The following is a 72,089-nucleotide window of genomic DNA, read 5'->3' on the forward strand; positions in this document are numbered from 1 at the left end:
ATGCTCGGAGCGAACCTCTGGCATTGGTCGCACTTCTTCACATAATCCAGGGCTTCCTTATGCATGCTCGGCCATCAATAGCCCATCGTTAAGGCTCTATGAGACAAAGACCTACCCCCTGTGTGACTTCCGCAAATTCCTTCATGTAACTCCTCCAGGATGAGTTCTGCAGCCTCTGGGTGCACACATAGCAAATACGGCCCTGAAAACGAGCGTCTGTAAAGCTTGGAGTCCTCCGATAACTAGAATCGAGTAGCCTTTCTCCTGATTTTGGCAGCCTCAACCTTATCGTCTGGCAAGGTGTCATGCTTTAAGTACAGAACGATAGGGTCCATCCAGCTCGGTCCTGCCCTGATGTTATGTATCCCAATCCCATTTGCCCTTTCTACTGATGGACGGAGGACCTCTTCTACCAGAATGACTCGGGGTAGGGGTTGAGCCGAGGAGGTAGCCAACGTCGCGAGAGAATCAGCATGAGTGTTCCCACTTCTGGGTACGTGCGTCAGGCGGAAGTGATGAAATTGGGTCTGCAGGTGCTTAACCCGAACTAGATACTCTTGCATTCTTTCGTCCTTTGCTTCCATGTCCCCATTTATCTGCCCCACAATAAGTCTTGAATCCGAGAACATGTCTACGGATTTTCCCCCCAACCTCTGGATCATTCCCATTCCTTCCAATAGCGCCTCATAGTCGGCTTCGTTATTCATGGCTGCAAACCCGAGTCTCAGTGACTTCTCTATGGTTATCCCTTCAGGTGAGAGCAGGACAAGTCCTAACCCTGAGCCCCTTTGGTTCGCTGCGCCATCGACGTGCGCTTTCCACCAGGTGTTTTCATGCTGGGAGACCGTGCTGATCATCTTCTCATTAGCCCCTACAGGTCCCGCCATGTTTTGTTCCTCTAGCGTGGGCTCCGCAAACTCTGCTATTAGGTCGGCAAGGACCTAGCCCTTTACCGCAGTACGAGGCATGTACCTAATATCGAAAGCGCCCAAGATCGTTCCCCATTTTGCAATTCTGCTTGTGTAATCGGCGCTGCGTAGGACAGACTTTATGGGGAGTTGTGTCAGCACCACCACAGTGTGCGCTTGAAAGTAGTGTGGAAGCTTTCGCGTGGCCTGCACGACGGCCAAGATAGCCTTCTCGAGGGGAAGATAACGTGTTTCTGCCTCCTGCAGTGATTTACTAACATAATAAACTGGTCGCTGGGTGCCGTTGTCTTCTCGGATTAGCACCAAGCTCACCGCATGCGAGGCTACCGCAATGTAGGCAAACAAAACCTCGTCGGCATTTGGACTGGACATAATTGGTGGTCGGGCGAGGTACTCCTTTAATTGTTGGAAAGCTAGAGCGCAGTCTTCATTCCACTCAAATCCTTTCCACTTGTGTAATAGGAGAAAGAATGGCTTGCATCTATCTGCTGAGCGCGAGATGAAACGGTTTAAAGCTGCTATCATACCAGTAAGCTTCTGGACTTCTTTGGGGTTCCGAGGAGGCTGCAAGTTATGGATGGCTCTTATCTGGTCGGGGTTAGCCTCAATGCCTCTGTGAGTCACCATATAGCCCAAGAATTTTCCAGATCCCACTCCAAATGAACATTTGGTGGCATTCAGCCGTAGTTTATGCTTTCTTAGTATTTGAAAAACGTTGCCAAGGTCGTCAATATGGTTGGGAGCCAACTTACTTTTAACCACCATGTCGTCTATGTACACTTCAATGTTTTTACCCATCTGCTGTTCAAACATCTTGGTCATCATCCTTTGATAGGTTGACCCGGCATTTTTTAGGCCGAATGACATCACTTTATAATGATAATTCCCCACTGGGGTCACAAAAGCAGTCTTCTCCTGGTCTTCGGCGGCCAAGGGTATCTGGTGGTAGCCCTGAAAAGCGTCTAGAAAGCTCATTCTAGGATGTCCGACAGTTGAATCTACCAACCGATCTATCTGGGGCATAGGGAAGGGATCCTTGGGGCACGCCTTGTTCAGGTCGGTGAAGTCTACGCAGACCCGCCATTTCCCGCTCTTCTTCTTTACCACCACCGTGTTGGCTAACCACTCGGGATAGAAGACCTCTTTGATAGCCCCTGCTTCCTTCAATCTTGTGACCTCTTCTATCACGGCGTCGGTATGTTCTTTCGACGGTCGTCGAGGAGCTTGTCTCTTAGGTGTCACGGCCGGGTTCACATTGAGGCGGTGGCAGATGAAATCAGGGTCTACACCGGGGGCCTCATAAGGGTCCCAAGCAAACACGTCTAAATTCTGCCGGAGGAAGGCAGTCAGCGCTGACTTCTCTTGGGGCGGCAATTCCGAGCCAATTTGAAAAAACCTCTCAGGGTCAGATCTGACAAGTACTTTCTCCAACTCCTCACAGTTCACCTCTATGGCTGGTCCTCCACTGCCCGCAGTTGGGGCCGTAGTCATTAATTGCTATAAGCCGCTCTCGGCCGGCGGGGAAGTTATGCGATTCTGCTGCCGCAAGATTGCCGACACCATGCATTGCCTAGCAACTCCCTGGTTTCCTATTATCTCTTTGATCTGACCTCTTGACGGATATTTCACCTTTTGGTGCAAGGTCGACGACACAGCCCCTAGAGTATGAAGCCATGGCCGGGCCACGATGGCTGTGTAAGGGGAGTAGGCATCTACGACAATGAAGTTCACTTCGACCACCTCTGAGTCTGTTTGCACAGGCAACCTAATCATGCCTCTCGGGATGACGACCTTTCCTTCAAAGCTAACCAGGGGGGAATCGTAGGGCAATAGGTCTTCCTGCTTCAAGCTCAATCCCTTATACAAATCAGGGTACATTATCTCCACCGCGCTGCCTTGGTCAACTAACACCCTTTTGACGTCATAACCTCCTATCCTGAGCGTCACAACCAAGGCGTCATCGTGGGGTTGAATTGTCCCTTGTTTGTCTTCGTCCGTGAACCCGATTAATGGCGTGGCGCTCATTCTAGCCCTCTTGGGTTCCCTGTCATCTGGCTTGGTCGGGAAACTGCTCACTGACATTACCTTGAATGGGACAGAGCCCGTCCTCCCAGGAGCGGCGAGAATGACATTAATTGTGCCAATGGGTGGCCTCAATGCACTTTGTCTGGTTTCGTTGTTTGATGGTTCTTGCCATCCTTCAGAGCGATGCAGCAGATGTTTCAGCTTCCCTTCTCGGACGAGCCGGTCTAAATAATTCTTCAGGTTCCTGCAATCATCAGTAGTGTGACCGGGCTCCTGATGGTATGCGCAATACAGGTTCTGATTACGCTTCGAAGGGTCGCCAGACATCTTGTTCGGCCACTGAAAGAAAGGCTCATACTTCACCTTCTCCAGGATTTTGTAAGGAGGTTCTCGGAACACGGCATAGACTGCCTGAGCCCCAGTAGATCCGGACTGCTCTACATAGTCCCTTCTCGGCCTGTTACTGTTGTTAAACCGTTCCGACCTGAAGTCCCTCCTCTCCTGAGGGACGACCTTCGCTTTACCCTTCCCCATATTCTGGTCCTCTTCGACCCTTTTATACTTGTCAATTTGGTCCATGAGTTGGCGTACGCTGGTGACTGGCTTTCCAGTGAGGGACTTTCTTAAGCCGTGCTCGGTCGGCAAGCCCCTTTTGAACGTACTAATAGCGACGTCATCATATTTCCCTTCGGTTTCGACCTCGTTATACATTTCCCAGTATCTATCCGAGTAGGCCTTCAACGTCTCTCCTTCCTGCATGGACAAGGATAGGAGGGAATCGAGGGGCCGAGGGACTCTAGTACTGGTGATGAAACGGGAACCGAAAGCCTGCGTCAGCTGTTTAAAGGAATCTATGGAATTCGGCTGGAGGGAATCGAACCATCTCATCGCCATAAGTCCTAAGCTAGATGGGAATATCCTACACATTAACGCCTCATCCCTGGTGTGGACGGCCATCCTCTGATTAAATTGGCTCACATGCTCCACTGGGTCGGACCAACCATTGTATATAGCGAACGTTGGTTGATGGAACCGCCGAGGTAGCGCTGCCCTCTCTATCCTGCGGGTAAACGGCGACTGGGAGATGCGATCCAGGGCCTTACTCATGGCATCGTTGGCCAGGCCTTGGTAAGATGAGCTCTTGTGGCTGCGTTTACGAGGTCTCTCTTCCTCGTAGGAAAAGGTCTCGCTCGGGGGGGTTCTTGATCTTCGCCGATATTCATTATCCCCGTCACTGCTAGAGCCCGAGGAGGGTAAAGGACGTTTCCGCTGTGCTCGGCGCAACTTTTTCTTCAAGTCGTCAATCTCTTTTCGTAAAGCCTTTCGATCGTCTTTTTCAGGGGATGCATGACCCTTCCCCTTTGAATGGCTTTTACTCGTATAAGAGGTGTTCACGCTTCCCTCTCGTCGGTTATCTTGGTTGTTCCCTCGTTCGATATTTAAAAAATTGTCCTGCCGTTGAGAATCTGCATGTCCGGTTTGGCGCGGGCCTGATCCTTCCATTTCTTGCCGTTGACTTGTCGAGACACAAATTCTTCCCACAGACGGCGCCAATTGTAAGGGCGGATTTTGGGGCCCAGGCCCAGTGAGCAGGCGACTCTGGCCCAAAAGACCCTCAACAATGAATTTGTAGAGAGTGGGTCGAAGAACTAGGTCAAGACAGAGTGCACGTAATTGTCAGTAAGCCATGCAACCATGTAAACGTGGGAACGTTTTATTAAGTTTCCTAGGATAGCAGTTCATGAAACAACAACTTGAACTTTTCTTATAGAACTTCTCTCTTTTTCTCTCTCTTTTCCTTACTTTTTGCTCTCTAGCTTCCGATCCCCTGATCATGGGGGTTTTCTTCTCTTATATAGCATCCTTTGAATGATAATGGCCCTACACTTGTTGATCATCTGGGCCTCTACTTGAGTGCCTGTCCCATAAGACATCATCCTCCTTTTCTGTGAGTTGCACTGGCCAAGATAGTACTGTTCTCCTGTCCTCTCCACATTAATGCGGCTGGAAAAGTAGTTTCCTTGCATTTAATGCGGCAGTTGTGGTTGCCCCCCTGTGCGTCCAGCATTTCCTTCGATTTGGGACGATTTCCCACTACGTGAAGGGTTTGTGTTGGAGTCCCATTTGATGCGTCCGAGGAGACGTTCCTCCTCGGATGCCTCTTAAACGGGCCTGGCCCGGCCCAACAGGGTTGGGCTGGAAGCCCTCTGGCCATGTCCTCACTTCTTGTCATGATTGGGCCCCGCATGGGTGCCAAGGCCCATTGTTGACTGGTGAACTTTACCCCCACAATTATAATTTATCTATTTTGCTTTGTATGTTTATTGTCATGCCTTGCATGTAATAAAGGATATCAAACAACTAATAAATGCCAACTTATTTGTTTATTTTTTTATACATAATTTAAAAGAACGAAAAGGGAAACAATATATATTAATTAAGAATTATTTTATTATTATTACGTGAATATAACAATCAAACAAAAACATCATAAAAATAAATATAAACATGAAAATAAATATTTATCTTTATTTGAACCCAAAAAACAGATGTTATTATTTATTCAAATAGAAGCATAGAAAAATAAGGAAATTTCAATGTCAACAATTGAATTTTTTTAGGCTATTCATGCCCTTTTCTTCTTTGTTTTAAACATACAAATCAATTTCAAACTATTTATGGAAGAGGAGTTTAAGCTCAAAGTTTTTAAACTCTAGACCAGTTTCAATATCTAAGGATAATCTAACTTTGTTTTTGTGTGATATTTATCTTATTAGTAGTTTAATTGATTATGCTTTCAAAGTAATTATAATAGTCAAAGCTTGTTTTGTAAGGCCACCAACATATTTTCAAATGAAAGCTCTCATAAGTGATTCTTGACATTCACCTACACTAGGGTCAACTGTTATTTTATCCCTATAGTTTTTTTTTTTTTTTTTTTTGGTTATTTTAGTCCTTAATATTAACATTTCTGTCAAATTGGTCTTTGCATCCCTTACCACTTATAAAATTGTTGTTAAATCAAATAAAATGATATTGTATTGCATATGTAAATTGTGTCAATTTTATAAATGACAATGGATGAGTGTTGTGTAATTCACCCAAACTTAAAGGAGTATTGATTAGCCAAAACTTAATACTTTGCTCCCAAAAAAATAAAACTTAATCCAAAGGTTTGTCGATCTCTCCCTCTATTCTAGAATTAATTAATTTTTATTTATTTATCTAATGTCTAAAGTCTCAATGAGCAATGTTTCTCATTGAGTGTGTGTGTTACTTTGTGTTTGAATTTTTGATAACATACATTAATATGATACGAATATATGATTTATGACGGCATTGGCATCGATGGCCTTTGTCCTGAAGCGTGCTTATTCCCTTATTAGTACCAACTATCGACTTATCATCCCATTTAGGCAATGATGATAACATTTTTTTTCCCAACATATGTGGATTCCAAAAGTTTTTCTTTAGCCTTATAACTTGTCCAATTGGGCATCATTCATTTTTCACAGTTCTCCTGAAATGTATTTGAAGTATCTTTTCTTGTTAAAGACTAAGTCGAAATTTCTGTTAATACATCAATGCAGACCTGTCTCATCTCACAACAAATGTAAATTTCAAGTTTTTTTTTACTCAATTTCAAAATGATCTCTTCTATCTAATTACTTTCCTAACTTGTTTAGCTTGATAAGCCGGGCCGCCAGATTCAAGTTCTCACTAATTTTCCTTTTGAATGGTATTTGAAATTTCAGCTAATGTGAAAACTTGCAATATTTCGAAAGAATTAGTGAAGAAAAGAATTTTGAATGAAAAAAAGGAATGTAAAGAATAGAACATCTTCATAGTTTTGACATTAACTTAGAGTAAGTTTGGTTTAGTTTTTTGAAACTATGTTTTTTGAAAAAGTGATGGTTTTAAAAAATGCAATATGAAATTGTGTTTTTTTTAAAAAAAAATAGAGTGTTAGGCTTTTATTTTTCAAGAATTCATACATGTGTCTTTACCTTATAAATAATATTATTATTATTAATGATTCATGTTAATAGTAAATGACTCTCTTAATAAAATATTTTGTAAAAAAGTATATCAATTTATCATTTTTCATAATACAAAATTGTTATCTTAAAAGTTAAAATCCAATAATTTTGATCAAATGAATCTTTTCAAAATAAAATTTTATTAACACTTATGTTTCAAATGAGTGATTCTAAGACCACAAATTATTTCATAACTTTTTTATCATAATTGTGACATGGTAGATTGTGGGTGGTTGCCTACCACTTACACATAGACTCACAATTTTTTCTTAACCACTCACACATCGTCACATCACAATTGTGGCAAAAAAAGTTGTAAAATAATTTGTAGTCCTATATTTTTTTTTCCTTTTAATTTTTTCTAATTTAAAATTTATTTATGTCTTCCACTTAATAATAAAAATGATAAAAATAAATAAATAAATAAAAAACCGTGAATGCATGTCTTCCCCGTTACTTGGTGTGTTTAGATACTACTTATTAGTTGAAAATTAAAAACTTATTACTGAAAATACTGTAATAAAATAATTTCTACATGTGTAATTAGTACGGTGAAACCCAAAAAAAAAAATATGTTTTGCTGATTTTTATGGGTCCATAAACAGTATTCATAGACCCACAAAATAAACGCAGACCCACGGATTTGCTAAAAAAGTCAATCCAAACGTACACTTATTCCCAAACCCCAAAACCCCCTCTCTTTTTCTTTTTCTTTGTTCCTTTTTTAGCCACCAATACATAGGCTTCACTGTACCATATTTACAGACCTTAGCTTTCACTCTCACATATAAACCCCACCATAACAACCTTAACCAAACCCACAAATCAAGCCTCAGCCTTTACGACTCCAATCTATCCTTCCATCCCCAATGATCTTCTTAACTACGCCGCCACTTCTAACTCCCCCACTCTGCTCAGCGAGTCTCTTTTCTGACTGTATTTTTTGTTGTTAGAAGTTTGGGTAAAATTGGGATTCAAAAAAAAGCTAAGGGTAATATAGGAACAATGTGCAAAATAATCAAATGGTAACACGTGAGCAACCATGCGCTTTTGCGATGTTTGCAATTTTAAAAAACGCAAAAATGCTGAACCAAACGGACACTATGAATGTTGGTTGACTATAATTTCTAAAAGTAACCTTTTCAACAAAGTTCACTCGCATTTTTGTAGTAATTTCAAATATTGAGTGTCTGATCTTCTATGCACGCCAATTTCAATTCTATGAACAATAACCAAGCTGTAGTGACCATGATAGTGTCTCTCTTCCGGCAAATGGACCCACAAAAGACATTGAAATGTGCCAAGAAAGTCATGATCGAGTAGGAGAAATAGCTTTCGCTTCACGTATACAATACAATGGCCACTGCCATCATAGTCAATAGCTAGGTTGTTTCCTACTAGCTAAGGAGGGGACACAACATGTCTTCTCAGATTGGGGCAGGGTCACCCTGAGACTTTTAATCCACCATCATCATCATGGCTTTGAGTTGGCTTTTCGTGGGTTGGTGCTGGCCTTTGAGAAGATAGCATTATAAAACGCTTTCTAGTTGTCCCTGTTGGTTTCAGCAGTGCTACAAATGCATGGTTGCATTGCATTTTCTACTCTCAAGCCTCTTCATTCTTCCGCAAATTTAAGTTTTAATTTGTTGGTCAACTACAGAGTACCAACATAACACCACTCAAAAGGATGCCAGCTGTTTTATCCACCAATTTTCTATGGTAACCATAGTCTTAAAAATGGGTACAGTCAAAACACTGGAATAGGTAGTGGTTTTTGGTTTTATGGTCCGACTGAAGTTAGATTGATGATCAAATTAATGATATCATAAATAATTAAATTAATAATTAATATCAATAAAATTACAAAAATAAATAAATGTATAAACGGTTATTTTAACTAAAAAAATTAAATAATGGTCAACCATTAAACATTAACTTACCAACTTTTGGACGCCACTTAACAAAATTCAACCAAAACAAAAACAAAAAAAACTATACAGACAGCCACAACCCTACATAGATTAGAAGTTTGCGTTCTTCAAAAAAAAAAAAAAGGGTTATAAGTTTGCGTTACAGAGACCTCAACGGATTGTCTAAATAAAGGAATTGGTTTTTTTGGAATTCAAATATATGAATCTATAGATAGCAAGAGAATTAAAAAAAATAAAAAAAATAAAAACCATTTTCTATTTATCATATGATAACTATATACAAACCGAATAGTTTATATACATTTGCATGATGGTCTATGTTTAAGTTACATCGCTAAAAGCCTCGTGACTGATCAACTAGCATATTTTTGTATTTTATATAGAGATGTCCAGGATTCAAATCTCGCATCCCCTATTATAACTATCGACTTAAAAAAAAAAAAAAACAAAAAAAACAAAAAAACAAAATAAAACAAAACAAAACAAAAAAACAAAACAAAACAAAAAAACAAAAATTAAGGTGCATCCTTATTTAATAAAATTTCATAAAATTAAGTAGTTCACACACCTTTAAAATTTGAGGTAATTTTGATTTTTCCCCTTAAATTTTTAAAATTTAAATTTGTACCCTTAACATCAATTATCCTTGGAAATAATCTCTTCTATCCATATTTGTTAATGAGTTGTCCAATAAATGTCATCTAAAGTTGCCACATGTAATAATTGGTCCAATCTTATCATAACATGTCAATTAATTATGGCACATCAATTAAATAACCCAAAAGAATTTAAGAATTTTAAATTTTCTTTAATAAATAAAATAAAATAAAATAATTCATTCTTTTCATTTTATCAGCATCAAACAAAAACAATGAATCAATATTCACAAAATATCTTCCTAAGAACCCAACTTAACCAACAATAGCTGACATGGCAAAATAGGTAGAAATTTTCTAACCCAACCCAAACACAAATTTTTTGGCCAAAATAAAAAAATGAGCCAACCCGCAACGGTCCCCTTCTTTTATGGGCTAACCCGACTCGACTTGGCTAACCTGTGACTCAACTTGTTTTTTTTTTTTAACAAAAAATTCCTAAAAAATATTTAGACTACATGTCAAGGTTCTAGGTGCATAGATTTAAAAGTACAAAGCACTGCACTGACACTACTTAGCCATGTAGTAGCCACCAGTGCCAATGGCCACGCTTCAATTTATTAAGGGGAAAAAAAAAAGCTAATTTAAAGGAAAAAAAAAATACAAAAAGCATCTACAACTACACGTCTACACTACTAAACGTCTAACACTAAGTTAAATACTAAGTAGTAGCGCTAAATACTATGACTAAGTTACTAACACTAAGTTTAACTAGCACAAAACTAAACTAAAGTAAAAGAAAAAGTCCATAAGTTCATATCATTAGTGAACTTTGAATCTGAAATGTGTAAACTTAAAATATATATTTTTTGCACTCCTTAGAATCTATCTCTCTCTCTCAAGTCTCTCAAGTAGTAATTATAAGCATTCTGGTTGTGAGTTATCAATATGGAAGATTTTGTTAACATAACTGTAAAAAATTTTAATCAAATTCAAAACTATCAAAATTGGAAAGATATGAAAAGTTTTTATGTTTTTTGGTTTGTTTGCTTTTTCCCTTTACACATATAATAGTAACACAAATAGTCTAATAATAGTAGGTGCTCACTTAACAAAACAAAACAAAGGGTATTATGTGCTATTCGTTTCCTTGATTGATTTGATTCATTATCTCTCAAAACTTGGCATTTTTTTAAAGTTTATTTATTTATTTATTTTTCATGTGAAAATACAGGTCAGCTCTACCCGCCCGCAACCCGATTAGCCCAACTCATTTTTAACCCTTTTAAAATAACCCATTTTTTAACCTGACTTGTTTTGGCCCACAACTTAATTGACTCAACCCGACCCAACCCTACCCGACCATATGCCATGTTAGCACCACAAAATCCACAAAACATTATGTGATGTTTGGTTGGGATAAAAAGGGAGATGATGGTAAATGGAAAAGGAAATGGGAAAGGAAAATGAGACTTTCAATTTTTGGTCAGAGAGAGAGAGAGAGAGAGAGAGAGAGAGAGAGAGAGAGAGAGAGAGAGAGAGAGAGAGAGAGAGAGAGAGAGAGAGAGAGAGAGAGAGAGAGAGAGAGAGAGAGAGAGAGAGAGAGAGAGAGAGAGAATAAAATGAGGGCAGATGGAGTTTTCCCCTAAGCCCCCACCATTTTTTTCCTCCCAAGTTCAAATAAAAAAACAAATCAGATAAAAAACATAAGGGAAATCATTTTTTTAATCTAAATTGTGCTTTTGTTTACAAGCAAAAAATAAATAAATAACATTCCACCAATAGAAAACAAAGAAAAAAAAATGGAAAATTTTTTCCAATTACCATTTGACCATATTTATTCCAAGTTCTTTTACTTTCTAGTGAGAATAAAATGAGGGCAGATGGAGTTTTCCCCTAAGCCCCCACCATTTTTTTCCTCCCAAGTTCAAATAAAAAAACAAATCAGATAAAAAACATAAGGGAAATCATTTTTTTAATCTAAATTGTGCTTTTGTTTACAAGCAAAAAATAAATAAATAACATTCCACCAATAGAAAACAAAGAAAAAAAAATGGAAAATTTTTTCCAATTACCATTTGACCATATTTATTCCAAGTTCTTTTACTTTCTAGTGTTAAACAAGATGTTTTAACATTTAATTCAAACTCTAATGGGTTTCCTGCTATTCATATGAACAAGTTTGTAACACCTTGCTAATATTAAAAATATATCAATAATTAAAATAATATTAAATTAAATTAAAACTTTCTAAGAATTATATCATAGCTAAAATTGGTGTTAAGACATTGTAAAGATACACACTTTTACTCTTTTAGCTAACTCTAAATCATGATCAACAAAACTACTTTAAGAAAGAGGCACACTAGGATGGAGGTGAATAATCTTCAAGTTTGTAAAATAGTTTAAAGCCTTAAGACACCAAAGATTAGAGCTTTAAAAAAATCTATAGATTCACAATGGGTTTGCTTAATATTGTTTTTATTTTTAAAAATAGCTAGATAAATGCCAACTTAATTGTTTTTTTTATACATAATTAATCTATAAGGGGTACTAATATATTAATTAAAAATTATCTTTTTGAATATAAATCTTAAGCAAAAAATTATAAAAGTAAACATAAACATGAATATAAATAATTCTGCTTTTGTTTGAATCCATAAACATATGTTATTTCTTATTCAAATGGAAACATAGGAAAATGTGGAAATTTTAATGTCAATATTTGAATTTTTTTTTTTTTTTTTTTTTTTTACACACAAAGAAATTTCTAACTATTTATACAAGAGAAGCATACACTTCAAAGTTTTTAAGATCTAAACAAATTTTAGTATCTAAAGATAATCTTACCTTGCTTAATTTGTCTTTGGATGGTTACGTATATTATGGATTTTTTTTTTCTTAACATAATTGTTATATTTTTCTTGCAGATTTTTTATTCTAAAATAATCAAGAATCCAAAATTATATGGAATGTTTTTTTTTTTTAATATTTCCTCTTCATTTATTAAATCTTTTTTTTTTGTGTGTGTGTGGATATTCTCTCTCTCATATAATTTTGTCTATGGATGGTTAAGTAAATTTTGGTTATTGAAGTACCTATTCTTGTGTATGCATAATAATTCGATTAGAATTAAGGTTAATTTGTTTGTTTGATGAAGTTTGATTTTTTCAAGTAGTAGTAGAAAATTGAATTGAATCAGAGAATGTGATGCTGTACAGAATAGAATCATGGCGTAATTGAATTGATTTAGAACTGCGATTTGTTTGTTTGTTTGTTTTTTAATTGTGATGTAGAGTGAATTAATTTGTAGTTGTTAGTTTGATATATCACAACTGCGTAGAGACTTAATGTTTAGGGTTTTGGTGTGGGGAATTCTTAGTACCAATCTTCTTTGTTTGTGATATTGCGTAGAGACTCAGTATTTTCATGTTAAACATTTAGGTTCGATCAAACAGATTATTTTATGTTCTAAAATAGATTAGACCGATGTGTTTAACAAACTTTGACCCAAGAAATAGGGTTGCATCATAAAATTTTAAGTAAAACGTTTGAAGATCCTTTAATTTCTCCCAATACCTGCCACCATTACTCTTATAAATGGTTATAAAGCAATTAATATTTAAAAATCAAAAACAAAAGGCAACTAAGTTTTTTATTTTTATTTTTTGTTTAAAAGCAAAAACAAAAGGCAACTAAGTTTCTGGGCTGCATTTGTTTTGACATAAAACATTTTCCTAAGTCCGAGCTTTGCTGAAAATATTTTTGGGAAAACTATTTATTTGATGATATTAATTATATATTTGAAAAATATTTTATGGATAAAGTTTGGCAACAAACTTGATCTACAACTTTCACTAAAAAAAAAAACCTAATATGACTACATATTTTGAAAACTTGACTGTTAGATTGCATAATATTTATGTTCTTAATACACATGTTAAATTTCGTATCAATCGGATGTTATTTACTATTTGATGCATTAACTTATTTTTTATACATAATTTTATATTACAAAAACTTGAAATTTAAATATTTAATTGATAACATAGCTATTGATCTTTGATATTCTAGAAATTATGCTAACATAGAGGATATAATATAAGAAGAAATAAATGTAATCCAATTATGGATTTATCAAAATTCACATCCAATAAAAAGATATTGAGTGGAGTTGTAGCTAGATTTTGTCCATATTTTATTGTGTTTCTAAATTGTTTTTTATACATAATTTAAAAATCTCATTGGGCTACAAGTTTTTTTTAATATAAAATTTAGAAACGTGATAAACATAAGCATGAAAATAACTCATAGACAAATGTTATTCGTTATTCAAATAAAAGCACAGGAAAATATGGAAATTTTAGGTGATGTTTGGATGAAGAGAGTTTTGAGTGATATCATCCTGTTTTCATAACTCATGATCCAAAACTGGTGGGGCCCAGGGAAGAGCACTTGTTTGGACTCCATGACTCAGTTTCCATCACTCAATTCTCTGATTTTTGAATTATGAGTTATGGAAACTGAAAACACATTTTAGCTGTTTTCAGTTTCCATAACTCATAACTCAATAGCATTTTTGTAATTAAACACACATGGAGAGACCCACAGTCGCACCTTTTGACCTTTGACTCTTTTTTTTTTTTTTTTTAATTCCTTTCTTCTCTGGGTTTGGTCTTCTTCTTCTTCCTTTTTTTTTTTTTTCACTGAATCGGTCTTTAGTTTTTTTTTTTTTTTTCCTTAGTCTTTTTTTTTTTTTTTTCACTGGTTTGGTCTTCAATTCTGCGGGTTTCTGGGTTTTTTTTTTTTCATTGGGTTCGGTGAGTTTAGGTACTGGGGGTTGAAGGAAAAAAAATAAAAAAAAGTAAAAGCTGCATAAGGTACAGGTATGGGGCCCACAAATAGTTGAAAAATATTGAGTGATGACAAGTGAGTGATGGTGCCAAACGGGGTGGGGTGTTTTAAGTGATGAGTGATGAGTGATGAAAACTAAGTGATGAGTGATGGGTGATGAAAACTGAGTGATGAGTGATGAGTGATGAAAACTGAGTGATGAGTAACCATTTTTTAAAACCAAACAAGGCTTAGTTTCAACATTTGAATCTTTTAGGCTATTATTACCCCCTTTCTACTCCAGTTTAACATACAATTCAATTTTGATTATTTAAGCAAGAGAAGCTTAACCTTCAGAGTTTCTAAGCTCTAAAAATGTTTTAATACCTAAAGATAACCTAACATTTTTTTATGGCATTTCTATTATTAGACATTTCATTGATTATAATTCAAATTAATCATATTATTTAAAGAGTATTAAATTTTGATGTTAAATTCAATTTTGATTCAAAACCTAAATATTTTACTCTATTGGCATGATAATTGGTGCTCTACTATTCATATAGGTCATTATTCTATAAAGAATTTTTTTTTCATTTTTTCATTTTTTATTGTAGATCATTTTTTTTATTCTAGATTATGTATCAATTTTTGGTGTTAGGCTTGTCTTTTGTCACCAAATATAAAACATTATTTCAAATATAATCCGGAAGATCACTAATAGAGATTTGTTTGTCTTGTATGATATAAATCTGAGATAATAATTGAATCTTTGACTGCTAAAATATGGGGAGCGACTAAAGCGATTGGAGGTGTTATAGCTACACATTTTCATATTTTATAATATTATTAATAAATTAGGTAGGCTTGCATTCCAATTTATGTTCCTTTTTATTAACTTTTTTAGCTTTATTAATTGAAGTTTTCCATTTTAGGTAAGCTGGTGGCTAGTATTAAGTTCTATTTTGTAGTCATTTGTAGCTCATCATACTTCTAATCAAGATCTCCCAGGTATAAAATTAGAAGTCTACATGAATTTCAAAAAATGGTTCAAAAATATAGGAATAAAACATATATACATATGTATGTTTAGCAAAGAAACATACATATCCTCTTCAATAAAAACATAATAAAAACATACACATTAACATGAGCATGAGCATCTATGTTCTTTATTATCATTTGAGTTTAAAATTTTTTTTAAAAAAAATTGTACTTCAATCTGTGAATTCATTAGGGTGTTTACACATCTTCCTCAATTATTTTTTAATATACAAATTATTGATGGCCATTTTTGTGAATATTATACATGTTATTATTAGTGTCCTAAATCTCAATTGTATGGCTCCATCTTATTAATAAATTTTTTTATATTTTCTAATATTGTGTTTGTATAAACATTTGGACATTATGTGTTGCAGCCCGTGGTGAGATGTATTGTATATGTAATTTAGGTATGGGAATGAGAATCGCTTACCAAAGATCTAAATCGCAAATCCTTGTAAACTCAAAATTTTAGTTCGTAGTCTCTAATGAGATTGGGCATCTTGTTTGATAAGGCTATAATATATCGATTATGATCCTCTGTCTTAATCGTGAAAGTGAAGAATTTTAATTGATATGTTGGTCTATTTAAAATACACTAAACCAGATCTCTATGAGATATTGTGATACAAACTAGTGTTATTTGAACAAACAATCACACAACACTAAACTAGACCTCTGAGATATTTTGATACAAACTATTGTCATTTGAACAAACAATCGCAAATCTCTTTGGTCCAACCTCAAGTTACATTATACTATAGACTAAAGTGGATTGGCCATATATCTAATTCACAACATATCACACGTGTAGGAGGCATATAGCTAGCTGCTATTGAGAAAATTTTCCCCCCTCCCTTTTGTGAAAAAAAGCTAGGTTTTCATCAATAGACCATGATAGTGTCTCTTTCAGCAATGAACCCACAAAACACATTGAAATGGCCCAAGAAAGCCATGAGTAGGAGAAATAGCATCAACCAAAAGGTTCAAATTGGGCCTTTGTTCGTTCATGGTTGTTATGGTACTCTATAATATACTACACATAAGATTAAGAGTAAATTACAACTTACCCACTTGTGGTTTGACCGAAATTTAATTTGCGTACATATGATTTGAAATTTGATATTTTACCCACTTGAGATTTAACTGAAATTTAATGAAATGAAAATGTTCAACAACAAATCCAAATATATGCTTCCATAATCAAAAGATATTTAGTAAAGTTATAGCATTTTATAGCTAAGTTTTGTCCATTTTGACAAATCTACCATTAGATTACGTTTTTTTTCTTATATTCTCCATGCTTGCAAAATTTATAGAAAATTAAAAATCAATAACTATGACTTCAATAAATTATTTAAATTGCAAGTTTTTGTAATTTAAAATTATGCATAAAATATAAATTTATAGATCATATAGTAAATAATATCTAATTGATACAAAATTTGACATGTGTATTATGATCATAAAGAACATACAATTTAACAGTTAGATTTTTAAAATATATGACAATATTTATTTCATTGAGTAAAGTTGTAGTCTTAGGCTATAATCTTAATCAAAATCTTTTTTATTGGATGTGAATTTTGACAAATTCACCACTGAATTATATTTTTTTTCTTATATCCTCTATGCTTGCATAAGTTTTGGATAATTAAAGATCAATAGCTCTGTCATCAATAAATTATTTAAATTGAATTTTTTTTTAAATTATGTATAAAATATAAGTTTATAAATCATATAATAAATAATATTAAATTAGCACAAAATTTGACACGTGTATCTAGAATGTAAAAAACATGAAATTTAACAGTTAAATTCTCAAAATATGTAATAATATTAATTTTTGAAAGTAAACACACATACATATCTTCCATCTCTTTTTTTCTCTAACTTTATATCTCTCTCTTAGCAAATCCACGCAACACCATCCACCAAAATTGAATTAGAATCAAAACCCAGAGATCAAGGACTCGTTTGATAATATTGTTCTAGAATTGGCGTTTGTATTTTTCAGAAACACATCTAGATAAAAAATATGTGAAAATATGTGTATAAATAAAACACCGAAAACTGTTGTTCAAAATATATTCCTGAAAAACTCTTTAAAACATGCATGGAGAAAAAGAAGTTACAACCCCAAAAACACCGTAACCAAATAAGACACATTATTTTATATACCCACAAAAAAATCAAAGCAAAAGAGAGAGTGAGAGACAACGAGAGTTGAGAGATACAGTGAGAGTGAGAGTTGAGAGAGAGGCAGACCACCACCATGCCAAGCACCAGACCCACCACCACGCCACCATCGCCTGACCACCCCACAATCCAGACCACAAAACCCACACCACAAAATGCTCCGGAGTCCAAACCCACGGCCGCATCACACCCATAACCGCCGAGCAACCCACCACCACTGAGCAACACAAACGAAGCACTCACCACCAAAACTGCCGATTCAAACCAAAACTCAAACCCAAAACCCAAACAAACCAGTCACCGCCGATTCAAATCCATTCAAACCGAAACCAACAACCTGAAACTCAAACAAGAGAACCTCAGCAGCAACTGATTCAAACAACAGATAGAGAAGAGAGAGAGAGATAGGCAGCTGCCGCCGATTCAAACCCATTCAAACCAAAGAGAGCATTCTGGTCCTGTCAAGGGAGAGAAGAGAGCACGGGTTTGATAGATGGTGACATATGAGAGAGGAGAGAGGAGAGAGGAGATAACTTATTTTTATTTGGGAAGGTGAATAAAATATTATTATAAAAAATTTTGCATCTTCATCTACAGTGGGTTTTATATTTAAGGCCTCACCATTCAGTTGATAAAGGTTTGTTTGTTTCATGAATTTAAATATATGTTTTAATATATGTTTTTAGTTTTTAAATAATATTATATGTATTTTTATAGATTTTTTCATTTATACGTATTTTAAAAAAATTAAAAACTTGTATTTTACCTAAATTTTTTGAGCAATACATGTTAGGATAGGGCTGACTTTGGCTTGTTGGTAGGTAAAACAGAAATGGGTGCTAATGCTCTTAATAAATTAATTAATAGAACCACTTAAGTATTCAAAGACACAAATAATTCAAACTTTAATAGATACTAGAATAATTTTTATTGTAAAAAGAATAGTGGTTTATGCATTAACAAAGTGAAGTGATTCTTATAGGGCAGAATAGCCAATTAATCTTACAAAACCACACCATGTCACTGCTGTAGTTACACGGTCCCACTCCCATTAGAGAATTTTACGAATTCTCTTTACACATCTGATCTCATCCTAAAAACCAAAACGGTGAGAAAAGATGAAAAGATGGCATGAAAGAGGCTCCCTCTAATACCACATGTAAAAATTCTAGGGTATTGCTTGTCTCTTGTACTTATTTCACTAGATATTGTTTTTTGTTTTAAATATATAATAGCAAGTAGTAATGAGCTGTAATCTTTACTTTTTATTTAGTTAGTAATTGATGTAAAAATGTCTCATTAAAATAAATGGAGATTAAAATTATACAAGTACTTGTAATAGGTCACAAATTGAATGACCCTTGTGATAGAAATTAATTAATTAATTAGTCAACTTATTAATTAATCAATTTATCATGCAAACGCGTGGTAGCACAAACAAATCACCAATAAACTAAATATGCAATGGAAAATAAATAACATGGTGATTTGTTTACGAATGGGGAAAAACCTAACGGCAAAAACCCCACCGGGTGATTTTCAGGTCACCACTCCCGAAACTCTACTATTATCACAACAAGCGGTTACAAGTAAAGGAATCCAAGTACCTTACCAACCTACAGTTGAACCCTTACACCAATACCCAATTAGACTTGTTCTGTAGTGACAGTTACCCTTTCTGATGCACGACTCCCAGTACATGACTAACCAATTGCGCGGATCCCAGTATTCAACTTCAATCACTAACTAAGAAGGTTGTTGGTTGCAAAATTCTTAAGTTCATCCACACGATAAAGATCAAGAAGATGATTGATCACAAAACCCTACGGTGCACATACACAGCAACTTCTTCAAGAGAAAGAGATGAACTAGGGCAAGAATTTCGTCTCCGGTCACAATTTGCTTGAACAGAGTTTGCTCAAAACTTGTGCAACTTGTGAACACTTTGACGGCCCTTAAATTGATCCTTTTATATGTCTAGGGTTAGGAGAAAAGAAAGCCCAAAGATACATTCACGGATCCCAAGAAAATCATATTGGAATTCTGAGAATCTTAAAGCTCGACAGATAGCTAGCTTTAATGATTTTGCACTCTGAACTTGTTTTCTTGAACAAACTTGAAGACTTCAATACTTGATCTTGAAATAAGGTTTCTTGAAGTATTTAAAGACATCTTAAATCTACCCAAATACAAGTAAAGTACGTTTTGTCAAAGGATAAGCCAATTACATAAAATCATGACATATGTTCTTAACATGTGAAACACATATGTCCTAACAACTTGGATGAAGGTGGATAAATCTTTAAGCTTGGAAAAAAAAATTAAAGCCTTAAGACATCAAGAATTAGGCCTTAAAAAAAATATACACATCACTATGGGTCTATTTAATATTTTTATTTTTGTAAGTAGTCGGATAAATGCCAACTAAGTTGTTTATTTTTTATACATAATTTAAAAAATATAAAAGGGCTACTAATATATTATTTAAAAATTATATTTATGAATATAATACTTAAAAAGTATCATAAAAATAAACTTAAACATGAAAATAAATATTTTGTTTTATTTGAATGCACAAACATATGTTATTTTTTATTCAAATATAAGCATAGGAAAATATAGAAATTTTAATGCAAATGCTTGAATTTTTTAGGCTATCCATGCCTTCTTTCTCCTTTTTTTTATCATACAAATCAATTTCTCACTATTCATAGAGAAAAACTTAAGTTTTAAATTCTCTAAGCTCTAAAAAAGTTTTAGTTTTTAAATATAATTTGACTTTATTTTGTATAAGATTTCTCTAATTAGTAATTTTATTAACTATGTGTTCATAGTTAACATAATTTTATTAATTAGTAATTTTTGATGTACTGGCTCAATATGGATCAACTAATAAAATCTTTAATGTGGTAGCCCATAAATTGAAAATACTTCCAATAAACTAGAGAAAGAAAATAAATTTTAAAAAGTGCTGTACTTCAAACCCTAATGCTAACGACTTATCTCAACACAAATAATTGAACTACTTTTAACTTTTAGCAATTATTAAATATAGTATTGATTTTATTCTATCATATAAATTATCTTTCTTTTTTTCAGAGGAAAAAAATATAGCAGACCTAGCAACTAGCATGTGTTTTTTCCTACTTTAAGGCTTATTTCAAACGTCAATATTTCATTAGTTCAAGCAATTTCAACTCTGAATAGTCTAAATGGGTAAATGTTAAGAGTAATTTCATCAATATATCATTGAAGAAGGCCTAACACTATTGCCCAAAGGCCCCCAAACATAGCCCAAATGAAGGAACGACCTACATATTCAAGTCTCAGGACTAGGCCGAGCATCCCTCAAAGGTTTGGCTTCAATTTGCATCGTTGACGACAAAAAATATATATTTTATGGGAAAGGCTACAAATCCTGTTTGAGTTAATTGTAATAATCAACTGTTTGCCCAAATTTGATGAAGAAAAAAAAGATACAAAATCCATTAATTTTTTTTAAAGGAAAAAAAATTCCATAATTTTAATAACCATCCATAGAAAAAATAAATAATATGAATTGATTTTTTTATTTTTGGGTTCAGTTGCATGACTTTTTGATAGTTGAACGAAAAACTACGTTTTATTAAAAACTAAACAAAATGTTTGCCCCTATCAAAAGTTTGAAGCAAAAATAAATAATGAGGAAAGAGGAAAGACCAGTTGAAAGACTTGGTTAGTTCTTGAAATTTACCTACTCACTAGTTTTAATCCATGCACTATAGAGTATTCGTTAAAAATAGGTTAAAGAAAAAATAAATAAAGAAGAAAGAGGAAAGTTAAAAGACATGGTTGGTTCTTGAAATTCACCTACTCATTGCTTTTAATTCCCAAAACTTCATATCAGTGCTAGGGGTGTTTGCGGTGCAGTGCGGTTTTGGGCCATTTTTAGCACCGCACTTTGCGGTGTGGTTTAGCTAAAACCATAACTGCACCGCACCTTGTTTTTGCGTTTATATGTGCGGTGTTGTACGGTGTGGTGCGGTTTAGAGTTTAGCCAAAATCATAACCGCACTGCACCTCATTTTTACGATCACATGTGCGATACTAAGTATAAGATGCAGTTTGAAGTTGGTATATTTTTCAAATTTTAGGCTTTTCCTACTTAGCCCAAAACTAATTTTTCCCTTTTTTTGGGCCAAGTTTTAAATTATTGAGCTTTTTTTTTTTTAATAATTTTGGGTTGGCTTTTCTAGTCAACATTTGCTAGGGTTATTAAACTTTTTTTTTTTTTTTTTTTTAAACTAGGGTTATTGGACTATTAATAATATATTTAATATTAAAAATAAATAAATATATTAATATATAGAGAGGATGCGGTGTGGTGCAGTTTGTGTGGTTTTCTTATTATAAAACCGCAAACCGCATTGCACCATGCGATGCGGTGCGGTGCACTATTACTTGCGGTGAGGTGCGGTTATGCCATTTTGCGGGCAGTTTTAATGCGGTTTGTGCGGTTTATGCGGTTTGGTGAACACCCCTAATCAGCGTTGTTAATTAGTCTTAAAGTTTTAAAATTGAGCACTATTGATCCTTCAATCAACTTCTCATAATTTTTATTTTTATTTTTATTTTTTTTTGTGTCTAATAAAACAATGATATGACCTTTCCCTCAAATTTTTTTTTTTATATGACCTATGTGCGTGCCCAATCGAGCTCTAATGGGGTGGACCTGGATTTGGGCTCACAACTAATTTGTATAGTGGGCTTAGAGTTTCCTACTATGGGTGGTCTTGTGCTCAAAGACCCAGGTACACTCTCCTGATTCTACACACCCTTCTCTTTATCTCACAAAGCTGCTCCCTTTTCTCTCTTGGTTTGGACTCAGTTTTCTCTTCAAAATTGCCAACCCCCCACTTCTCCCTTAATCCTCTTATTTATAGCCTTAGATGAGTGGATGTGTTATGATTACTCGCCTCTACTAGTGCGAATGGGGGTCCAATTCTATCGTCTTTAAGTGGGTGTTCCATCGAGAAAGGTGGTAGTGGCATTGGAATTGATTCTCACCTCCAAAAGCCTGCTCAACAACGATATTCTCCAAGGCTCCACCGGGCAGTCGAGTACAGGGTATCTCTGAACAATGATACCCCCGACCAGGTTAAAGATGATCGGGAGGGGCTCTCCTTGGGGATCCAAGACAGTTCAGCCCTATTTCAGTTCTTGTGCCCAGATTAGGCCCTGAGATGTCCGGATCAAGGCTAAATGTCCAGAATGGGGGCAGGGTCATATAATGTATCGTGAGGCTTGGGCCCAAGGCCCATGGGGCCTAGGGCCCAACCTTATACAATCCCCATACAACCTATTTTAAATTACACGGCAACACATTTTAGAAACTTCTTAGATACTTTTGGGGTATAGACAAATGCCGCTCCCTTTTCTCACATTTGTAATAGATTCTACCATAAATTTAATAAGTGAACTCTATTATGAATGTGAAAGAATGGAACATCATTCTCCATATTTTGAGAGTATTTAAAAATTATTCCACATTTTATATTCAGAAAGCACACCATAAGCATATGACCCGGTTCTACCTAAATCTCCATTGATGGTTGCTATCAGTGATGTCAAGATCCTTTACACCGCTAAGTAACACAATGTGCTCTAAAATTCTAAGCTTTTAAAAAAAATATTTATATAAACTGCCACTTATTTGACACTCGATTGCCTCAATTATTTTTTTTTTTAAATGATTTTTATGTTGGAGTTGATCAAACATGATTTGTGCAAAACAGAACAGGGATGGATGACTTGCATATGTAGGTTGAAGTTATTATTATTATCGTATATACATAAAAAATTCTCAAAGATATCAATTAATCCTCCTAGAGCATTCACAGATAGGTGATTAAATTTTTAACTAGATTTTAACTTAAAACCTTACTACTCATTCACATACACCTATACTAGACAATTTATTTCCCAATTATATCAAGATATTGTTTATATATATTTTTTTATTAGTATCTATATAAATAAAATGAATTGTTTCATCTTTTTGACACATTTCACCATTTTTAGCGTCTTCACTATCATAAGCTATTGTTCTTTTTCATAGAAAGAATTCTCAAGCCACAATTCCAAATTCACGTATCACAAAAGCACAAATTACAAATCATAAACTCACAGGTTTCTTCCACAATTCATTTTAGCGTAGCTCTCTCTTGATTATTATTATTATTATTATTATTATTATTTTTTTTTCATATCTTCCCCAATTCTTTTCTTCTCTCTCATCTAACCTCTAGCATATTAGAAAATAATCGAGTCAAACCTCACTCTAGCATATTAGAAAATAATCAAGCCAAATCTCACTAGATTCATCGACAAAGGTAACTTCGTCACTTGATTTCTCCATCGTGGCCAATGACAGAAAAATTAGTTGGACAGATTCGTTTCATCAAAGACTGCCCTTGTGGTTCAACTTCTCACACCAATGGTTCAATTTTCTCAATCCCCATGCATTGCTATCCATCTTCATGAGCCATTGACAAACCTATATCGGTGAGATTTCATAAAATTTGGCATGCTGGTACAAATCTGAAGCATTTTTTTGGTTGATGTAGTTAAGTTTGGATTAAAAATGGTATTTACATATAGCTTATATATATACCTTGATGTAAATGCTCCATGCTTAATAAAACATTAGACTTAGGCTGTGTTTGGTTGCTGTAAAACTTTTTCTGGAAAATACATATTTTCCGGAAATGCTAATTTCCGGAAAAGGAAAATGTTTCCATGTGTTTGGTTGCATTTCAAAAAATTTTCCGGAAAATATTTTCTGGTGTTTGGAAAAGAAGAAGGAAAACACAAATACAAAAAAACACAAGCCACAACCCAGAAAAAAATCATCAACGACGATGAATCCAGTCCGATGACCGCGATCAGAGATCGCGATCGACGGCGCGATCTCGCGAAGCGTCGATCACGAGATCGCGATCTCGGATCTTCCTCTCTCGCACGTGGTCGTCGGTTCTTCTTCTCCCGCGCGCGGTCGTCGGACTGGGTCGCGATCTTGGTCGCGGTCGTCGGTTCTTCCTCTCTCGCGCGCTTGCTCTCTCTCTCTCTCTCTCTCTCTCTCTCTCTCTCTCTCTCTCTCTCTCTCTCTCTCTCCGGAAATGCTTTGAAGTGAAAATGGAAGTGGAAAATGATTTCCGTGGTCAAAGGCATTTTTTTTCGGTCAACGGATTTCAATTTCCGGAAAATAGAATTTTCCGGACCAACCAAACAGTCTCATTTCTGGAAGAAAAGCATTTCCGGAAGTGATTTTCACCCAAAACAAACACAGCCTTAATATAATTAAAAAAGTCTGCATGAAACACGATCCCAATTTTATTGAGCATCAATATGACATAGTAAGAGCAACCACATCAGTTCGTGCAAATTCTCTATCTATTTCGCAAGAAAAAACCTACTTTTCTATTTTACACATCCACTTTTACAAAACATCCACATCAATTTATCTATTCTACACATTTATTCAATAAAATATTCATTTTTTTTACAATTTTGTATTATTTCCTTCCCTCTCCTCCTCTTTGAAACCCTTTCACAGACCTAACACAAACCCAAAATCACCCACAGCTAGCCAACAGCCACCCAGCCACCACCATTAAACCCACCCACCCAACCACCACTATCAACCCACAATCATCAACCACCATCACCCCACAGAAATTCCAAACAGTAAATCCAAACCCCACAGAAAATCGAGACCCCTAAACCCCATCATCAACAACTCTCATCATCTCGATCCTTGGCGGCACTGGAGTTCGAGACCTTGGCCCCACACAAAAACCCCATGGCATCGGAGAAGGCGTTGGAGCTATCCAGGTAGTAATGAACCTCGCCCTCCATATCCGATCAATTCTCTGTCACCGTCTCTATTTCCAAACGGATTGTTAGATCGGAGAGGCTAATCGGTGTTCCCAACTCACTCGCTGCCCAAACTCACCGATCGGACTTAGTCCGTGGCGCGCAAGATCTCCACCGAGCTATCGTCATCTTCGTCTTCGAAGCCTGAGATTTTGAAGAAGAAGGAGAAGCTGATCGACTTTGCAGAGTTGAGATGAGAGAAAGAGAGAGCTGTGATGAAATGAGAAAGAGAGAGTTGAGATGAGAGTCAGACGTAGGAGAGAGAAGAAATTATTAAAATAGTAAATACACGAGCTACAGTGACCGTGTATGTATGCACGGTCACTGTAGCATTTGTATAATTATGCACAACTTTACACCCACTGATGTGGGTGTTTTTTTGGCCAAAATGTGTAAAATGAAGGAGTTTTTGTATTATAGAAGAGTATCCACCAACTGATGTGGATGCTTTAATACCACGAATACTGGATGACATATACTATTTTAAATAGTATCAAATAGACTATTTTAGGGTCTATTTGAGATCTGCTTATTTTGCTGAAACTGAAAACTTTTTGTTGAAAGTACTGTAAATAAAGGTAAAAAATAATTGAAATAGTACAATGGGACTCATAAATAGTACTAAAAAGTGCAGTGAGACTCATGAATAATACCAAAAATAAGTTAAATAGTAAAATAAGCTGGTAAATTTTATCCATGCCAAACGCACACTTAATACATAATTTAGAAAAATATAAAAGAGATATGAATATATGGATTAAGAATGAATATAACACTGAAACAAAAAAAAATCATAAAACTAAACATAAACATGAAAATAAATATTTATCTTTTAATTTGAACCCACAAACATATGTTATTCTTAATTCAATAGAGGCATAGTAAAATATGAAAATTTCAATGTCAATATTTGAAAATTTTGAGCTATTCATAACCCTTTCTCCTTCGTTTTCATATAAATCAATTTTTGACTATTTATAAGAGAGACCTTAAGCTTTAGAGTTTCTAAGCTCTAAACAAGTTTTACTATCCAAAGATAATCTTAGTTTTTCTTTTTTTTAATATTAGATGCATAATATTTTATTCTCACCTACATGAAAAATTTGAAGGAAAAAAAAGGATATTTTTTGAATCTTCTAAATAAGTTGGCTTTTAAAAGAAGGGCCTCTAGCAGCAACAGTAGTCCAAAATAGTTAATATCTTGCAGGCTACAATTCATATCATATGAGCCACCTAAACTAGTAGACTACTTTGTAATACTATCGGGAATCAAACTTACACGTTCATTTATAAGTATTTTTATAATGCACGGGTATAAAAGAAAAAAATATATATTTATTTCAATATTATTAGCGACCGTAGGTTTATGGTAGTAATTAGCTCTTACTTCCTCAAAACCAACTTCTAACAATAAGCGCAAACAGTAGCACTGATTTATCGTTAAGGTCTTTTCCCAAAGTAAGAGGTAAGTAACTAATGATAGAGATTGTGTATTGATCCACATTAATTGGAATAAGTTTCTACCATAATTTCTTTAAAAATGATATATGTCTAAATAAGAGCATTTGGTTGTTTGCAAGGCTTTTGACTACTATACTCTTTTTAGTTGTTTATTTGGTTCTTGAAACCATGTAAATACCAAAGAATGAGGTTGAACAAACAAGTGTTAGAATGAGTACATGCCACGTAGATTCAATAATGACAAAGTGCTGGAGTGAATAATGTTATATAATATTATTTTTTAAAATTATTATATTTCATAATGTAATTTAATTCTAGTAAAATAATTATAATTAATTTTATTTGGCTTTGTATGTTTATTGTTGTGCCTTGCATATAATTAAGGATTTAAAAAATAATAATAAATGCCAACATATATACTTGTTTATTCTTATACATAATTAAAAAGACTTTTAAGGGCTACGAATATATTAATTAAGAATAATTATTTTTTAATATAAAAATTAAACAAAAATAATATAACAATAAACATAAACATGAAAAATAAATAATCTTATTTTATTTAAACCCACAAACATATGTAACTCTTTATTCAAATAGAAGCATAGGAAAATAAGGAAATTTCAATGTCAACGTTCAAATTTTTTAATCTATTTATAACCCCATTTTCATTTTTTATCATACAAAATCAATTTTTGACTATTTATATGAGAGATGTTTAAGTTTTAAAGTTTCTAAGCTATAAAAAGGTTTAAAGATTTAAAGGTAATCTGACCTTATATTTGTGTAACATTTCTCAAATTAGTAATTTCATAAATTATGATTTCAAAGATACCATAATAATCAAATTGTGTTTCGTTGGGTCCTCAATATATTTTCAAACAAAAGCTCACATAAGTAATTCTTGAAGCATTCGAAAACCCAAATCATTTACTGCCAAGCAAAACATGGTTTTCAAGAATGAAATAATTCATTGTTTATTGTTTATTTAATTTCAAATAATTCGAGATTTAGAGATCAAGTCCAAACACTTATTAGAATTGGAGGATTAAAATTATTGGAGCTATACTCATCCAAAAAAAATCAGCTTATAGTAGTGTTGGGGCCTCTTTTCTTTTATCATTCTGCCAAAGAAAACAAAGGACTCAAATGATGAGGGGCATGTTGGAGCCTAGATGGAGTTTTTCAATGTGCGGTTTGGTTTAGATCAATGAAACTTTATTTGGTTTATAGATGAGATGAGAATGCCTAAGTAGAGGCCACATACAATCAAAGTCAGAACTTTTCCCAATATGTAGGTTACAACCTTTTCTTACTAACAAATAGAAATATACATTTTCATTTTTAGAAGAAGAAATTTAGATGTGTTAGTTGAATATGATTCAACTAATAAAAGTCTTTAATGTGATAATAAATATTGGAGATTAAACCTTCAAAAATATTGTAAAAATTTAAGAATGAATCCCCCCCCCCCCAAAAGTTATGTAGCCCATAAATTCAATAGGCTTCTAATAAACTAGAAAGAATATAAATTTTAAAAAATGTACTTCAAACCCTAATGCTAACAACTTATCACAATACAAATAATTGAACTATTTTTTTTAAGTTTTAACAATTATTAAATGATAGTCTATCATATAAATTATCTTTCTTTTTTTAGAGGAAAAAAAAAGCTAGCAGATCTAGCAACATGTGTTTTTTTTCCTACTACAGAGCTTATTCCAAATAGCAATATTTCATTAGTTCAAGTCATTTCAACTCTGAGTAGTCAAAATGAGTAGGGGCTGTTTGGTAGTGTATTTTAAACAACAATTTTTAGTATTTAAACAACATTTCATGTATTTTCACACACTTTTTCACCCACTCTTATTTTCAAAAAATACAAACAACATTACTAGAACAACATTACCAAACAAGTCCAATGTCTAGAGTAATTTCATCAATATTTCATTGATCAAGGCCTAAGTCTAAGACTGTTACCCAAAGGCCCCCAAATGTATCCCAAATGAAGGTGCAGCCTACAGATTCAGGTCTCACAGGACTAGGCCTAGCTTCCCTCAAAGGTTTGACCTCAATTTGCATCATTGACGACAAAAAAATATAGATTTTATGAGAAAGACTACAAATCTAGTTTAATAAATTGTTGTTTGCCAAAATTTGAAAAGAAAAAGAAGATGGAAGTAATAAAATGAGCTCTAAGATTCTAAAGTTTTTTCTTTAAAATTTTTTTTATATAAACTGCCACTTGTTTGACAGACCCAATTGTCTAAGTTAGAGATGAGTGGTAGATGGTCCCGACCAAGTTACTAAGCAAGAAGAGTAAAAATGATCCCTTGATAGAGTCGGGTCAAGTTGTGGGTTGACACTAAACCAAATTCAACTCAACCCATGAGTAAACTGATTTCCTCAATTATTTTTATTATTATTATTATCTTTTAAATGTTTCATGTCCGAGTTGATCAAAAGCATGATTGGTCCAAAACAGGGATGGATGACTTGCTTGATGGCAGTTCCTTCTCGACACTTTTTGAACAAAAAAGCTACAAGATTGAAGTTATTATTATTAGGACAAAGTTTAGTTACAAAATTGATTATAGTCTTAAGTTATAACTTTATTTAATATCTTTTTATTAGAGATAAATTTTGACAAATCCACTATTAGATTATATCTAATTCTTATATCCTTCATGCTTACAAAATTTCAAGAAAATTAAAGATCAATAGCTATGTTATCAATAAATTGTTTAAATTGCAAGTTTTTGTAGTTTAAAATTATGCATAAAATATAAGCTTATAGATTATATAGTAAATAATATCCGATTGACATAAAATTTGACATATGTATTAAAAGCATAAAGAACATGCAATTCAACGGTTAGATTTTCAAAATATGTAATAATGTTTATTTTACTGAGTAAGACTGTAACATTAAATTACAACTAATTTTGTAGCTAAATTTTGTTCTTATTATTATTATTTATGTGTAAATAACAATTCTCCAAGATATCAATTAAACTTCGGAGAGAATTCATAGATAGGCTAGTAAAGTTTTAACTAAATTCTAACTTAAAATATTACTCCTCACTCCCGTACACTGTCTCTAATTATTTTTTAATTATATTTAATAAGTAATACTATAACCACAAATTATTATTGTTGTTGTCGTTTATGTGTAAATAAACAATTCTTCAAGATATCAATTAAACCTCGAAGAGCAATCACAAATAGGTTGGCAAGTAAATTCTAAACTAAATTTTAACTTAAAACCTCACTCCTCATTCACATGCACCTATACTAGACTCTCTAATTATTTTTCAATTATATCTAAATTGTAATACTATATTCACAAACTTTTTTATAATATTTTTTTTTTCAAATGGTTGAGATGAAAAATTCTTATTGGTTCTACCATTGACATCATTTTTTTTATTATTATTAATCACTCATCGCATTAATAGTTTGTTAAAAATTTGTAGCTCTAGAATTTTTCATATCTAAATATATTGTTTTCAATATTTTTTATTGCCTAGATATCAAAATAAAATGAATTTTTTCATCTCTTCGACACATTTGCCATAATCTATTGTTCTTTTCCATAGTGATAGAAAGAATTCACAGGCCATAAGCTATTGTTCTTTTTCATAGAAAAAACTCACGATTCCAATTTCACGTATCACAAAAACACAAATTACAAACCATAAACTCACATGTTTCTTCCACAATTCATTTCAGTGCAGCTCCCTCTTGATTCTTTTCATATCTTCCCCAATGCTTTTCTTCTCTCTCATCTCACCTCTAACATATTAGAAAATAATCAAGCCAAACCTCACTAGATTCATCGACGAAGGTAACTCATCACTTGATTTCTCCGTCATGGCCATTGGCCAGCAAAATTGGGCGGCCGGATTCATTTCATCAAAGACTACCCATGCAGTTCAACCTCTCACACCAGTGGTTTTATTTTCTCAATCCCCACGAGTTGCTGTCTTGCCCTTCCACCCTCATGAGCCATTGCAAGATTCATAAAATTTGGCATGGGTTTACAAGTCTGGTACAGTTTTTTGGTTGATATAGTAAGTTTTTGATTAAAAATGGTATTTACATGGCATTATTCACATACCCTGATGTAAATTGCTCCATGCCTATTAAACTAAATATAAAAAAGGCTGCACCAAACATGATCCCAGTTTTATTGAGCATCTATATGATATAGTAATACCACTGACATTAGATGGCATCTACTACTTGAAACAGTATCAAACCAACCATTTTAATAGAATGGGGGCCCTCAAGATATAGAAATCCAAGTCAACCTCGGCCACTAAAGAAGTCCCACACGTGAAAGGAAATATTAGTATTACTTCTTCCAAGGGCAGAAGAATCAAATCCTTTAAAAAAACATATTAACCAAATTGAGGACTGACCAAAGAATATCATGTCAGACAGTTGGCTTTTCTTATCTGCTAAAACTTTTTTACTTTTTTTTTTTAATTTTTTATTTTTGGGTATAAATAAGCTAACTTTTAGCATTTTCTCACACATTTTAGCATAAAAATTATCATTTTTTATTTTTTTTTATTTTTTTATAAATACTATACAAATAAGCTAATGAAAATAAGTCATGACTAACAGACACAACTCTCACTTGTGCATCAAACAAATATAAACATATTATACATGCAAAACATGTATATGCATTCTGGGAAAATAAACTATGACCAACATACTCCAACTCGAAGTTTTACCTGTGCATCAAACAAATATAAACACAATACGTATGCAAAACACGTTTATGCATTTTCTGGGTGGTGCACCTAATTGCAGGCTGAACTGCCGGAAGACAGAAATGCATGCGCATAATCAAATTGAGAGGCTCAGCACTCAGATTCTATACCAGCAAATCCATGACATACGATTTTCAAGTGAAGTAAATCATTACTTCATGTTACCCAAAAAATAAAAGGAATTCAAGTCTTGCCAATGATAACTGACTAGATATTCACACATCTATGATATGCACCAGCACATGAGCAGACGGCATTTTACTAAGCTTAAGAGAGCTAAAACACCATTCTTCAATTGCATAGAAATGGCATCGAGTGTATTACTAGTGAGGATAGTTGGTCAAAATTGCAAAGTCCCAAGTCATTCAAGAGGTATTATCTTCACCATTTAGATACACTCTAAGCAGATGAGGGGAGATTTCAACACCTAAATATCTCCGCTAAAAACACCAGGTAACACCATTTGATCTAACTTCAACATACAAGTGACAAGCAACAGTAAAATTCTGTAATAAAGAGATTACAGCCATTGCAGTTTGGATCAGTGATAACCAAATACAGAATGCCTTAACAAGAACTGCCAATGAGTTTCAAGGAAAGGTTGAGAGAAGATGGAGATACTAAAACTTAAAAAAAGCTCTTTTTCTCTGAAGAGGAAATTCCATAATTTGATTCCCCCAAGTATGCTCTTTTTCATATAGCATTCTAAATAAATAGATGTCTGCACTAAAGACTACAGGCCACAAAGAAAATATGACCACTAAAATTGTTTTGTAAAATATCAAGTGTGAGGAGTCAGATGCAATAAGCTACAAAGTATGCTAAAAAAGCTGTGCTGTCCAATACATCATTGCAATGATATTGTATAGAGTACTCACTGTAACGTAAAGAAAGTAAAGCACATTGTGGTGCTAGAGTAACGAAGTGAGGGTAATTGTTCATAATTGCTAGGATAAGCACTCCAATATGAAAAGCACACATCCTACAACAATATCCGATTTTTGTTGAATATAATCAATTCAAACAAAATGGTCATCTTGAAATTGGAAAGAGGCACCAAGAAAAAGAAAAGCTGCCCAGCATGGAAGCAAAAGAATTGGATCTGATGCCCATCTTAAAATCAAATCCTACTTTTAAAGGAATATCATGTCAGTAACACAAACCAGAAGGGGCCTTCTAAGTCAAAAATAACTGACAAACTAAAGGGAAAGAAATCTCTTTGACACAAAGACCCGCAACACTAAAAATTAGTGTTACAAGATACATCTGTATAATAAGAACATCCTAGATTTCAGCAAAAAAATATAATAAAATAAAATAAGAACATCCTAGATACTTAGTAGAAGGGATAGAGTTCAATGAACCACAAGCCAAACTAGTGTTGATCATGTTGTTTACCTCACACTATCCTATCTTATTTTTCACAAAACAAAGATAACAAAGCTTGCATCCCAAGTCAAAGACCAAAGATTTAGTTTCCACATTCCTAGTACAACATGCTAATTATATCAGCAGCCATAATATAGTTACAAACAATTCACACAATCAGTCAACTACTCCTACAATGCAGCATAGAATTACTAAAAATAGAATCAACCAGCATTGCTCGGATTCAACAACAATTCAGATAATTCAATATGCAACAATTTCCCATTAAAACAGCTAAACAAAGAGCGCTAGCTCTCATCATTTTCACCTTATTTCACAATGTACAACATACATTTTTTTTTCTTTGTACAACAATTTAACAAAAAAAGAAAAAAAGGAAAAAAAAAAAACCCAACTCACCTTAACTCCATCCAAAGCCAAAAAACCCCATCTTTCTCAATTCTTATGTTTTTTTTCTTTAAAAAAATCACTGCTAAGAGTGATTTCCACGCAAAACCTCAACCAAACTCGAAGCTTTTCGATTAATCTTCTCATTCTCAACCTCCACCAAGCCCATACAAATCTCCAAAACCCCTTCTCTCCTTGCCTCCACACACATTTCTTCGCTATAACAACACAAAGAACTCAATGTTAACAATGCGTAATCCACCCCTCTTGCGCTCCCATTCTTCAAAACCCTCACTAAAACCCTCACCAACCCATTAACTCTTTCCATTGCCTCTCTCCCTTCTTTGCTTTTTCCCAAAAGACCCAATACCTCAATTGCCCTCTCGAGCCCAGAATCGGCAATTCCCACGAGAATCGGCACAGCCCCGCATTGCGCCGCGCGGCGCCGATTATCGGGGTACGAGCAGAGCGCGTACAGCGCAGTCGCCGCCTCTTTCCTCTCGCGCACTTTGCCCTCGCGCAGAAGCGCCACCAACGCGCGTATCGCGTACGGGTACGCGCCGATCGTCGCTTTATTCACCTCCACAACCGCCAAGCTCGTCAAAATCGTCGCCGCCACGGCGCGCGAATCGGCCGAACCGGTTTGCAAAGACTCCACGACCCGGCCGATCGCGCCCTCCGCGACGAGACCCACTTTGTTATCGTCGTCGAGGCTGAGATTGAGCAGCAGAGAGAGCGATTTCTCCTGCAAAATCGGGTTTTCGGATGAGTCGATACAGTTCAAAACGGCCGATACGGCGCCCGACTCGGTGATTTTTCGGCGAAACGCCGAGTCACGCTTTGACAGTTTAGTGAGCTGGTCGAGCGAGTTGAGCTTCGAGTCAAGAGACGAAGAAACCGAGGTGAGCTTGAAGATTAAGGTTTGGGGCTCGGGGTAAGGCCGTGGTTTCGGCGGGGACACGAGGGCATAATTGGAAATGAGGCTGCGGAGAGCGTGGTTGGGGATGAGAGAAGGGTTTTCCGGGAGGGGTAGTTTGGTAATTGGACAAGTGCGGTGACCGGCGTCTAACCACCGTTGGATCGAGGCGCGATCGAAGGTGTGACCCGATGAGAGGATAACCGGGTCGGACATTATTTCGAGCGAAATCGGGCACTTGAAATCGTCCGGAAACTGATGATTAGCAGCCATTTTTTGGGTTTTGGACTGTTTTTTTGTGTTTTTGTTTTTGTTTTTGATTTTTGATTTTTGATTTTTTTTTTTTTTTGGTGGGAGGGTTTTTATGAGGTTTTTGAGGGGGACTGATTTGGTCACCTCAGCTTGTGAGCCTTGGGAAAAATGAGTGACCAAATTGCTGATGGCCTCAAAGTTGACTTGAATTTCATTAAAGGGGTATGGAAATTTATAGGGGTGTTTTGGTCCTTTTAAATGACACTGTGTTAAGAGTTCTTATTGGCTTTTGGAGTCTGGATTATTTGCTTAAAAGTAGACAAGTAACAAAGGAAAACAAAATAAGATTATGATGATTAAAACAGGATTTTGAGATGGATACAAAAATTAAAGAAATATTATGACCAAGTCTTATCTTTTTATTATAAAATGAATGATTAGATTATTTTTTTTTCATATTATCCATTATCTATTTATTTTATTGATGACGAGACAATATCTATTCTAATGTAATTAATTTAACTAGTAGATCTTTGAGCATATTTGGATACCGCTTATTTTGTTAAAATTGAAAAATTATTGCTAAAAGTACTGTAGATAAAAGTAAAAGTTAATTGAAATAGTATAGTAGAGTTCATATATAGTGCCAAAAAGTACAGTGAAGTCCATGAATAATAGCAAAAATAAGCTAAATAGTGAAATAATTTTAATTTTTCATCTACACCCAAATGCCACTTTAACTAAAATCTAAAATAGAGTTCCATATTATGAAGATATTAAAATTATTACCATCAAATATTTACAAATCAACTTAACAAATTTTTCTTTAACCGCTTTGTCAAAAGTATGACCTACATGCGTCACCTTGAAGATGTAAGATAGTAACTCCAGTCGTTTAATTGGGATTTATCTTAGGTGACCAAGGAAAACAAACTTATGTGTGATTTGTGTCAATTCAATAAGATAACTAATGAATATGTGAATTACTTTTTTACTATTTGTGACACATTAATAAACAAAGAATATTTCTATCTCGTAAAAAAAAAAAAAAAAGAATGAATGAATAAGGTTATGATGAAAAGAAGATTTGAAATGTATACATAAACAAACAAATTAAAGAAATATTATGACAAAGCCTTATCTATTTATTATAAAATGAATGATTAGATTTTGTCATATCATTTATAATCTAGGTAGATTCTAACATAAGATTAATCCATACTTGTTTAAATATTGATGATCTGACAAAATCTAATCTAATCAATTTAACCATTAATGCATCTTAATCTAATATCTAAGATAGAGTTATGTATTAGGAAATGCTAAATCTTCTTTTTATGTAAGAAATCCTCCTTTTAAATGCTTTGTTAGATGTGTGGCATACACGCGTTACGTTGAAGATGTCGAACATTAACTCCAATCATTTGGTTGGGATTTATCTCAGCGAGTGAGTTTCATTTTGTTGGCAACTGAGGAGGACAAACCTACTGATGTAAAACAAACATCATAGGCCTTCCTAGACCAGCGAGAACACTTGAAATCATAGTGCAAGACCAAGGGGTGTTAGTAGAACTCATTGGGGTGATGCTGTAGAATTTCATGAAATTTGGATGATTAAAGGGAAACGGTTTTCTATTTAAAATTTGTCGTTTTGCCATAAGGTGCATCTTAATTTTGGAAATTTTTTCTATTAAGGCACTGAAAACAACGAATTGCCATTTTTAGTAATATATTTTTTTCTTTAATAATTTTTTGCTCAAAAGTTAAAATAAGATCCCTCTTGTTTTGGGATGACCTTTAAGGTTTGTATTTTATGATTTTGCATCCAAATTTTTTATTTTTAGCAAAAGTCGGTATTTTGCCGCCTAATCTTGTGTTAGTGCAAATGAGGGTTTTGGAGATTTTCCTAGTTATCCTAGGGTTTCGTCTTTTCAGTATTCATATGCCATGTAGCATCTAGAGGTGGTCAAACTATTATTTTTGAATTTATACAAAACTTAGCTTTACTATATTTTCTTTGGTGGATTCTAGAAAAAACACCTTATGGATTCCGGGTAACTTCTCATAGATTCGAGGTTCACTACTAGAAAGAATTTAATTTCTATTTTATAAAAAAGAGTATAGTGTATGCTTTCTTCAATCTTCCACGATATCATATACGTGTAATTTGTGCCTATTCAACAAGATAATTAATGAATATGTGAATTGAGTTTCTACTCTTAGTGACATATTAATTGATAAAATTTATGTAATAAAATTTGCAATATTTTTTTAGTATCACTTTATTTTTTTAATAATTCAATACTTACAATAATAGAGGAAGAAGAATTCAAACTCTCGTAAAGTTGAAGAGGCAGTGATGCTTAAGACATTGAGCTATAAGGAACTTACTCTCAATTTACAAATTTTCTGTTTTTATTATTATTATTATTATTATTTTGTTTTTAATATGTACTTTTGCCTCTATATCATAGTTCTCAAAACGCGTGAAGCATGAAATGAATTGGTTTATATTTAATGATTTCTATGGTGAATTTGTCGAGTCTTTTTACAGTTTGACAATAATACCCAAGTAATTGACTAAAATGTTCTTGACTAAGTCTTTGGAAATTAAGAAGGGTAATGTAGATAATTTGGATGGATGGAGTAATGTTCTTTTGCAATCTTGTAAGGTTTTGTCGGTTACTTTGCCTGAAACAAAGGGAATGGGGGAGGGAGGGTTCCTTTTTTCAAAGGGAGGAAAGTTATCATTCCCTTAACTTTTTCATTAATGACAAAGAAAAAAGCTATGTTTTCAGCACTATGCCGTGGGATGGGCATTTTGGGAATTCCTTAATTTTTTTCCTAAGTATTTAAAACGGTTCTTTTGGCATTAAATGGTTGAGAGGAAAAGGGAAAGAACCGAGACGTTGCAGTCACGGGAAAAAGTCTACAGTTACCGAAGATCTGGAATCACGAGTTTTTTTTCTTCTAAGGTTTATAATGACTAAATTGCCCTTTCAAATAGTGAAATTGTACCAAAAGTCCAAATTTATGTGCTAACTTAACACTGTTTAAGAGAACTTAAATGTTGACACGTGTTCGCATTGCTCTATAGACTTTCCTTGGTGTGACGTTCCACGGAATAAATAAATAAAGAAAACAATTTTCCTTTGTCTTAAATGCAAATAAATGAAAATTATGAGGATTTATCAATGGGGAGAATGCAAATAAATGACTAAAATGAAAATAAATAAATAATTTAATAATTGAGAGAGTGAGGATTTGAATTACGAACATTTTCAATGAAAATGTCAAGAAGTGCAATTTTGCTTCTCCCCCTCAAAAAAATAAAAAATAATAATACAAGGCTCTTAGCTGACACAAGTGTAATAGTGTAGTCAAAGACTTGAGACGTCACTTCCATATATATTTAAAAATAAAACCCAATAAGAGTACTAGGATTGTGAGTTCATTGATGGTAAACCTGAAGTTTCCAAATCTATCAATCTAATGGAACCTATCATAACTTTGAATTGTTCATGATACTTAATAGTTAATTGAATTGAATCTCACTTAGAATAAAATTATATTACTTGATAATTTAGGTTTAACTTAACTTTAGTATTTTTTAAACTGATTTTTTTTTTCTTTTTAATGAGAAACTGTCTCATTATCTACTAATTAAATAAAATGTGGAAATTAAAACTCATTATCACTTGTCATTATATATTTAAAATAAAATGACAGGTCCACTTAAAAAAAAGTACTCTAAATAAGCCACACTTTAATAACTTTTAGATTTTTTGTTTGTTTGTTTGTTTGTTTGTTTGTTTGTTTTTTTTTTTTTTTTGAGAAACTAGACTTTTAGTTATTTGAGTTCCTTAATTTAACTAGCATTATCTTCATTGATCTTAAAAAAATCTTCTTAATTAAGGCATCACGAAAACACACCCTTTTTTAAAACAAAGTCAAATAATCAAATCAAGTCTATCACAAACAATATCGCAGCCTAATAAAGGTCATTGATCCACATGTAATCAGATCAAGCAGGCAAAATTAAAATTATCTTAAACACATCTCAAACGACTTTCTCATATTTTCATGTATAAGAGCCACTCTTATATTTAACCGAATTTTCTAATTTTGAAACAGATCTTTCCATGTTTCCTTACAATAAATATGAAGTGGGATTCAATCTATAATTTGCCTAACAATTTAAGTCATGTATAGAACAAGTAAAAATTAAAGGTTATAAAACCTTCAGTAGCTTGTCCAATGTGGGCAACAATCTCTATATTGTCATTATAAATTTTTGGAGCCCCTATAGCATTAGTTTGGATAGTTTGGTTTCAGCTGCGTTTGCATCCAATTTAGTGGGTCCCGTGCACTGTTTACTGGACCTACAAGTACTTTGTTCAACAAAATTTTCATTAAAATTTAGTTCCACAGTACTATTCACATATTTGAAAATTATTTTGTTACAATATTTTCAGTTTTCAGTTTTCAATTTTCAATAATAAGTGATATCCAAATAGACTCTTAGTAATAGAACTCTAAACATTTCTATTTGTGTTAAGTTACAGAATTGGGAAAGCCCATGATACTGATGATGAAAAAAATGTCGTACAAATGGAGATACATTTCCAACAGAGATGGATGGATATAATTGAAAATGTACAAATATTTTACCCCCCACCCCAAAAAAAAAATGTACAAATTTTAATTGCTTAGCTGTCTGAGAACTATAGAGAGGCTCCAATAATGCAAATTTACATTTTTGGCAATAATACCTGATTGGACTGGTGTATCTTTAATATCACTAGTTTAGCCGAAACAAGATTGGACTTGTGTACTATAATCACTAGTTCAGTACAATCTAAGTTCGGATGATGAATAAATTTTCCCAACTTTCTTTCCTCCTCCTTCGTTATTGTTAAAGATTAGGTACCTATAAATTTTTTTGTGTGCTAAATAACCACTTTATTGAAATAAAGATAGAATTACAAAATAAGAGAGGGCCTGTAACCGTCTATGTCTAACGCCTGAGCCATAAGCTAAGAAGACTAAAGCGGAAAATTGGCCTTGTCTAGTTGAACAAACCTCCAACGTAGGTACCTATAATTTAGTTTGACCGCCATTAGGAAACTTATAAAATTAACAAAGATTGGTTGAGTAGGTTAGGCATTATCAACATTACTTTTGTAAAATTAACAAAGATTGGTTGATTTTTATTACTCTTTTCTCCCTATTGACAAATTGATAAATTTGATTATCACATTAACATTGCCACATTAAAGATTAAAATAAACGAAACCCAAAAATACGACGGGTTGATCAGAAAGTAGGTTTGTCAAAGAAAATAAGATATACATATAGCGTTCAAACTTCTTTCAATTTCAATCACACTTTTGAATGGTTTTCAACCACTAAGGATTTTTGGCAACCTAAAACAACAACTTCCTTAACATTGAAAGAAAGCGAAGCCCATCAATTCGATTGGCCCACAAAGTGAAGAAATTACGCATGCAATACATTTTTATTTCCAAATCATGCTTTTAAAAGGTTTTTGCCTACCTAAAGATTGTGTTTATGAATGATCTTGGTTTTAAAACTAGGATTGAAGTTCATTGGTCTCCGGGAATACATCTAACTCAACAAAGATATACAATGAATTTTTGTTTGTTTGTTTTATTTTGTTTTTGAATTAACATAAAATCATAAATTTGAGACCATTATTTCATTTGAAATTGGTAAGAGTTTATTATACGAGGCAAAGTATTCTTTCAATTCGGATTGCAGGAATCTTCTGAAAGTTATTACATGACAATTCATAAAATTATTCACATTAAATCATTTAAATAAGTGATATAATTTTAATTATGTAATTAATAATACATATGGATATTCATTTGTGTCCATAGAAAGTTAAGAGAAATATTATAAACTTAAATATATAGGTGAATACTCATGCGTGTCATGTCCATAAAATGTTAGAAGTCATTATAGACTTGGTCTTTAAATTACAAAGGAGGAGGAAAGGGACAGCATAAAGAAGAGAAAACCTTCCTCAGATGATAACGAGGACCCTGTAATTAAGGTCATCAAATGACAGCTGTGCAGAAAGAGATGGCTTAGATTTATTTGTGAGAAAGAGAAGTGAAAGAAAATGAAGGGGTTGATGAGACTGGTTCAAAATTCTCAACCTCTGGTTCAGCCATGAGAGTAAAAATAAGAAAAGAAAAGAGTTGAAATGACCTGCTCTAAATTATAAAAACAAGAGGTGGGGTAGTTTCTTTGTCATAAAGATGAAACGTGATCCATGAGGATTGCCATGTGTATGGCCGTTGGGGCCGTTTATACAGGTACATTTGGCTAGGTGAAAATATAATTTATAATCATTGGATGTGGCCCATCTTTGATTGTCAAGGTTTTGTGCTGGACAGATATGGACCTTACATCCAATTCTGAATATGAATAATGGGAAACCAAAAAAAAAAAAAATCATAATTTGTTTTCACTCTCAATTTTTGATGTTGAAATTTTCAATAATTGTTAAGAACGAAATTAATTTTATTATTAATTTGGAGTTGCTTGCAAAGCATTAAAATTTCCCTCACTTGTTGAGTTCTTGATAGGAAATAAAAAAAAGGGTTTGTTGAGGGGACTGTAGAGGAAATAAAGTTAGAATAATGGTTGAATAATTAAATTCGTACTTTCATAATAAGTTATATTTTTTTGAGACAAATGGTAGTTATTTCAATGCTAAGAACTGGCTGAAAAATTCTTTCTAGAATTCATTTATGTGTATTAATGTAGTAATATAGCTTCACGCTGCAACTTAAGGGACAACAAATTGGCAATCAGAGCAACCTTGGGCTTCAAATATTACACTTTTGGGTTGCTAGAATAGGTACAGTGCCCACAGCAAAAGTGTCAATTCCATCTTCATGTGGTATGGGCCTGGAAGTGAGTTGGATATCATTTATGGTTTGCAACTAGATGGCCATGTATAGCCTAATATACATATTATTACATACTAAAGATGTTTTTTTTGCAGCCAGTCATAGAATGAATAAGAAACATGAAGGATGTCTTTTAACCTTTCAGGAAAAAGGGGAGAAACTTATTGTTAGTTTTTATGACAGATTCCTGTCTCACTTTCCTTTGCTTATAGGGAGATAATCTACATTCTAGTTGTATTTATCTTCCACCTTATTTGTTACTCTTTTTTAGGTTCAAGTGTTCTTTACATTTGGATATTAGCCATATGAGATCAGATCAACATTTTTAGCACAATCCATAAGGTGATTCTTCCTGACATTATAAGATGATACTAAAACTTATTTCATTGTATTACATTTATAGGTTCCTTTACTTTTTTCGATTCTATGGTTGCAATTAAACTTGGACATCTCAGTTGGCAAATCAATGAATTTATCATCACTGCCCATAAGCACTTGACTCTTGGTAATGATTTCATTACAAGTCTTGGACTATACCATTTTATTAGCAGGAGTAGTATTACACATTGATTTAAAAAAAAAAAAAAATTATATAATACATACTATATTCGTACAAGAAAAATAAATAGGGCAGAGTAGATTTAGAGGAAGTTAATCTTGATGCTGAAATGGCATCTTAGTACAATGCTGAAACAGCCTGGGGCTTTAGTGACCATCAATTAAAGAAATTGTTACTTCATTTACAGAATTGATCTTTTTACTAGTTGATCTATCTTTACTATTATAAAAACTCTTCAAAATAAATGCGGGTTGTTTTGGAGAAGGAAGGGGTGTGTCATTACCCAACATGAAAATAAACTGCTACTATGGTTGGTCGATCTATCGGATGTTCTTGCACCCTTAAAAGCCCAATTTGAATGCATCTGATAACTTCAGTAGTAGGGCATGTCTCACCTAGTGATGAATCAACTATTTCCATAGCTTTGCCTTCTCTCCATAGGTCCCAAACCTACAAACAACATATTCATTATATTAGGCAAAATAAAATGAGGCTAATATTGTAATTCACTCTTTGCATATGTGCTTACATGTCCAATTAAATTTGAAGAGGGATTGTCACGATAATAATTATTATTCCTTTTACCGGTTATGATCTCTAGTAGTACACCCCGAATCTAAATACATCAGACTTTATTGAAAATAGTCATTGCATTACGTATTTTGGTGACATATAACTACTTTAGCAAAACAATGAAAAGGGAATTACTGAGCCTTGCTTATTATTCAACAAAAATTGAGAAATAAAGCTCTAGATCTGTGCACCAACGATGCAATAAAGTGGAAACTGTTAATAAGTTTTTATCTTGGGACAGACTTACTATGTTCCAACGATGCAATTTGTCTTTGCTTCAATTTGGTCCCCTCCAAAGATTCTAGCCATACCTAAGTTTAAAATTTTTGGATTCAATGTAGTATCAAGTAGGACATTGCTAGACTTTAAATCTTTATGGATAACTCTTAATCTCGAGTCTTGATGAAGATATAAAATTCCTCAAGCAATCCCACAAATAATCTCCAACCGTTTTCCCCAATCTAAACATGACCGTTTTGTGTCATCTAAAATACGGGACAAGAACTTAGATCAGACTGCATGGATGCTTAAGTGTTTATTCTTTATACTAGGAATTCGCCCATTTGTAATGGACCTGTTCTGATGATGATGCAAGAAGTTCATATAAAAAAGAGGACATACCAAAAAGGACAAAGTCCAAGCTCTTGTTTGGCATGTACTCAAAGATTAACATTTTCTCTTCTTCTCTTCTAGCTTGCACACACTTTTTTCTTCTATGATCTCAATGCTGGAAAGAATTTCTCATGGAGTTGAAAGCAATGCGCTTTTCAAATATTAAGTGACTAAGATCAAGAAACTTCTGACAAAGAATTGATTTTGACATACCCATCAGTAAAAAAACATGTCTAGAATATCATATGAAACCAAGCAAAAAGATAGTAATTTGGTATACCCACCTCCTCAGTCATCTCTCTGTGCTCCATATTTTAGTTCTAACTACGAGACCGAAGCAACTCCTACATCATCTTTCAAGAGAATTAGTCCAGTACTTGTGCTTATAGTAATTCTAGCAGTACTCTTCTTCATCTATGGTCTTTCAAAAAGATGGGATGCTTCCTACGTGTAGTCATGCTTTGCTTTTCATAAAGTGAATAAATATATGGCTTTTTTCAAACTCAACATGCCCTCTAGGTAGAGGGACTATATTGGGCTTTGGCAATCCTATGGAAATTCCAGCACTTAATTTTGCTGTTTCCAGGGAGCAATCATGTAGGTTTCCTAATGATGGAGAGAATAGGTCTTCTAGTAGTTAGAAGCCAATAAATATATAGGAAGCTGTTGGCGAAAAGAGAGTATTTTGATTTTCTGTGAGACTTGGGAAGTTCAGAAGCTTACATGATGGAGTAGGTTGTGGAAGGAGAGAAGGGGAAACAAGTAGCTGTAATTTGGATGCTAGAAGGTGTTATTCAATCTTAATGGTACATTTCAGACTTTTCAGTAAGTGGTTGATGATTCAAATCTACAAATGGCATTGTCTGATGGTAGTGGTGTTGGTGATGGAGGTAGTAATGTGAAGCATGTCAATGAAAGAGGATACCTTGCAAAATTTTCAGATAACGGGGATGTGGAGGGAAAAAAAATCAGTGGCCACACAAAAGGCGAGAGCTTCTCCGTATCCAAGATCTGGCTTTGGTCAAAGAAGAGCAGATTTCCAAGTTCTTCAAACAATCGTATGGATTTGTTGCCTTCCTTAATGCAAGCATCCGAATTAATAACGATGAAATTCATGCTTTGTAAAAGGTGTATGACTAAATTTTTTTGTGTGCTCTCTTGATTAATCAATCACAGACATATAAGCTAGTAATGCTGTGTCCTGTTTTTCTTATTTCTAGTTATATTGGAAAGATATACCTCTTATTTAAAAAATTTCTCATGTTTTGCCAAAAGTTTCAAGGGCAAGTTCCATCGCGTGCATTTTATTTTATTTTTGATAGGTCCATAGCGTGCATTCTGTTGCAGTAATGGAATTCAAGATTGTTAGAGAAGTGTGGGGGGAAAGGCCCAATTGTAAAAAACGGGCCTGTGATAGTAAGCCCAAAGATCCAAAGGAAGAGTCAGAGAAAGAAAGTATGGCCCACTCAGGCAAAGCTAGCCCAACCTTGAAAAATCCTGAAGGTATACCATGTGAGGGCCAACACCTCCTCGTCAAGTTTTCTCGGCTACAATTGAAGTTAGACAAAAAACAAACAAATCCAACTGCCCAACGGAGGAAACGTCTTAACTAAGCAACCATCCTTTTCACGTTAATTGACATCCACTCACTAACAGTGTCACATTTATTGCAAATGACCCATTAAGACAGTACTTAACATCATTTTTTTTCACTTCAAAAGAAGGGAGAAATAAGAGATGGGACAAGCATGTTCTCTACTCACCATCCACCCTACAAGTGGACGGTGAAGGAAGAACCTCCAATATAAATAGGGACTAATCCCCTATGAGAAGGGATCCAGAAAAATTCAAGTGATATAAGTGTAAGAGCAATTGAGAGTGAAAAGCTGTATTTATCATACCAATCCTTGGGATCCAAAGGACATATTCGTTAATCAGATCTTAATCAAGTTCTTCATTCTATTATGTGCGTTGTCTCAATCCTTTTGGGATCTTTTACTTGATTAAGCACTTGACCCATACTTAATATATTAATTGTGTCGGTAATTTAAGTAATACATCCTTAAAAACATTTTTGACCCACACAAGACAGATTTTTTTTCCAGGAAATTTTTTTTGGGGCATGTAAAAAAATGAGTTTGCGAAAGATATGGCCTTCTTTTATTAAAGCTAACAATATGTCAATTACACACAGGAGGTTGGTTGGTAAGAACTGGGGACTAACATTTCGGATGTCATTGGACCTTCTTAAAGCTAGAATTGTCTTTGGCCCCCCAAAACGAGACGAGCATTTTGGATCTTCACTTGAATAATTACTTCTCTCCACTCTACCATGGTCTTATCTTGTTAGGCAGCATTCAGTCGAAGACAATTCTATCAATCAGATTAGCTAAGACGGTGTAATTAATTGCAACCTGTCAATTAATTAGGCCTAGACTTATACTATTCGAGAATGAAAAGTCAAGGAAGTCCTTTGAAAACAGGCTTATTTACTATTAGCACCTACAACTTTCTATGCACTGCCTAAATGTTTTCTTTTTTCATACGTTTATGATAAAAATCTAATGCAATATGAAGAAATAAATTGGTTGAAATTTGGGTATGGTTAATCATTTAGGGAGGCCAGAATTATGTTTGTTTGTATTGTTGTGTTGTGTGTATAAAGTTTTTCCTTTTGGTGAAAGTGCTAAAGAAAAAAATCATGATTGACAATTGTTTTTCCATCATGCTTTTGAGGCTTGGAGTTCTTTCCCTATTCGTTATGACTAAAAAACTTATCCTTTGAACTAAAGTCCTCCTTTTAGTACTAGATATAGGAGGGGGAGATCTTGAAAGTGGTAAGAAAGATTTATGGTCATGATAGCTTTGTTCTCTCTCTCATGCTGGGCCTCTGCTTCAAACAGTAACTATAGGAGGTTTTTCCAGTATTCTTCTATTTCTCATCCTTGGTTCTCTTTGTTCAACTATAACACAATGAGTATCCGAGTGTAGGAATGTTTTTTTTTTTTTTTTGATAAACAGGAGTTGTTGCATCTAGCAAGCAAGAAAGTCCAGTGTTGGTGCAAACACAATAATAATGGAAATAACACAATGAGAAACTGAATAGTACTTCTGAATATTATTAATTCAATGAGAAAAATTACACAACACTATTTGGACTGAGGCGCGGCACTCGCTCTCTTTAAGGAGATTCAAGCCCTTGGTTGGCTAAACTTTGTAACCGGTGCAGACCTTCTCTGACTTGTCTCCCCCAGGATACAACAGCCCAACAAATGTTGTATGGCTAGAACAACTTCTGCACAAAGTGTTCAAGCCCAAAGCTCCACCAGAAGAACACCTTTCTTTGGCCCGAAATTTCTCAAGTGTTTAGAAATATTATAGAATTCACTCTCTCACACAATACACTTTGCTTTTAACTATTTTCTTCATTCACTCTTGATATGAAATTAGTCTATAGCATAGCCGTATATATAGTCTTCCAACCCTTCACATAACCTACATGTCATTTATTAATTTAGAAAACTTCTCTTAATTTTATTAATCTAACTTACATACAAGTAACTCTTTCTTTAACAACTCTTTCTTTAACAACTTTTATTATAACTCATCTCTTTATTCATCATCAGTTATTTTGAGTTTTAACATATTTAATTTAAAATGCACTAACATTCCCCCACTCATTTTAATATTAAATTTGGAAAATGAGAGATTACCGGGCAAAGAGGGATTATTATGCATCATGAAGGTGTGCTCTGCATTGAACCTTCACTTAGTGAAACAACAATCTCTACTCCAGAGTTAGTAGTGGTCTCCGACTTGAACTATGACTGCTTAAGGGAAATAAAGTATTGATGCTCACACATAATGATCCAGGTGTTGACATGAGCTTTTATAGCTAGCACTTTACGGCCGTGTGCTGATCCCAGTTTCATGAGTGTATTTGAGATTAAGTCCAAATCTCATAGAGAGCGGCCCCACCCCCACACTCATATAGGTGAAATTTTGTCAAGGGTGCTCCTGTAATTCTGACACCCCACTCATACGAGCTACAAATTTCATTAAGAGTTTTTTACTCAACCTCTCCACATTACAGGATAAATGCACTTACATCATAGGGATGAACAATTAAAAATTATTTATAAAATAAATAATTAAAAAAAATGAATAGTGCATTTCTTACGACCATCGTATGATTCGTTTTTCCCATTGAACCCAATTCTCAGGATCTCTGGTCCTTGGGTTGGGTATCCTCATACATGGCTCATGATTCTATGGACTTTAGTCCCATCCCCCTCGATGTATTCCAGACTCTATCTTTTGCCAAGGCCTTGGTAAATGGATCTGCAAGATTATCATTAGATTTAATATAATCCACAGTTATGATGCCACTACTCAAATAAGATCGCACAGTACTGTGCTTTCTTCTTATAGGTCTGGATTTACCATTGTAGTAACGGTTTTTAATTCTACCAATTGCGGCAGTGCTATCACAATGAATTAATATAGGTGGAATTGGCTTTTCCCAAAGTGGAATTTCATATAACAAATCTCTAAGCCAATTTGCCTCTTCACTAGCTGAAGCTAATGCTATTAATTCAGCTTCCATTGTTGAATTAGCAATTATTGTTTGTTTTTTAGATTTCCAACAAATAGCACTACTACCTAAGGTAAAAATATAACCAGTGGTAGAGAGAGAATCACCTGACAAAGTATTCCAATCGGCATCACTAAAAGCTTCAATCACAGCAGGGTACTTTTTATAAAATATGCCATAGTTTTTGGTACCAATTAAATATCTCATGACTCGCTCAATAGCTAGCCAATGATCTTTACTAGGCTTGCTAGTAAATCTACTAAGCACTCCTACTGCATATGCAATGTCAGGTCTAGTACAATCAGTAGCATAACGCAAACTACCAATGATACTAGCATAATCCTTTTGATTAAAAATCTCATCATCATTATTCACAGGAAATAAATGAATACTAGAATCAAAAGGAGTAGCTACACTTTTGTGATTATGAAAATTATATTTTCTCAATATTTTCTCAACATAATGTGATTGATCAAGATATATTCCATCAGATGTTTTTGTAATTTTCATACCCAAAATAAAATTAGCCTCACCAAGATCTTTCATATCAAAATGGCTTTTAAGCATATTTTTTGTCTCATTTATAACATGCATATTTGAGCCAAAAATCAACATATCATCCACATAGAGGCTAATAATAACATGTAGATTATTCCATGACTTAGAATAAATACATTTATCACATTCATTTGATTTATAACCATTCTCAATCATGCAGGAATCAAACTTTTCATGCCACTGCTTAGGTGCTTGTTTTAAGCCATATAGGGATTTAGTTAGCTTACATACCTTGCTTTCTTGTCCAGGCTCTACAAAGCCTTCGGGTTGGTCCATATAAATCTCTTCCTCTAGGTCCCCATTTAGAAAAGCAATTTTTACATCCATTTGATGAATTTTCAAATCAAAAATTGCAGCAATAGCGATTAACAATCTAATAGATGTAATTCTTGTTACCGAAGAAAATGTATCAAAGAAATCAAGATCAGCTTTTTGTTTAAAGCCTTTTGCAACAAGTCTAGCTTTAAACTTATCTATTGATCCATCCGGTTTCAATTTTTTCCTAAGGACCCATTTACAACCTATGGTCTTACAACCTGGTGGAAGATCTACTAATTTCCAAGTTCTATTAGAAATTAGAGATTCCATCTCATCATTTACAGCCTCTTTCCAAAATATAGCATCAGGTGATGTTAAAGCCTCTTTTAAATTTTGGGGATTTTCCTCAATGTTAAAAACATAATAATCAGGACCAAAATCCTTTTCAACTCTAGCTCTTTTACTTCTTCTAGGTTCCATTTCAAAATTTTCTTGATTTTGTAAATGTGATGTAGAAGAACTAGGTTGTGACAAAATATTTTCTTCACCCCCACTATTTTTCAATTTAAAAGGAAATTTTTCTTCATGAAAAATTGCATCACCAGATTCAAAAATTATTTTGTTTTCAAGATCAAAAAATCTATAGGCTGCACTATTAATCGCATAACCAAGAAAAGCACAGGTAGTAGCTCTTATACCTAATTTAGGTATTTTAGGGTCAGTAAGCCTTACATAAGCAAGACAACCCCATACTCTCAAATATCCCAAATTTGGCTTATGTCCTTTCCACATCTCAAAAGGTGTGGTATGTGACTTTTTATGTGGCACCCTATTCAAAACATGACATGCAGTTAAAATAGCTTCACCCCAAAAATGTAAAGGTGCACCAGATTCAATTAACATGGCATTTGTTAACTCAATTAAAGTTCTATTTTTTCTTTCAGCCACACCATTAGAAGCAGGTGAATATGGTGCAGTAGTTTCATGGATAATTCCCAAAGACTGAACAAATGAGTTGAATGCACTTGATTCATACTCACGGCCTCTATCACTTCTTATTCTTTTTATTTTTCTACCGAATTGATTTTCAACTTCTTTTAAAAAATCTTGAAATTTTTCAAAAGCACCACTTTTATTTTTCAACAAATAAATAGTTGTATATTTTGAGAAATCATCAATAAAGGTGATAATATATCTATTTCCTCCACGAGTTAAAATTCCCTCAAATTCACATAAATCGGAGTGAATTAACTCAAGCAATTCGGTATTTCTTACAACACTTTTATGAGGCTTTTTTGTAATCTTAGCTTGACTACAAGTTTCACATTTTTCAAAATCTTTTGACAATCTAGGAATTAATCCTAAACTACTCATGATTCCCACATATCTACTATTTATATGACATAAACGAGCATGCCAAAAATTAATAGAAGAAAGCATATAAACTGAACTGGTGGATGCTTTATTATTTTCAACATTCAATTTAAACATTCCATCACAAGCATAACCCTTGCCCACAAATAATCCCTTTTTAGTGATTACATAATTATCAGATTCTATAATTTGCTTGAAGCCAGCCTTGTTAAGTAAAAAACTTGACATCAAATTCTTCCTCATGGACGGAGTGTAAAGTACATCTTTCAATGTTAGCACACGTCCAGAAGTGAATTTCAATTCAACCTCACCACTCCCAAGAACCTTGGTTTTACTAGAGTCACCAAGCATAACAGTTTTTTCTTCTTCAAAAGGAGTGTACAATTTGAACCAATTCTTGTCATAGCAGACGTGCCTATTAGCACCAGAATCTGCCCACCACCCTTCAACATATTGCACCATATTGATGTCTGTAATCATAGCCACTAAAGGCTCTTCGGTTACGTTAGCCTGCGGGACAGATTCACGTTTCCGAAATTTGCAAAATCGAGCAATATGCCCACTCTTGCCACAGACAAAACAGGATCTATTAAATTGATCTTGTGAAGGGGGTCCTTGGTTCTTATTGTAATTTTTATTTGGGTTTCCCCTTCCTTGAGGTCTATTATTATTTTTAAAGGCTCTTTTTTTAGGCTTCAATTGAACATTTCTAGGAAAATGATTTTTGGGCATATTATTATTGGCTGAAATAAGGTTTACCTTTGTGATGGAATTACCATTGCTCTCTTGTGTCATGAGTGCATCTTGTCCTCTAGCCTCCTCCTCTACACGGATGCGTGTGATCAAAGTCTCCAAGGATGTCTCCTTTTGTTTGTGCCGCAAAGTTTTTTGGAACTCTCTCCAAGATTGTGGTAGTTTATCAATTATGCCAGCTACCACCAAATTGTCTCCAATCTTTATGCCTTCGGATCTCAATTCTGCCACGATCATTTGGAAGTCTTGTGTTTGATCCACCACCGATTTTCCATCAACCATTTGGTAACGGAAAAATCTACTAGCAGCATACTTCTTTGCACCAGCCTCCTTGGTATCGTACTTGCTTTGTAAAGCTTTCCAAATTTTCTTAGCAGAATTGTAAGTTGTATCATAATAATCATAGAAATGATCGGCAAGACAATTCAATAGATAAGAGCGACAATTATATTCATCTTTTGTAGACTTATCTATTTTTTCTTGATGGAGAATATATTCTTCCTCACTCATCTCATCAGTAGAAACTTTTGATGGATTCTTGTCAGTGAGGATGTAGGCGACTTTGAGAAGACTCAAGTAGAATAGGACCTTTCCTTTCCATCTCTTGAAGTGGGCTCCCTTAAAGCGAAAGGGCTTGTTAAGATCTCCAACAGGCTCATTTGGTTTCTCTTGTGTAGGCTCCATGTTCTGAATCTCCTTAAAATTGTTGGTGCAAACACAATAATAATGGAAATAACACAATGAGAAACTGAATAGTACTTCTGAATATTATTAATTTAATAAGAAAAATTACACAACACTATTTGGACTGAGGCGCGGCACTCGCTCTCTTTAAGGAGATTCAAGCCCTTGGTTGGCTAATCTTTGTAACCGGTGCAGACCTTCTCTGACTTGTCTCCCCCAGGATACAACAGCCCAACAAATGTTGTATGGCTAGAACAACTTCTGCACAAAGTGTTCAAGCCCAAAGCTCCACCAGAAGAACACCTTTCTTTGGCCCGAAATTTCTCAAGTGTTTAGAAATATTATAGAATTCACTCTCTCACACAATACACTTTGCTTTTAACTATTTTCTTCATTCACTCTTGATATGAAATTAGTCTATAGCATAGCCGTATATATAGTCTTTCAACCCTTCACATAACCTACATGTCATTTATTAATTTAGAAAACTTCTCTTAATTTTATTAATCTAACTTACATACAAGTAACTCTTTCTTTAACAACTCTTTCTTTAACAACTTTTATTATAACTCATCTCTTTATTCATCATCAGTTATTTTGAGTTTTAACATATTTAATTTAAAATGCACTGACATCCAGAAATCCTAATTCCCCCTCCTCCTATTTACATTTCTTGCAAATATTACAGAAAAGATCAGAGAAATTCAACCTATAGCAGTTTTGTAGGAAATGGAAAGATCGGTGAACAAGGATGCTATTTTACAAAAAAATGTTACAAGTTATGGCCGCCAAAACAATAGAGGGACCTACATTACAAGGCTGAGTACAGAAATTATGATCGCCGAAACTTGATAAAAATTAGGGTCTGACAAAATCACATTTTTATGACAAGAGAACTGGTCTAATAAGCAGATTTTGTTCATGTGTATAAGAAGCAGCATAAAAGCCTGACTACGCCATGTTGTTGTAATGTAATGCATTAGCATTGTTCACCATGCATAAGAAACAAGAACGATGTTTGTCATCCTTTCAGGCAAAAGGGAGAATATTTTGTTAGTTTTTATGACAGAGTTCTATCTCACTTTCCCTTGCTATAGGAAGATAATATCTACCCTGATGTTATATATTTATCTCCCACCTTATTTATTACTCTTGTTTATGTTCAAGTGTACTTTCCATTTGGAAATAATACCCTGACATAATAAAATGATACTAAAAGTTACCAGCAGCAGTGTATTAGATTTATAGATTCCTTTACTTTTTTTCAGATTCCTTGGTTGCACTTAAACTTGGACATCTCACTTGGCAAACCAATGAAGTTATCATCACTGACCATAAGCACTTAACTCTTGGTGTACAAAATTTTATAAAAGCACACATTAAGCATTATTGAGACAGTGGTGATTTCATTACAAGTTTTGTACCTCACCATTTTAATAGCAGTGGTATTACCCAATTTTTATTTTTAAAAAACAACTTTACATTATACATACTATGTTATACAAGAAAAATAATTGTGTAGAGTAGACTTGAGGAACTCATTCCTATGTCGTAATGGTCTATAACAAATATTAATACACCACTGAAATTAGTTTGGGGTTTTAGCGACCATCAAGTTTAGAAATTGTTATTTCATTTACAGAATTAGATGCTTCGCTAGTTGATCTATTTGTACTAATGTAAGTACCCTTCAAAATAAATGCAGGTTGTTTTGGAGAAGGAAGAGGTGTGTCATTACCCAACATGAAAACAATTGTTGACATGGTAGGTCGGTCTATTGCATGTTCTTGCACGCACAAAAGCCCAATTTGAATGCATCTTGAAACTTCACTAGCAGGGTATGTCTCACCTAGTAACAAGTCGACTATATTTGTGGCATTGCCTTCTCTCCATAGGTCCCAAACCTGCAAACAACATATTCATCATAGCAAGCCCAGCAATATAGGCCTAATTTTGTAGTCATTGTTTGCACATGTACTTACGTGTCCAATCAAATTTGAGGAAGGACCATCATGAAGATAAGCACTGTTCTTTTTACCAATAATTATCTCTAGTAGCAAGACCCCGAAGCTATATACATCAGACTTTATCGAAAATAATCCTTGCATTGCATACTCTGGTGACATATAACCACTGTTGTAGCACAATGAAAAAGAAACTATTAAGCCTTTCAATATTTTTAAAAAAAAAAAAAAAAAGATCAAAGAGAGCCTTAGGGCACTAACATAGCATGTAACATCTGAATTAGCACAATAGGGAGAAAATTACGAAAATATCCTTAATATTTTTTTTTTTACAAAAGTTTGAAGCTTGTACCCTCTTCTTAGATAAAAAAATGGTAGTCAAGTAATCAGTTGAAAAGTATAAATATATCTTTTTTTTTAACATACTTACTATGTTCCAACAACGCAATTTGTATTTGCTTCAATTTGGTCCTCTCCAACAATTCTAGCCATACCAAAATCTGAAATTTTTGGATTTAATGTATTGTCAAGTAGAACATTGCTGGCCTTTAAATCTCTATGAATAATTCTTAATCTTGAGTCTTGATGAAGATATAAGAGTCCTCGAGCAATTCCACAAATAATCTCAAATCGCTTTCCCCAATCTAAACTTAACCTTTTTGTTTCATCTAAAAAGAAATGAGAACTTGGATTAGATTGCATTTCTGCTTACTTGCACTATGTATATAATATAATCTCACTTCTAGGATATGATATGTTTGTAATTGGAGGATGTGAAAAGAAGACATACCAAAAATGAAAGAGTCCAAGCTTTTATTTGGCAAGTATTCATAGATCAACATCTTCTCTTCTCCATGAATGCAACAACCTAAAATTTTCACAAGATTCCTATGTTGGAGTTTAGCAATTAGTGCAACTTCATTTTTGAACTATTCTATTCCTTGTCCAGAGCATTTTGATAGTCTTTTTACAGCGATTTCCATTCCATTTGGTAGCAAACCCTGCAATTATAGTCCAAATTTCATTTTGTCATAGTGCTTAACTGTTGAGAGAAAGTCAACTTAGAGAATTATTTGGACAAGCTCAATTTCATCTAATGAAGTTATGCTTAATGAATTTTCTTTTCTTAACCATTCATGACATAATTTTTTATGCAAATTCTGAGGCTTGTTCAAGGAGACTACCTTATAAACTAAGCCAAAACCACCTTTACCAAGCTTGTTAGCAACAGAGAAGTTATCTGTGGCTGCAATAATAGTTCTTAGATCAAATAATGGTGAACTTGAATTTCTTGTAGTTCCATCAAGGTCCCTTCTACCTGGGGAGTCTTCAAAGTATGGTAAATTGGAGGCAACACTATTTGAATATGCGTTTTGCCTCTTATCTGTCATAAAGCAAGTAACAAATAATGCTAGTTAACTTATCTGTCCAATCAAGATTCAAGAATTCTCACACAAAAGTTCAACTTAATAAAACTGAGAAAATACACTAATATAAAAGAAAGAAACAAAGGAAAATAAGAGGAAAATTTGAGTTTATAATTTTCAGCTTATCATTGACAGAAAATCCCATTGGGTTTCTTTTATTGACCTTGTCAAGATCTTTAGATAGTTGGCTGATTCTATGACAATTTTCCATGTATTTTTTGAACATATGTTTTGTATGTCAATACCTGAAATGGGATGTATTTTGTATTAGGATCAAGAGGCTTCAAGCTAAACTTGAAAGTGCATGCTACAACTTGACACTTTGTCAAGCAAAAATGCCAAAACTTGAGAGAAATTTGTTACTCTCTTTTTATTTATTTATTTATTTTTATACTGTGCCAACCTTTTGTCCATTTATTTAAGCTTCATTTTCTGTGAAATTTGACACCTAGAAATTCCAAATTGAAGTGTTAGAGAGCCAAGATAAGCCCAAGTTCATATACCCATTTCTCTCTAACCTTCTTCCTCTCTACAAATTCAAACACTATGAGAGAAGATTGAATCCTTCATACATAAGTATCCTTCAAAGAATTTGTGTTGTTTGAAGATTTGGGAAGCATTGGAGCCACCACAGTACATCCAACTTGAAGATTGCTATTGGAGGACAATTGCAGATCGGAGTTAGGATGGACATAGGACTCGTGGAGTCAGTTGCTAGTAGGAGTTTGGAGGGATTTGTTAGGGTCATATTTGTTACGTGTTGGCATATCCTTTGACAAAATGCATTTTACTTGTAATTGGATAGATCTAAGATGTGTTTAGGATATCAAGAAGTATGTTGATAAGTACAGACAAGTGATATCAATGAAGTAATAAGATTGAACCAAGAAACAAGTAAAGAAAAGATGGAATAGTGAAGCTTGACACTAGTCTTGACATAAGCTCGACACTAGCATCTATCGAGACTTAATGAAGAAATCTCGACACTAGCTCGACACCTCTCGATCTATCGAGTTATGTAGATCTAGAATTCTCAGTATAGAATTTCAGCCATGATGTCTTAGATTGCTAGGGTTTCATTCGCTAAACTCCTAGAGGATATAAAAACTTTATTTTAAAGTCATCAATGACACAGAGACTCGGATTAGAGAACTCATACATTCTTATAAAAGCTATTGCATTCTTATGCGCCTTAGAGTTTTGTAACTAAGTGCTTCTAGATTCTCAATGTGTTTTGAAGTGAAGAACTTTGCATCCAACAACAAACATCAGTTCTTAAGAAGTCAGACACTAGGATCTGTGCAAAAATGAAGAAGTCTCTACAAGATTTATTCCAATTAAGTATTAGAGTGAAGGTTCAATTATAGGTTGATATTTTGGTATAGGTTAGGATAGTGGTAAGATTTCTTATACTTGTAACTGTTTGATTATTGATTAGTGGATATTTGGGAATGGTAACTTGAAAATCATTCGGTGGGGTTTTTGCCTTGCGAGAGGTTTTCCTCATTAGTCAACAAATCACCGTGTCAATTTAATTTCCGCTGCACTTTAGTTTATTTGGTGATTTGTGTGCCTCCATGATTTTCATGTAATTTGACCAACTTAATCAACTTAGGTAATTGAATTAATTAACCGAGGTCAATCTACAACCCAACATGATTGAGTACATAGATACTACTTTACTTGGAGGGTTTTGTATGTATTATGTATCACAACTATCTACTCTAGTGGATTGTTTTCAGCGGTGAGGTTGCAAAGAGGTTTTTATGCCTTGTGCTTGAGTTTTCTTCTTCAATAACACATTCATGTGTTATGGTTGTGTTATTCTCCTTTCGATTTTTTGTGGGTTGTTCATTTTATATGATTATCCATGCTTATTGTTCATCCATGCTCATGGTAATTGGGTTATCACTTAAATTTGGACTTAATTTTTAGACTAGCCTGAAATTAACTGAGCAGTATTTAAAATTTGGGGTCTAAATTAATACTATAATTGAAGTTGGTATTTCTCATACCTCGAACAAGTTAACAACTCTCAAATATATTGTTAGAGTTATCTTAGGGGCATTTGTTCACCAACCTTAGAAATAAAGAAATAAGTTAAAAAGAAGTTGCTTTAAACAAAAGAGTGAGTAAATATTTGCTTACCTTTTTTCTTTCTCCTTACCAGCCAATATACAACCAAGATCATGAGAAGAAACATTACCGCAACAAAAACTCCCAGAATTGTCAACATCCTCTTTTTCCGAGTAAGACCTTTTTTTTGAGCATATTGAGCTAAGGTAAAAAAGAAGTATTACTAAGTTATGTGATAAACTATTACTAAGTTTAGAGAATGCGAGACATACCTATGATATCACATTTGAAAAAGAAAAACATATTAAGAGAAAGAGATGCAGTTGAAACTTAGCACACTTTATGTTTGCAATTGAAAAACTTTAGGACATTTTTGGTAGGCTGTAATGGTAATTATATAGGAATAGAAACAAGTATTACAAGGAATATAATGCAGTTGAAACTTACCATGCTTTATGTTCACAATTGAAAACCTTTAGGACATTTTTGGTAGGCTGTAATGGTAATTATATAGGAATAGAAATAGGTATTACAAGGAATACAAGACGTTATAATGTAATACTTATTATTATTCATTTGTTTGGTGGTAACGCAATAATAGAACCTTAAAGATAATTGAATGAAAGCATTTTAAACCAAACCTAAGATATATTTTAGGAAATATCTTACACATATAATTATATTTCCTAAATAATAATATTTTTCAAATTTGAAAGAGAGATTAATTATTTTTTAATAAATTTTATTTTGATAATTGTTATGAGCATATGAAAATTTTGTTTATTTGGAAATATATTAATTTTAGAAATTTATACACGTAATAAGTAATAATTATTATAACCCTTTTAGAGATGGATAGTTATTCTTTATTTTAAAGAATGACTATTTATAAGGAATGACTATTCCCTGTAATAAAAATATAACCAAACTACTAAATAGCTAAACAAAAGGAATAATGATTACATTACAATATCTATTATAGTCTACCAAGTATACCCTAAATGCCCATATCTTTACCATAGAACTTTGTGTATTACAATAAAACCCGTTGAATGGTATATATGTTAGACTAACCCCAATTAAGTTAAGATTTCTATTACAATTATGATTAGAATTCACAATAACATTTGGATTGTGATAACACAATGGACTTGGGTTTTGTGAGGGATAATATAATAGGCTTGGGTTCTTCAGGGAAATTATTATTTTTATTCAACCCCCAATGACAACTTCTTGGCTCTGCCACTATTGGTAAGGATTACTCTCTGGACTATTAAAGATCATGAGGGTGTAATTTTATACCATTTTAGTAAAGATATTGATACATAATTTTGGTACCATGTTAGAATAAGATAATATCAAAGAGAGAGAGAGAGAGAAAGAGAGATAGAGATAGAGAGAGAGAGAGTTTATGATTAATATAATATTTTATTTCTAGTGTATAAAGTGATATGATTAATATTTTATTTCTAGTGTCTATAGTGACCAGGTAATTTTCAATTTTAAATGTATGGAATGAAATATTTCTTTAAGTTCATAATATTTAATTTGAACTATATTAATGTATTTCAAATGCGAAGAATCATTTCTCTATCAATATATGACTCTAAACCAAAATTAAAATTAGTAGTATAACAAAAATAACATGTTGAATTAGGAATAGGATTCCTAATATAATATGGAGTAGAATAATACAACAGGGTTGAGCTTTGACCAAGATAACACAATAGGTTTGGGTTTCAACTATTTCTGTAGCACAAATAATATAACTTACAATATGGGTTGTATGTATTCTTCATTACATGTGAGGTTTAAGTGACCAAAAAAGGGAAACATATATACAATTGATTTCCAAAGGACAAATATTTTTTCTTATGCATTAGACATTACATAATATGTTAAAAAGACAAGCAGATGAAATTTTCATTGCATAGTATGAGTTAAAACTTTGTAAAAGACAAGTACATGAAACTTTGTAAAAGACAAAGAGGGTACCTAGTACAACTGCATCCACACGTATGTATAAATCTTGCCCTGTATCAGAATACGTTCTTGTGTCCACCAAGTTCCCATGCCATGTCAAGCATCCAATCCCTCCCTCACTCTCATTGGCACTAGCATAAGCCATACAAGAACAATTCCTCAAACATTGTTGCTCACAGTATGTCAGACTCAAACTCATATCTGCACGTGCTATCGAAGTATCTGGTACCTTCACACGTGCTAATTTCACAAACCCTTCTCCATTATTGCATGTGGACATTCCTTGCTTACTCACACACCCACCCGATGCGTCTCTCAAGTCCCAATCGCCGGGCGACTTGGGTTCTAACCCGGGTAAGCATGTGCACTCAAACTTGTCCCCATTATACGGGTCACAATAACTATTTGGACCACAACCCGAATATTTATCGCATGTCTCTTGCGGGGTGGACCAGTATTCGACCCATCTTGTCTCGTGCCATGTAGATAGCTGCAAGGTTCCTAATTCATCCATCACCATTTTAGAGAATACTTTGGGGTCAATTAAACCGTATACAATGGTGATCTCATCTTGATTACTCACATAACTAGCATTGAAGACGTAATTTGGTATCATTTTGGGTACACCACTCCATCTTAGGCCGGTCCAAGTTCCAGCACGCCATAATGGAGTCTGACCCTTGTATAAGATCAACTGTGGATACCCAGTTGTATCAATTCTATATGAGTAGTTGCCAATTCCTAGGTCATCTTTGGACTTCCAAGATGTTAGGTAACGGTTCAACCCGGTCCGCAGGTCCAGCCCGAGCTTCATAAATGGAAGCATAGTATCTGTGGGATAATCAAAGCTTTGCCATATTACCTTTTGACTGTCTTGTTGGAGCAAAAGATTTCCTTCTTTTGAGAGCTTAGCCATGGAATTTTTTGTTGGTGAGGCTGAAGTAGAAACATTAGTGGACCAAATGGGAATGGATTGGTTTTGAGTGTGGAGTACGGGGTTTCCTTGACCGTTGATGGAGAGGACGCCGGACTTATCATAAAGAGGATTGTCTCTATTTGCAACCCACACAACAGTTTTTAGTTCAATAATTTGGTTATACCAAATCCCAACGTAGCGACGATTGGAATTTTCAGGAGTGAAAAACCCAAGTGCAAAGGTTTTTTGGTATGAGACAAGAATTTGACCATCCTTGAGGGGCTGGTTTTGTGTAATGGTTTCAAAGGAAATGCAAATTGGGAAAACAAGTGAGAAAAGTAAAAGTAATACTATATTCAAGAACGGTTTAGTAGGATTCATGTGGTTTTTCCAATGAAGACCACAGGACATGAAAGTCCAAAGGGAGGGCATGTCATGAATTATTCGTGTGAGTGACTTCAATTTATTAGTTTAATAGAATTTTGGCACGCCATCGGGATCCACTCCTTCATTTAGCTCTTTTTACATGAATAATGCTGGTGCCACATAAAGAGGCATAACTTGTACTACAATTCGCCCACATGGCGAGTTGTGAGTGTTAGAGAGGTGATGGTGGGTCCATGTGGGGTCACCTCTCTACCACTCACAACTCGCCTTGTGGGCGAGTTGTGGCACAAGTTGTGCGCCACCTTATCACTACGTCATTGACCACATAATTATTATTTTTCTTATTTATTTTTTATTCATATATTTAAAAAATATATAAATAGAGTATTGCTTTTACACATCCATCTTAAGCGAATTTATCATTACTTATAATTTTGTCTTTACATATTCATCTATTTTAATTTAGAATTTCTTTTTTATTCTTTTTTTTTTTTACAAAAAATATAAATAGATTATTAACTTTACACATTCATATTGGGTGGTTTTAATATTACATATAATTTTGCTTTTACATATTCATCTACTTTAATTTAAATGTTTATAACTAAATAATGAAAGTTTTGTAACTAAAAAACCAAAAACAAAACAATATCTATACATATCTATACCATATATAATAATGGAAGTTTTGTAATAAATTTTATAAAGTTCTTTATGCACTACATCTTTAGCATCTTTTCTTATTTTTAGTTTTTTTTTTTGGTTGCAATTCTTACTTTGTTCAACTTTTCATCTTCTTCAACCATTGTTTTATTAGTTCAATCTTTCACCCCCTCCAATAAATAAATAAATATATATATATATATATATATATATATATATATTTTAAATTCTCATTTGATTCCTTTTAGGTTTTTAAATTTTTTCCTTTATGTCTTCTTAAATTCTACAGTTTCACTTTGTACAACCTTTCATTTACTTCCATCTTAATTTTCATATAAATTTATTTTTCTTCATTTCCACTTCTCTCCCCTATTCCTTCCAAGTTGTCTACAACAAAAAGGTCAATACCCTCTCTCTTTCTCCAATTTTGTTTCTCTTTTGGTGAATTTTTTAATTGTTTCAACCATTTTTTTTCTACTAATGGTTCTTTTTGTTATTGTTGATTTAATTTTCACATCACATCTGTTATCTTTTTGGTAAATTTATATCGACTTTTATGCATATTTAGGTAGTTTGGCATTCCAATTTCCGATCACAAGTTCTTTTTCTTTATAGATTTGATTTGGATTAATAATTAGTTGTTTTGCAAGTTAGAATTTGATTTTTTTTTTATAGTGATCAATCTAGATGTTAAACTATGAGACTTTACTAATTTATTTTTTTATTTTTTAATTCTTTGGGGGTGGACAAAGTACTCTTAATAGTTGTTTTAGAAGCACTCTATAATGCCATTAATTCAGAGAAAAGCAAAAGTTAGTCAAACGAAAATAATCGAATGGGTGATGTGGGGCCCAATGAGTTATGGGCCAAAGCCCATTTGCCCTTAGAGAGTCCGAGAGCCCAATCCGAGGAGAACTGTGGCCCAAGCTCTATGACGCAGAGCACAGACCAATTTTGGGAGGCAGCCGAGGACAGTTTAGTCCTCGGCAGGCCCCTAATCCCCCCAGAATGAAGGGATAAATTCGTAAGGGAATCCAAGATACCTTGGGGCGATTACCCTAACTACCCTTCTGGATAAGGCCCAGCGCCTGACAGAGCCGTACTCTGCAGCTTTATCAAGTCATCCCCAACAATTCCGGGATTAGACTGATGGGACAAATGTCAGTATTTGTAAAGACTGACCCTACACGTGGACGAAGGACAGCGAACGCACACTAGTATAAAAGGAGAAGTAAGTGAATCTAGCAGGGGGGGGAAAAAGAGAAAAGAGAGACTTCATGAATAAGATCGTCGGAACGATCCATGCACAGAACAGAGAAAGTCTTCCGTTGGACAGCCGGAAAGGACCACAAGGGTCCTCGGATCAAGTCCGAGGAGCCCAATCTCAGAAGTTGCAACATGGTGGGGCTTTAAACGTTTAGGCCCAGTCCATTTTCCACAGGGACCTTTCTGAAATCCAGACCGGACCATCGCCCCATGACCAAGCCCAAGCTTTTCCAGCCCACTCTCTACAAATCGTATTGTGAGGGATCTCTCCCGCGTGAACCCAAAAATGTCACTGGGCCGCGCAGGAATCGTGTCCTTACAATTGGCGCCGTCTGTGGGAAAGCATGCGCGCTTGGCGCAGGTGGCGGTGGAGTCAACTCTCTACTAAGCAAAAATTCACGGAGCTTCCTCCGTCTCCTTTGACGTGCAGCTGTTGTTCCGACATAAACTTCTGCTAGGGGCTACTCCTTGCAGCGCCCATGGCGTAGATGGGAATTTGGAGGAAGAAATCTTCATGGAACAACCAGAGGGGTTCAAGAAACCTGGTACGGAGAATCTTGTCTGCAGATTGAAGAAGTCACTCTATGGGCTTAAACAATCTCCCAGACAATGGTAAAGGGTTCAATATATAATGAGTCGAAAATGAAAATAAAGGAATACTTTTTTTTTTCAATACGTATGACCTAACCCAACCAAACAAATATGTATGATGAAATCAAATAGATTTTGACTTCAAGCATTAGAATTAGATCTCCTGTCTTAGTTAAGAGGAGTCATGGAAAGAACAGCCCTAGGGGCTCTTGGCCTCAAGCCGGCTCTCCCCGCCCTGATCTAGGGGCTTACATCCGAAAAACAAACAAATACCAAAAACAAATCTCATAAGCTTTGGACAGAACCAAGGTCTTGCATGGTCCTCGGACTCAAACCTATGGGGAAACCAAGTACAAGAGATCAATATCAAAAGTTTTGGACAGAACCAAGGCCTTGCATGGTCCACGGACTCAAGCCTGTGGGGAAACCAAATACAAAAAACAAATCTCGTAAGCTTTGGACAGAACCAAGGTCTTGCATGGTCCTCGGACTCAAACCTATGGGGAAACCAAGTACAAGAGATCAATATCAAAAGTTTTGGATAGAACCAAGGCCTTGCATGGTCCACGGACTCAAGCCTGTGGGGAAACCAAATACAAAAAACAAATCTCGTAAGCTTTGGACAGAACCAAGGTCTTGCATGGTCCTCGGACTCAAACCTATGGGGAAACCAAGTACAAGAGATCAATATCAAAAGTTTTGGACAGAACCAAGGCCTTGCATGGTCCACGGACTCAAGCCTGTGGGGAAACCAAATACAAAAAAAAAAACAAATCTCATAAGCTTTGGACAGAACCAAGGTCTTGCATGGTCCTCGGACTCAAACCTATGGGAAACCAAGTACAAGAGATCAATATCAAAAGTTTGGACAGAACCAAGGCCTTGCATGGTCCACGGACTCAAGCCTGTGGGGAAACCAAATACAAAACAAATCTCGTAAGCTTTGGACAGAACCAAGGCCTTGCATGGTCCACGGACTCAAGCCTGTGGGGAAACCAAATACAAAAAAAATAAATCTCGTAAGTTTTGGACAGAACCAAGGTCTTGCATGGTCCTCGGACTCAAACCTATGGGGAAACCAAGTACAAGAGATGAAAATCAAAAGTTTTGGACAGAACCAAGGCCTTGCATGGTCCACGGACTCAAGCCTGTGGGGAAACCAAATACAAAAAAACAAATCTCGTAAGCTTTGGACAGAACCAAGGTCTTGCATGGTCCTCGGACTCAAACCTATGGGGAAACCAAGTACAAGAGATCAATATCAAAAGTTTTGGACAGAACCAAGGCCTTGCATGGTCACGGACTCAAGCCTGTGGGGAAACCAAATACAAAAAAAACAAATCTCATAAGCTTTGGACAGAACCAAGGTCTTGCATGGTCCTCGGACTCAAACCTATGGGGAAACCAAGTACAAGAGATCAATATCGTAAGTTTTGGACAGAACCAAGGCCTTGCATGGTCCACGGACTCAAGCCTGTGGGGAAACCAAATACAAAAAAAAACAAATCTCGTAAGTTTTGGATAGAACCAAGGTCTTGCATGGTCCTCGGACTCAAACCTATGGGGAAACCAAGTACAAGAGATCAATATCAAAAGTTTTGGACAGAACCAAGGCCTTGCATGGTCCACGGACTCAAGCCTGTGGGGAAACCAAATACAAACAACAAATCTCGTAAGCTTTGGACAGAACCAAGGTCTTGCATGGTCTTCGGACTCAAACCTATGGGGAAACCAAGTACAAGAGATCAATATCCAAAGTTTTGGACAGAACCAAGGCCTTGCATGGTCCACGGACTCAAGCCTGTGGGGAAACCAAATACAAAAAACAAATCTCGTAAGTTTTGGACAGAGCCAAGGCCTTGCATGGTCCACGGACTCAAGCCTGTGGGGAAACCAAATACAAAAAACAAATCTCGTAAGTTTTGGACAGAACCAAGGTCTTGCATGGTCCTCGGACTCAAACCTATGGGGAAACCAAGTACAAGAGATCAATATCAAAAGTTTTGGACAGAACCAAGGCCTTGCATGGTCCACGGACTCAAGCCTGTGGGGAAACCAAATACAAAAAATAAATCTCGTAAGTTTTGGACAGAACCAAGGTCTTGCATGGTCCTCGGACTCAAACCTATGGGGAAACCAAGTACAAGAGATCAATATCAAAAGTTTTGGACAGAACCAAGGCCTTGCATGGTCCACGGACTCAAGCCTGTGGGGAAACCAAATACAAAAAAACAAATCTCGTAAGCTTTGGACAGAACCAAGGTCTTGCATGGTCCTCGGACTCAAACCTATGGGGAAACCAAGTACAAGAGATAAATATCACAAGTTTCGGACAGAACCAAGGTCTTGTATGGTCCTCGGACTCAAACCTATGGGAAAACCAACTACTCGTAAGGAAAAACTACATTACGTAGAATTTGGATTCATCTGAGGAAAACTCTCCACTCACCATTTGGTCAGTTCCCAAATCGCGTGGATTCTCAAGTCTGCTCTTAGATCTGCAGCACCAAGGGAATCGATGAGACATAGGGCAATACGTCACCTGAGAAACGATTTGAGCTCTTTACTCTCCGTCAACTCCTCGGACGGTACTCTCATACTTATCACAGAATATTCAATTGCTATCTTTGCTAGTTTCCTAAGTTAAACTTGCTATGAATTATCGTCGTAATGTTTGGTAATGTTGGCACATTAGAATTGATTGGATTATGTTTCAAAACTTCCTGCTCTAAGTATCATTGAAGAAACAAACGCAGGGAGCACACCCTTTCACAAAATAATGTTGCAAAAAGAGTAGTATTCAAAATAAGTAAGCAAAATTTCCTTTTTTATTAAAACAAAGAAACAGTACAGCATACAACGAAAGGCTGAAATCAACTCGTGATAAAACTTGCTACATGATAGAAAGGAAAGTTACAAGGGAGCAAAAGAAGGCCGAGGAGGTAGCACAGACGAGAGGTTGGCTACTGCTTCGAGGCCTTGTCCCTTCCTCCATGCTTTCGCATGCCCATAACTCAGGCAGCAAGAGAACCTGACCTCAGGCTAACACCATCTACAGAAAAGGTGCAGGGAGCCGGAAGTTGAGAAGCCCCCGCAAAAATTTGCCGGCTATAAGGTAGACAGTGCTGATGGTGAAAATTCCTTCTTCGGACATACCAAAAATCTGGCATGACCAGAACCTGCTTCGGATTTTGACTAAAAGCAGGGGAAACACCCTCTCCCCTCGGTCGAAGTGGAAATTTCTCTTGAGTTTATGCTTCCTTGGCCTATACATCACTCTTTTGAGCCCCAGGAGAACGTGGCGCCTCTGCGGCGGAGAGAGTTCTTCTTCCCCAACCCTCATCTCAAACATGACTTACTGCGGGAGGAAGCTGAAGGAGGAGACTAAGGAGCTGATGCCTAGGCAAAGAAACTTGCTCTCTTATTTATTTGAGGAGATAGGGTGGTGACATTTAATTAGCACAGCTTCCCAAGGAACGCTACAGACAAAACGTCTCCAGCTCGACTTCCAACAAACCTCTGCAACGACAAGACTAAAGGAGCCTCGTGGAGGTGCACCTCAAACATCGGGACACCCAAAAGTACCGCGTGGCCAAAGACTATGGAAATATCTCCTGATCTGTGGGCCTAGTAAATTCGCGGCCCACGCCCTTTCTACATGATGGCCCACGGACTACGGCCCACGCTGGGTAAAAACTAATGCCGAGGATGGCCTCCTGCTCGGCCGCATACGAGATACCTAAGGAGAGGGAATAAAGCAAAACCAAGGCCTTGCATAGTCCTCGGACCCAAACACGGCATCAAGCCTCCAGTTCTCTCCTCGGCCAGCATGGGTAATCATTACTTTTCACTGGTCGGCCTTATTGGGCCAAACACTTCTATTAGAGTTATGGCGACATCTTTTTATTATCAAGTATTTTGGTCTTAATTATCATCGGTTTAGATACTTTCTTATTGAGCCGAGCAGCATTTACCAATATACAAAAACATAAACAGAATATGCAAAATGAAATAATAAACACTTTTATTAATATAAGAGATTATTACAATGTACGAAAAAGGGCTCAAACAAGCCTATACAAAAGGAGAACTGCTGAAGCAACGATAACACTCGCAGTACAGAGAAGTAGACAGTCAGGCTTCTTCTAAACTCATCTTCAAGGTCTCTTCAGTCTCTGCCTCAACATTGCTCATATCATGACAAGAACCTTCTTCGGAAGAGGATGAAGAACAAGGAAGAAGAATTGAAGGAGAAGGAAATAGTAAGGAAGAAATCAATGAAGAAGATGGAGGAGATGAATGAGGAAGATGGAGGACATGAGTAAAGAAGGAGGAGAAGAAGAGAGAAGGGATGAAAAGAAAGAAAAGGAGCAAAAGAGGGAGAAGGGAAGGCACCAAGACGGAACTGGTGCTGGGAAGACTATAAGAGGAAGGCGGAGGAGGGCACCAAGGAGCAAAAGAGGGAGAAGCAGAAGCACTTAGCCCCTGCCTCAGCCCTGACTCCTAACACGTTGGTGCCATATTAGGTACGCTCATGAGGAGCCGGGTGGTGCTGGTCTTGGTTGTTCTCGACTCAGTCACGCCGAGAGTTCGACACGACGAGTCCCTGCTTCGGATTTTGGCTGAAAGAGAGGCGAGACAGATCTTAAGTCTGCGCCACCCTTGCCCTGATCGAGCCATTTCAAGCTTTATCAGAATATGGTGTCTAGAGGAGGGGCATGATTTCTTCATCATTTGTCGTGATCTCATAAGAATGGAAGGGGGTTAGTACGAAAGTGATGGCCTCCTGCTTGCCTTCTTATAGGAAGAGCAGAACGGATGGCATTAAATGCATTCAGCTTTCCCAAAGAATCTGAAGAAAAAAGAGGCGTCCGTTCCACTTCTCCACCTTATCAAATGAGCCGCCGGATATAAATGAGCCTCGTTAAGGGGATTCATTAAGGGCGCGTCTGGGACAGCCAAGCGACAGGAGCGGATCACGAGCGGATTAAACGGAATCCCTTGAAAACCGGCCAACTTCCTGGACAGGTGGAAAACCGCCCACATTAATGCAAGGCTAACTTAAACGAGCCATACTGAAGGCCCGGGTTTACCAAAACCCTCCTTTCCAACCAAGAATTCGGATAGAAGGGTTTTGAGGGGCTATTGTGGGGCCCAATGAGTTATGGGCCAAAGCCCATTTGCCCTTAGAGAGTCCGAGAGCCCAATCCGAGGAGAACTGTGGCCCAAGCTCTATGACGCAGAGCACAGACCAATTTTGGGAGGCAGCCGAGGACAGTTTAGTCCTCGGCAGGCCCCTAATCCCCCCAGAATGAAGGGATAAATTCGTAAGGGAATCCAAGATACCTTGGGGCGATTACCCTAACTACCCTTCTGGATAAGGCCCAGCGCCTGACAGAGCCGTACTCTGCAGCTTTATCAAGTCATCCCCAACAATTCCGGGATTAGACTGATGGGACAAATGTCAGTATTTGTAAAGACTGACCCTACACGTGGACGAAGGACAGCGAACGCACACTAGTATAAAAGGAGAAGTAAGTGAATCTAGCAGGGGGGGGAAAAAGAGAAAAGAGAGACTTCATGAATAAGATCGTCGGAACGATCCATGCACAGAACAGAGAAAGTCTTCCGTTGGACAGCCGGAAAGGACCACAAGGGTCCTCGGATCAAGTCCGAGGAGCCCAATCTCAGAAGTTGCAACATGGTGGGGCTTTAAACGTTTAGGCCCAGTCCATTTTCCACAGGGACCTTTCTGAAATCCAGACCGGACCATCGCCCCATGACCAAGCCCAAGCTTTTCCAGCCCACTCTCTACAAATCGTATTGTGAGGGATCTCTCCCGCGTGAACCCAAAAATGTCACTGGGCCGCGCAGGAATCGTGTCCTTACAGGTGACATATTTTAGCTTTTACAATTGTATTTTTAATTATTATCATTATTTTATAACAATGCATATATAGAAATTAAATTCTTAGATTTTGCTAAGAATTGTTTATTTGATAATATTTTTTGGGTGGACAAAATTGCAACTTTTGCAAAGAAATAACCTTAATAGGTTATCAACAATAAATTTTTTTCCTAATTGGTCCAATTAATCATTATTAAGTTTTATTAATTTTTAGTTATGTTTTTCAGTGTTTTGGATTATAGGGTAAAGAAAATAGGGTTTGAGAAAGTTTGTTTAAAGCTAAAAGAATAATTTCTAAATTTTATGTTATTTTTAATGATTCACAAAATATTATAAATAAGTTTTATTAATAAATAAATAATTTTATTAACTTACATTTTGAATTTTTGAGAAAAATTTTATTGTTTTTATTTTGGTATGACAAAATGTATATTTATTTATGATTTATGATTGTTTCCCTAATAAATAAAAATATGATTATGAAATACATTACTCTTTATTAAATTAATTCAAATTGTAAAAAATAAATTTATTTAGACCATCTTAAAATATATATATATATATATATATATATATATATATATATATCACTAACAACATGCAGGTTCGCAACTAATTCGAATGATTACTTTTGATTCTGCGAAGAGGTTGGATTGCCATCTTGATTGTGAAACCCTTCGAGCATATTGATAGTCGTGTGAGTGTCGGCTTTCTTTATTGACTTTGATGGGTTTTGTTAGCTATTTAGCGTGAATTTTCAAATTTAAAATAGGGTAAGAAGAACGGACATTGTATTAGGTATCTCTCACTTAGCACATGTGAGTGACGTGACATGGGGAGACCTTTTAGCCCATCTAGCACGTAAGGAAAAAAAAAAAACTTAGCAGGTCTAGCACGTTAGAGGAGGGATAGTTCAGTCTTTACCTGCAACTAAATGCTTATAAAATTAGTTATTTCTCCACTATTATCTTCTCCATTTTCTATCATCTCTATTTCACCTCAATCAAATGGACATTGTATTAGGTATCTTTCACTTTGCACAATTGGTTAATAAAGGCCAAATTTATTAAGCTACACGTGAGTAACATGACATGGGGAGACCTTTTAGCCTGTCTAGCACGTAAGAGGAAAAAAAAAAAAAAAAAAAAAATCCTTAGTAGGTCTAGCATGTTAGAGGAGGAGGAGGGATAGTTCAATCATTACTTGCAACTGAACACCTATAAAATCAGTTATTTCTCCACTTTTCTTTTCTCCATTTTCTATCTTCTCTGTTTCACCTCAATCAAATGGAGATTGTATTAGGTATCTTTCACATAGCACAATTGGTTAATAAAGGTCAAATTTATTAAGCTACATGTGAGTGACATGACATGGGGAGACCTTTTAGCCTTTCTAGCACGTAAGAAAGAAGAAGAAGAAAAAAAAAAAAAACTTAGAAGGTCTAACACGTTAGAGGAGGAGGAGGGATAGTTCAGTCATTACCTGCAACTAAACGCCTATAAAATTAGTTATTTCTCCACTATTCTCTTCTCCATTTTCTATCCTCTCTTTTTCACCTCAATCAAATTGACATTGTATTAGGTATCTTTCACATAGCACAATTGGTTAATAAAGGTCAAACTTATTATGCTACATGTGAGGGACATGACATGGGGAGACCTTTTAGCCTATCTAGCACGTAAGAGAAGAAGAAAAAAGAAAAAGAAAAAAGAAAAGAAAAAAAACCTTAGCAAGTCTAGCATATTAGAGGAGGGAGCAGGAGGGATAGTTTAGTCATTACCTGTAACTAAATGCCTATAAAATTAGTTATTTCTCCACCATTCTCTTCTCTATTTTCTATCTTCCCTGTTTCGCCTCAATTAAATGGACTCATATATGTCTATAACTCACAATGTGAACTATTTCCATTACTTCCATATAGGGGATGATCATCGAAACCATTTTGTATGTTAATTGACATATATCTATACTACTATTTAAGGGGTTTCTCTTGTTTGGGATCCTCACTTTTTGGTTCAAAAATTCCCATACATCCGTATGTTTAAGTAGAGACAAAACTAAATGACAATTCGGTAAAAATACAACTCTAACTTCCACTAAAACATTGCCTAAAAAATAGAGCCACTCTCCTATTGATTTTCAAATTTCTTTATCTACTTATAAATTATATTCTCAAAATAAAAATTATATATATAAAATAAATACATAGTTTTTTTTTTTTTTTTTTGGGCTACAAAATAGGACTACTAAAAAAAAAGGTCTCATTGCACGTGCGAAGCATGTGTAATGAGGCTAGTTCCACTTAACCATTTTGGTTTCACAAACACACAAATCTAGTTTCATAGAAATTTTTCAAGGAGAAATTTCAATATCCAACTTTCATAAACAAACAAATCTAAAAATAGGAAAAGCGCAAAAATATTCAAATAGCAATTGGGAAATGTCGGAGGATAACCTACATGAACTCGATTGGTTCTACTTTCTACATTCTAGTTGAGTCTACCCCTAACGCTATGTTTATTTTGATGTAAAATATTTTCAAGAAAATATTTTATAATTTACTATGTTTGTTTTGCAGTAAAATTATTGGTAAAGTAAAATATTTTCAGTCAAAGGAAAAACTAAAGGCAAAAATTGTAAAATATTTTACACTTAAACTATTGTTAAAACATTTTACACTTTCTTCTCACCCTCATTCTCCGACACTTAGTGCGCGTTTGGATTACGTTTGCGTCTTGCGTCTTGCATTTGCGTTGCAACTTTTTTTTTTTGGAAAAGCGTGTTTTTGTGGCTTTATGTCACACCAGTGGGTCTCGTGCACTATTCATGAGACCCACAAATCTCTTTTTTTAACAATTTTTTCATTAAAAATGAGTCCCACGACACTATTTATACATTTAAAAATTATTTTGCTACAGTATTTTTAATTTTCAGCAAAATAACCATTATCTAAATGGACCCTTAATTCTCAATTTCTACCCCTCTCTCACTTTCTTCTCGCACAACCCATCTCGCTCAAGGAAGCCTTTCTCTTTCTCACGATCACAGTGGCTCATTAGTTCCTCTCTCACACTTCCTTCAACGAAGCCCAAGGTTGCCAGCACCGCCACCAGGCCACTGCGAACCAGCACCTAGGGTGACTCTCACTTTCAAGTTTCTCTCTCTACCATAGTTTCTCCCTCTCTCCTTACTCGTGTTTGCTGAGGCTGAAACCCAGGAGACCCATACCACCATTGATGGCAGTAGAGCACATGATGCCACCACAAACAGCGGCCGCCGTTCTCTTTCTCTCTGTTCTT

At 34.9% G+C, this 72,089-nt stretch overlaps 2 protein-coding genes and 2 pseudogenes across 2 annotated transcripts; 1 reads left to right on the forward strand and 3 right to left on the reverse strand.

The window, feature by feature from the left end:
• Positions 1-2,426: 2,426 nt before the first annotated feature.
• LOC115991192 lies at positions 2,427-4,457 on the reverse strand. The gene is made up of 2 exons (XM_031114938.1): positions 3,617-4,457; positions 2,427-3,499 (listed from the first exon to the last, which is right to left on the reverse strand). The coding sequence occupies exons 1-2, from the start codon at positions 4,455-4,457 to the stop codon at positions 2,427-2,429; spliced, it is 1,914 nt and encodes a 637-aa protein (XP_030970798.1).
• A 28,927-nt stretch (positions 4,458-33,384) lies between these two features.
• On the reverse strand, positions 33,385-34,917 carry LOC115988690 (U-box domain-containing protein 8). Its single transcript, XM_031112289.1, has one exon. It carries the CDS (start codon positions 34,719-34,721, stop codon positions 33,618-33,620), a length of 1,104 nt encoding a protein of 367 aa, XP_030968149.1. The 5' UTR covers positions 34,722-34,917; the 3' UTR covers positions 33,385-33,617.
• Positions 34,918-43,681: 8,764 nt separating this feature from the next.
• On the forward strand, positions 43,682-44,579 carry LOC115992939 (annotated as a pseudogene).
• An 8,526-nt stretch (positions 44,580-53,105) lies between these two features.
• Positions 53,106-60,385, reverse strand: LOC115993059 (annotated as a pseudogene).
• Between the last annotated feature and the right edge of the window lie 11,704 nt (positions 60,386-72,089).

The sequence above is a fragment of the Quercus lobata genome, chromosome 5 (assembly GCF_001633185.2).
Source record: "Quercus lobata isolate SW786 chromosome 5, ValleyOak3.0 Primary Assembly, whole genome shotgun sequence".
NCBI lineage: Eukaryota > Viridiplantae > Streptophyta > Magnoliopsida > Fagales > Fagaceae > Quercus > Quercus lobata.

Coding starts and splice junctions, on each gene's coding strand:
- LOC115991192 (XM_031114938.1), bottom strand. CDS start 4,457: ATGGAAGGATCAGGCCCGCGCCAAACCGGACATGCAGATTCTCAACGG. Junction 3,500..3,616: donor ATATGATGACGTCGCTATTA/GTACGTTCAAAA, acceptor AAAGGGTCGAAG/AGGACCAGAATATGGGGAAG.
- LOC115988690 (XM_031112289.1), bottom strand. CDS start 34,721: ATGGCTGCTAATCATCAGTTTCCGGACGATTTCAAGTGCCCGATTTCG.